Source organism: Haemaphysalis longicornis, unplaced genomic scaffold (assembly GCF_048455015.1).
Source record: "Haemaphysalis longicornis isolate Haplotype H1 unplaced genomic scaffold, Haemaphysalis longicornis Haplotype H1 scaffold_6, whole genome shotgun sequence".
NCBI lineage: Eukaryota > Metazoa > Arthropoda > Arachnida > Ixodida > Ixodidae > Haemaphysalis > Haemaphysalis longicornis.
Window position 1 is genome coordinate 23,972,850 of NW_027526407.1, and position 64,012 is coordinate 24,036,861.

Here is a 64,012-nt window from a genome sequence, read left to right on the forward strand (position 1 = left end):
ATTTGCTTTGCTTTTACATCCGAGTTATACGGGTTTCCCAGCTGAACACAAGAAATAGTTTATTCATTTCGACTTTCTGCAGAGCTAAGAAATATAAGAATATAAGAAAGTTAAATATAATAAATTTAGGTGTAAATAAGAAAAATAAGCATAAGAAAGAAGTATAAGAAATTTAGGCTTCCCTTAAAAAACAGCCAACGTTTCATGCTTTATGCCAATGACACAAAGTTACTGTGCCGCAATGAGGATTGGTGCAACACTAGACAAACTATTTCTGTGTTTACTGGTAACTTCATCTGCATGCGACACAATTGCGATGCGTTTTTGTTATTGTCTTTATTGTGGCCGTGAAAATATTGTGCACCTGGGAATAACGTTTTGCTCAATCTCAAGGGATGGTAACGGCTGGTAACGATTAAAACTCACCTCCAAATTTGGGCCGTACCAAGCATACCACTGTAGGGTGCTGTGTTTTTCTTGTCAGAACAGAAATATACAATTCTTGCTATTTTTTATGCAGAACAACTACATTTATACGTGAAGAGAGCCAAGTGGGTCAGGGAACAAATGCGTGCTAAGGACATATTACTTGGAATTAAGAAGAAGAAATGGACGTGGGCAGGGCATGTAATGCGAAGGCAAGATAACCGTTGGTCATTAAGGGTAACAGAGTGGATCCCTAGAGAAGGCAAGCATGGCAGGGGGCGGCAGTAAGTTAGATAGGCAGACGAGATCAAGAAGTTTGCGGGGATAAGTTAATCGGAGTTAGCACAGGACCGGGATAATTGGAGAATAATGGGGGAGGCCTTTGCCTTGCAGTGGGCGTAGATAGGCTGATGATGATGATGATTATGATGATGATGATGGTGGTGGTGGTGGTGGTGGTGATGACATTTTCACATATGCACTAGACCCATTGGTCAAGGCTAGAGCCGGGCCCATTTAGGTTTGCGCCATCAGCGCCTTGTCCTGTCGTTTCTTCCTTACGTGTCCCGGTTTGCGTGCGCTGGTAACCCTGTAAATAAGCATCACCAACTTGCCCACCAAGCCATCCTCCTGAACTCCGTTTAGGCAAGCTGGTTGTTACAAACGGGCCACACCGACCAGCTAGTTTTATCCAGTTGGGAATTGTCGAGTTGGGGCAGATTAACAGGAAAACGCAAGGAAGGCCTCCTTTATTTGTTCCCAAGTGTAATACAAAGAGAAAGAATGGGGAGCAACAAGAATCCGCTAGGGTGGTGCTGGTTGCCAGTGGCTGGTCATTTGGCACTGAGTCGACCTTTGCGGGGGGTCGTTGTTATTTCACCCACGGTATCGGTTCTGGTTGGCCGCTGGACCCGGTCCCGGTTCATTAACTTGTACACGGTCCAGACTGCACACACCTGGAAAGAGAGTAAATCCTCCGCAACTCTTTCCTTTGAACCACGTTAGAAAGGCTTCCTCTTCAGCTGTATGCAGTACGCATCCAGGAGGAACCAGGAATTCTTACAACCACGTTGGTGCAGTGAAATGTTTTCATGAAAGAATGATGACTACGCTAAATTTATCAGAAATCACTGTAATGGGTACACGTGGACTGGGAGACACGCCGCCGTGCACGCCCAACCCTGAAGAAGATTAAGTTCAGTGCGGCGCGTAGCTTGCGAGTGCTCTCGCTCATGGCTGACATTGAGCGAAAAATCACTCTCCAATCTACCATGGTTTGTTTCGTTTGTTCTGCCGCTACGTAACAATATTAAGAAACAACGTTGATATTGATGTGGCGCACAGGAAAATTTCCTACAGTCACCTAAGGATGTCACCGGTCTACGGCTCCGACCGGTCTGTATTGATTGGATGATGCGGTTAAAAATGCCACGAGGTTAACATGCACGCGGAGAAATCCCCACACACCTGTTGTGACAGGGTACACGTAACGCTGCTTGTATTATTGTGGCTGTGCACTCTAAGACTCGCAAGTAATAGATAGTTTTAGCTTCACGTACGTAGAATTTTCACGCGTGACCGGTGCGCACGCTGAGATCTCACAGGGTCGCCGCGATCCTCACGGGCGTACGTGAGATTTTAATTTTTACCTTGCGGTCTTTACGTTGCTTCCGCACATAGAGTTGACCGACATGGCGGCGCCCTGCCCTCCCGGTCCGCAGCGATAACAGCTCCCTCGATAATTCCTACGTGTGATATTGTGTTCGAAGCTGTAGTTTTCGCCTTCAGTTTGGCCAATCATACGTTCACCAAAAGTTTCAATCAAAAAACAGCTTCTGTTTTTCCGATAGAAGGGCGTTTTTCCGCCGTTAAGCCTGACAGAGTAGCGTGGGCAACTGGATGGTCCCTAGAAATAGCAACTGGCTCGCGCGATCACGAGTGGCTACAGCAGTGTCTCTGTCTGTGAGTAGATGGCGGTAAGAATAGAGACCGGGAGGCCGTTGAATGGCACCACCGTAGCTTCATCGCACAGCGCCGCCCGTGGCCAACCGCTCTTCAGTGTAATGCCGGCGGCGGTCAATGCAGTGTAGTTGTGCATGGCTTTCTGTCGTTCTGCTGCAGTGCAGCTTGCAAAGCGTAGATAAACACAAGAACTTTTCTCAGATCGGCAAATCTCATAAGTAGAGGAGACCTTTACGATGCAACTCAAGTGCGTGATTTGCGCCCATACTCAGTAATTACAAATAGCAGACAACGCTCAATCCGCCAAGCTGGATGTCAAGCTGGAAGTGCAAGTCCCATTCTACGTGCACAGTTTTTGTGCATGCATGCAGTTTGGCGTATCAAGGAATATATTGCAGTTAAATGCTCCTACAAAGCCGATATGTGCAGTCGATCCAGGAATGCTGCGGCGCTGGCCTTTAGCAGTTGATAATTGAATAGCGTCATGCATAGGCGAAAGACTAGTTGGAGGGTGCCTTCTAATATTTTCCCCAAAACAGAAATCGTGATTAACGACGCTCTGTTACTTAATAACTTCGGTAGAAACGTGTTTAATTTCACAGAAATGCGCTTACTACAGCCCCCGGGAATCGTTTACAGAAACAAGACCGCACGATAGTAGAATGTTACAGCTTGCCGGGGAAAAGCATTGCATTACAAGACTTGCAATGGTCGCTGGCTAGTTGGTAACTTGTATTCAAAAAAGCAGTTCCTGCGTAGGTAAAGGACGAGAGATAGGAGACTGCCGAAAACCTGCCCTCAATTTCATAACTGAATGCTGCGGCCGAGTTTTATACGCTGCCACCTGCGCTTGAAAAATCATGCACTCCTCCGTCTAACGATGATGATGGTTTATCGCAAAGCTTTCTCGCGTGGGTGGCCTTGGTTGCCTTGTGTGTGAGAACTTTGACTAGTTGACTTTGAATTTGACCAGCACGAAGTTTGGTCTTTTGATCGCAGCGTCTTTCACTTTGACGCTTCCCATTCTATTCCGCACGAAGAAAGCTTCTCGTTCAACCATCGTCGTCGTTAGATGGAGGGGTGAATGATCATGCTGTTTCATTTTTCACTTCCATGCACTCCTCTCCAAATCCTAACTACTTCCAACGTGTCGGAGATGTATCTGTGCTGGAGGACTCGGGCTGATGCACCCCAATTTGAGGCAACTCGTCGCGCGTTTTTGGTTTCTTCACAAGGCGTTACACGATTTTTTAGGTACCCGACAAAGAATACTTATGAGTTAACAAACACAGGCTGACGTTAACAGTGCTACATTTTTAACTTTCGGGGCCAGCATTTATTCCACGCAGGTGGTAAAATGGCAAGGGGAGGGGGGATAGTTTGTAGCTTGGGCTGCTGGGCGGGTGAATAACTTTGGCTCTTGATAAAATGACCAGTGCCAACGTGGGAGTTCCGCTTCGGCTCTCAGGTTCCCATGCGCTGCCTGAGGGCAGCACCTGGCATCTTTTTTTTTTCGGAAGGGGTTTCAAGTTATGGGAAGGGCTGACTTTTGCAAAAAGGAACCGTAAGTCTCGCGTACGCGCCGCCTTGAGAAAAAAGGGGATCGGGTTTGAGCACCAGAACGCCCTCCTAGCTACGACCAAACCAAAGGCACAAAGCTCACGGTTGCAGAAAGAAAGTGTAAACTGCAGCGATGTTTCCATGGCCGCACGGTAATCGATTCCGTATGTAAGAGCTTTTCTCTTCAAATTACACGTATCGAGGTATCCCATCGTTACGGCTGGCGTAGACATCGTAGTCATTGAAACCAGTGAATATAATTTAAAGTATGCATCCGAAATATGCATGCGATACAACATCGTGACCGCAGGTGGAAAAGAGCGGCTACCATCGAAGCTCACCTATCGTGCATCCAGCCACAAGCACTTCTCTACACGGATGCTGCAACCCTGCCCATCCGGTGCGCCAGCTACAATCAAAGACCTCTGGTTGCAGTTGTGGTCGATGGGAATGAAAAAACTGTCTCCGCTATGACAATACTGCCACAGGTTTCAGTCTTAGAAGCCGAAGAAGTGACAATCACCTTGGCCATTGCCCAGGCACCAACAATGTCCCCCAGCATCTACGTAGTCTCTGACTCGGCAGAGGCATTCGGAAACTTCCCCTCCGGGGTCGTCTCAAAAAAAGCCCACGAGACTCTGCTCGGCCCCTCATCAAGGTACCGCCACACAAGAACTACATTACACCTGCTTTGGCCCTGGCACACTCAGGCAACAGGGGTAATGAGCGAGTTCACGCGGCCGCCAGCGCGCTAACCCACCCGTAAAAGAAGCGTCGAGCCCCTCAAATTCGCCCTCCTCCGCCCTGTTTCGGAAACACCAATTTCAATCAAGACCAAGCCGTGGATTACATGTCCGATAGCCTGATGTCTTTCGCCGAAATAATTGAACATTTTCGGTCCAGGTGGCGACGGCTACCTTATCCCCATCCCAACCTCACCAAGCCGCAGCAAACAATCATAAGGCGACTGCAGACAAACTTTCTCATGTGCCCAGTCAGACTCCAACAGTTTTATTCAACGATGTTCACCAACCCTCAGTGCAAGTTCTGTGGCGGCGACGGAACCGTGGAGTACATGGTCTTGCTTTGCAGTCACACTCCGGACCTCCCGGGCGCCCCTCTTCCGGTACCTCTGATCGGCACTCATACTCCCTTGCTTTCAGAACAGGCACCCCAACAAGCTACCACTAACAGCAGCATCCCGAATTCTGTACCTTCAGATTCCTAGGCCTTGGGGGCTTTGCCTGGACAGCCCCTCCCTCGAGAACCAGCTACTGTTGGTCGGCAGAGCAGAGGCCACATCAATGGCACTCGGATTCCCCTGAGCCGGTGTCGGGCCGCGTATTCCCAAACCATATCCCGTAGGCGCCCAGGCCGACCACACCCCCTAAGCAGGGGCGCAGCCAATTTGGACGCAGCACTGTGACGTCTCTACCTATATGTGCGCGGCTTCATGCGAGGTGTTTTTTTTTCTTTTTTTCCCTCCCCTCGTTTCGGCTGCTTTGCGGGTGGCCGATGGTTTCGCTCCGCGGGCAACTTGTGTTGTAATATTTATATTTTTATTCCTGCTATTTCTTGTTTACACATTTGTATACTTTTTTGCGTGTGTGTGGCTTACAGTTGAGGCACGAGCTGTGACACAATGCTGGCGAATTAAAAGGCCAGGCACTACAGAAATATATATATGTGGTAGTTAAAAATTTGTCGCAGGAAACAGACACAAACTCCACATCTATACCCATCAGTGGATCTCTAAAAGTGACAATTTTTTGCCTCTATTTGGTCTCCGAGATCACTATCGCAAAAATAGTGCGCCAAGGAGATAACTTTTTTATCTCTGCTGCGACTACCGTGACTTCAAGCTCACGGGCAACTACTTATTAGTCCCAGCGAAAAGAATATAGGTATCTGAGTGAGTGTAACACTGCATTAAATGAGAGGCCATGGGGCCCTGGGGGAGCAAGGATGAGGAGAAAAGGGGAAGGTCACAACTCGCACAATGAACACAGTTGCAGTCTTGGGGTGTTAATCGCAAAATGAACACATTAAAGTCAGTCAGTGGCAGCAAAACGCACAGTTCACACTTAAATGTACAGTTCACACTGTGAACAATGCGGTTCACACTGAAAACAGTGCACGCTGCAGACAGTTCACATTGTATACCGAAAGGGAAAGTCGGCCAGGCTGCTACACCAATTTGTAGAGTCTGTTTTCAAGGGCGTACTCGGTAATTGCTTCTAGTGTGGTGGGATCGTCACGGACCCGACTAACATGTTCTTGTTCAGTCGCAGGGGCGGGACCTAGAGTTAAAAGCTGGTGGCGATTACGGTGGAATAATGGACAGAGCCAAATTAAGTGGTAACGATTTGGTGTGCCTTCCCGATTACAGGGGGGGGGGGGCATCAGCGCCATTCGGATCCTGCTCGAGCTGTCTATTTATAAATAACGTATCTTATGCATGAAGCACAAATTGTTAAAAATAACTAATCGACATTGGCAACAGCGTGAGTGGTAGCACGCATGATTACTGATATCAAACTCGGCCTGGTGGCTTCAGTGAAGAGACTGTGGTCAATAGCCCTGTACAGAAGACATATATCAAACTCCTCGAGTACTTCAGTTGCTGTACAATCCAACTATTACTTAGCCCTTGGTTGGTATATATTTTCGATATTGTTTCTCTAAATTGTTATGACCAGCAGTGCAAATTATGCAGAATTCATGACCGAGTGTAAAACGTGTATGTTTGAGCTGGTGTCTTTTTTATCAATGTATCACTCTTGCAAGAACGATTCACACCTTCCATTGCTGTTAACCAAATGTCAATGTTTTCCTTAGTGGCACTGTTCCTGATAAAGAATAATGCAATGAAGTTAATGTTAACGAAATTCAATGTAATAGTGCTTATGAAAGTGCCAAAATGTAGCAGCCCATGCAGCTGTAATATTTCGCAAGAGTAGGACAGTTTGTAAATGTAGTCATGGGTAATTGGCTGCCTTTCTTGTAATCCTTACCTCCTTACCTGCAACACCGAATCGTGTTTTGAGCTGTGTATATAGTGAAAGAGCACCCAACTCAATTGTATACCCTTCTGTGTGATGTGTGCTTTCAATGAGGGTGTTTGCTTTCCGGACCGTGTATAATTGCCACATGCGCGTGAAAGCGTCCATCCGCGCGCGCGCACTTCGAGCACCGAGTCGAGCGCTTATTTAGGAACACGATCGGAGGTCAGCGTCAACTTGCAGGTGCGCAAGAAGAGCGCGGAGAGGTCAGGGTCTCAGGTACAAAAGGTTAGCTTCTACCACATGTGCGTCAGCTTCCCCAGCGCCGCAGGCCAGCCCCGCCACGGAGCGAAACAATCGGCCGCCTGCCAAGCAGTCGAAACGAGGGGAGGGGGAAAAAAGAAAAAATCCACCTCGCATGAAGTCGCGCACATATAGGTAGAGACGTCACGGTGCTGCGTCCAAGGAGGCTAAAAAATTGCAATTTTTTTAATCTCTTTGGCTGCGGCCCTGCTTAGAGGGTGTGGTCGTCTTTGGCCCCTAGGGGATATGATTTGGGAATACGCGTCCGGGCCTCCTCTTCCCAACCCCGTCCCCTACTAAAGGCCACTAAGTGGCGTTCCACCACCCCCACGGGGCACTCAAGTATGCTTAGGTTCTTTGAAGGTGAAAGTTTGGCGGTGTCAATGAACAACTGTTTTACTGTGACAGTATTTCCGTCTCCTTCGCTTTTGTTTCTTTGCCTTTTTCGGCAAATTACTTCGACAGGCTTGTTTTCTTCTACTCACATGGCATCACGCTAAGGTGTCATGCAGCAAGCGCTATTAACATTAGGCTTTGAACTCATAGTTGTGCGAATTTTGTGAAGCGGTCCCATTAGCTCCTCAAAGTTTCTGATTCCTGACCAATACTCCAAGTGTGTATGCACCAGTAAGAAACGAGCAAAAACAGCTTTTGGTTTAGCGCAGGCAACGTCCTCAGTTTCCTTTTACTACTTTTCAGCAATTGTACGTGTGTAATTGGGAAAATAAAAAGCGCGTGAATGCTGGTTAGGAATATTATCGTGCTAACCATGTCATCCTAACCACATAACCCTAACCTCATATTTCCATACTTCAGTTTAGTCTTGGATAAAACCAGCGCGAACTCAGACGAAGACGAAGGAAGTGTACCACGCTGTCCTTGTGGTACACTTCCTTCGTCTTCGTCTGAGTTCGCGCTGGTTTTATCCAAGGATGTCTTTCTAACTAGCCCAGCTTGAAACCCACCTGCAGTTCATTTCAGATAGGGGTGCCACTTGGAACCCTGCGGGGGTCATATTTGAATTGAGCATTTAAAAAAAAGGTGTGGCCGGCACTCACGCTAACCCAGGTGGCGGCAGCGACATTGTCGATGAACGCTCCAGCATTCGAAGCAACGCCGCTTATGCGGACGTAGCTCCACAGGCAGACGCCGACGAAGTACAGACCCATGAGCAGGTTACATAATTTGGCAAGGGGACCAACTCCGAGCAGGGCGAAAGTGCATGACAAAATGTAGAAGGTCATAACTGTGGCGCACAGTGTAACCGGCGTACGCGCCGCCGCCAAGGTCCTCTTTGCCTCGTTAACCGTTGCAAACTGCTCAAACGTTCCGTCGATCATCTGAAAATGTGAAGGAACGAATACATACAATGACACAAGACCATCGCCTCCAGACAACCGTGACCTTCCTAACTTTAATTGGAATTGTGACGTTACGTACGCACATAGTATATTCGTGTTTAGGTGTTTCAGGATACTGTTTGCTGGTGTGAAAGATACAGGAGAGGGTGATGAATGCTATGCAAGAACTATAATGTCTAACAAAGTATAACGATCAAGTGTATCGTTTATACATAAACTATTTATCACTAGATCTGGTCTACATAACTTCTTGCCTTTCTACAATATCACCTGACAGAGAGATATATCTTGCATGTTACATCACGTTACATTACTAGTACGTTACATGAACGAATCAGCGATTCAATAACATTAACAGTAAAAGCAACCCCCCAAAACGGGCAGAACTGATAAAATTTCCTCGAAAACATATTTTACGAAATTGGTTTCAACTTCATATAGGTTTACAACAACATATTCCTGATAATTTATTCAGATATTTTATTGTTTAAAGAATGACGAATTACGCGTATGTGCGAAAACATGTTGGTATTACTCTCCCCGGAGTTAAGACCGTGTTACTCAAAAGTGTGGGTCTTACCCTTTCAGAATATCAGGACATGTTACTCATTGTCGGGAACCTCGGGCTTGGGAAAGGTGGAGAACGCTCCCCTTTTCATTATTACTTGATGGTGAGCTTGAAACACAAGTCACTTTCCACCATATTTTTGGCCTGGGTGCTGCAGGCTCCCGCTCAGCCACACCATGGCTACGGTAAACCTGCCGTCGCACACTTCAACTGTTGCAACTCATTCGCGAGATTCCCACGAAAGTCTGAAGGGTTCGCACAAAGGAGTCTCAGCTTCTCGCACGGGAAATCCTGCAGCCATGCCTCACGTATCATACTCTGTTTCTGCGTTTGACAGTGGTGACATGGGCTCGTTTAGAGACCCTCAATAGGGAAGCAAAGAGGACCACTACCTGCCTTCCTCGTTTAACACCGATCGCCGCACTACATGAAGACACTGGCATTAACACTATACGTGAGTTTGTCCCCCAGCGGCTGCAGGCAGCGGAGGTGTACTCGTCTGCGGCTGCCTTAAGGTGGCATATGGTCCTCCTATATAACACTACGCCAGCTCCCTCCCGAGAGCCCCCCTTTTTTACTTGAATACTGATTACTGATTGCAAGCCTCTGCACCAGTCTAGCCGGGTTGCGCCATAACTTGCCCCTAGTGGTTACTAAGATGCATTTTACGTCGACTCCAGCGTTGCAGACAGCCTCGTCACAACAGCTGCAGTGAAACCTGACACGCAGTTTTGTCCAGCCTGCCAACACTACGCCACTCAGAGGCCCCCGCCAACACTCACTCTGCTCAAAGCAAACTGCGACGCCTCGGCTACTATACAACGGTCGTCATGTTCACGGACTCAATGCAAGCCGTTTGACACCTTCTATTTCACATAAATCAACGCGAAGGGCGCGACACTTGACTTCAGTGAAGATAACGGGCTCCAACGACGTAAACTTATGGATAGCAACACGCGGAAACGGGAACCCGTATACCTCTCATGACGCAGCCACTGCCTGTTCATTGCACTCAATTTGACAGTTCGTCACCGACAACGAAGACCTTCGGCCCGCGAGGCGAGCACATATTCCACCTTGTGGTTCAAGCTTCCCTGGTGGGCTAACCCTGAGGTGCTTACTCGGAGGATTCGTGTCGGTGCGATACCCACAACAGCTGTCAACTACACATGACCACCGGATTGACGGACACCATTCGACACTACTTGTCCGCATTGCTCTACATTGATATCGACCATAAGTATACATCATCTCCTGTGCACTTGCCATAGTCTACACGGCTACCGACATCGGCAGATAAACAGTGTAGGACTGCATACAGGCCGACCCCGCGACTAAGAACACTGGCTCTCTGGGACATATCACCGCAGGCTCTTTAGACTTTATTGCTGAGAACTACTTGTTCCTGTACATTGAGCACTATTTGTCTCCACCGAACCCCTGCAAACAAAACTTTCTAATAAAGAAATTTCGTATCTGTTTATACAAGATTGCGGCGTTAAAAGAAGATGAGATTGCTTGGACTGACTTAACCATCTCACTGTGCTATTTTCATTCCATTAGGTAAACGCTGAGGATGAATCCTAGTCACCCAGTATCTGGCATTGTGAGCTTAGGACATTCTTCTGGCTATACTGGCGTTGCCATGCGCCTGCCGTCGCCAACGTTGATTATAAACGAACCACCTGATGAACATGAACGCCCGGTTATAAAACCTTGATCCCTCCCATACCAACAGCTCGCAGTTTCCTCGTGAGCAGTGGCCGCTACATAAACCCTTGCGGCATCAACCCCGAGGCCGTCAGGTTGTCGCTTCGCCCAGAGCAATGGTATCCTCTCGTGAAATCTTAGACTAGCCCCTTCAAGACGACGTGCATGAGGTCTACTCGGCCTCGTACTATCATGTTGAGGGAGCTGTTCACCACATTAAAGTAAAGGCCCCTTCCGAGGAATCCGAACCCATCGATCCCGTACTAAGTACCAAAGGAGCCATGAGGACAAAACACAAGTTCGGTTCATTCGAGAGATTGCCTCGATAGAATCATACTAACACCACTGTTAACGCACACGTCGCTTAAATAAGCTGCATAACTAGAAAAAAACAGAATGGCCATTCGACCCACTAGCTCATTTCCCGCAACAGAACCGATGATGTCATATGAGCCCAGTGGTGCGATTGGCTGAGGACCGGAAGAGCAAACGCAAATTAGGCACGGTGATAGGCTTTCCGAACGGACTATTTGCGCTTAAGTTTAATGCATATTCATTTTTCAGCAGGAAGAACGTTGCGGTAAACAATTAAAGTTACGAAAACGCACGTAAACATAGAAGTATCCATGCACACTGCTGTTGGTAGTAGGCGCACTATGCTTGTTTTACCTGCACAGCACTCCGCCGCTTTGAAGTTGTTTTACAGGACACTGGCCGATTGACGTAAGCGGTGTTGTCTTACGCGACCCTGTTTTTCGAGGATACCCTAGGCTTCACGAGACGATCACTTTTTACAGTAACGAAAACAACCCAGGTGCAAATACGCTCAAAAACAAAGCAACGGTGGTCAACGGTTCGTGGATGACTTAAGCAGCGCCATCTTGGAGGGCTGACAGACAGCAAGGCCACAAACCCGAATGACGCAGTGGAAGTTCGCTTGAATACAAGCGCTTCTGACGTCATGGCTGACATTACGAAAACCCACGATTAGGCGCGAGAACCAAATTTTAACCTAAATTGATCAATTTCTCAGTGAACACGGCAGCATTTGCTGCCGGACAAGCGCTGTGGGCACTATAAAACGCTAAATCTTTCGAATAAAACAAACTTGTATTCTGTCTTCATGGCTCCTCAAGCACCGTCGCAACTCTAGGGGATCCTACCGGCAGCTGGAAATCAGCATTACCGCGAGCCCTGTGGGACATGGTCTCGTTGTGGCTATAAAGCTGGGACTAAGGCTTGGGCGAGGTGGTTCATAATTTGAAGGAGGGGAACAGCGCTAAAGTGAACACATACCGAAACGACAGCATGGTGTGCCAATTGGCTATAAAGCCATTTGGAACGGCGAAAATGCACACGTGATATACAGTCAAACCCGGCTATAACGAACCCGGATAAAGCGAATTATGCAATATATCGAACAAAAATAATTCAGTTACGGAAATACATGGGAAACATATTCCTTATACCGAAGCTCACATCCAATATATCGAACTCTGGGCTCATTGAATGGCCGCCGAAATGCATGATCTCGGAGCGGCGATTGAGATTTGGATTGGCCGCGACCACGAAGCAAGAGCCGCGACTGAGACATTGCGCCTCGCACGGAGCGACGTGACGCCCAATACCTTCCGTAACTGTTTCCGATGCGCGGGATTCGCGACGGAACCCGCACTGTCAGGGAGTCCGGACCAAGATAGCAGCATCGGTGAACTGTGTGAAGAGCTCGCCAGCGTTCCCGATGATGTCGGGAGTGAAATCCGTCCGACGCTTATAATGAAGCGCTTTCGGCAGTCGAAGTGCTCCGCCAATGCTTCTTAGATTTTTGAGGACGCGGACTCGAACTGGTGCAAACAATGTTTCGTGTAGAGAATGCTATGCTAGTTGAAGCCGCCAAAATGAAAGTTAGAACAAAAATCACCGCTTTTTCTTTTGCAACGTTGGCAGTTGAGGCGGAAAGTAGCTTTATTACTTGCAATAAATGCATCATTTTAGTATGGTAATGGATACTGTACTGTGTTCGTTTATGCATACGCGGATGGCGGAGTTGGTGAGGGGGGGGCTCCCGCGGATTGCGAACTCGTAACAATAAGCTCATTATAGGCGGGTTCGGCTATATCAAACTATTGGATATATCGAACTAATCGCGGTGCATATTGCAGTTCGCTATAAACGGGTTTGACTGTATCCCGCGCTCTGTCACGGGGGGACGCAAATTTATGGCTCACTATGGCGAGTTGCAAGTGCGGCTGTATCACAGGCCGAATCTATTGGCTGATGACACATGCAATGCAGAAGAAATCTGTAGTGGCGCCTCTGCCATGCTTGTGAAAAAAAAAACACTTTTCTTGCACAAAATCACAAGCTGTAAATGAATTCCTACGTCACTAAATACACAATTGAAGAAGCAACAGGATTTTGAATAAACTTGGCTTCACTAGAAAATGACAACCAAGTCTCCCGCACGTTACTAGATAGTGGTAATGGTGTTAATTAACGGGCGGACATGACCCTGCCTTGTGTGCCGGCAATTCCTCTTCTCGATCCGAGTCTTTTTTAATGCTTGGCGCTGGAAATCACCACGTGTCAGTGAGGCCTGCGTCCTTCAAGCATCAGTAATAATAGCAGTTGCAAATTAATGCAGGTTTAATTTATTTGAAAAAAAATATATTTTATGTGTACCGCGTTGAGTTTTGCGTTGTTCCGTTATAAATGCTATAATAATCACACTTGAAATACAGAATCACAGATAGCAAGGAAGTGTGTAATGCTTATGGAGCGAAGAAAAGCAAACAAAAATGAACAAATAGGCCTTTCTGTGTGGTTTTACTGTTGCAGTTTTTACTCTTCGCGCTGTAACTCGTTACTCTCAAAGCTTGATCTCTGATGTCCGTTATCTCGAAGTTTCGATCCAATTTTCTTTTTGGAAGCTTGCCGCATAAACACGCCGCGGGGTAGTTTCATCCAGATTTTTTAAAGAATACGACTTCCTATATACAGTACCTATATTTTTGCCCAAGGTTGTTTACTGAATTGAATAAGTAGCTAACTTTTGTAAACGAGTTGCAAGGAGTACAGGCCACATCCATCGTTTATGTTGTATTACAGCACATACTGAAGAGCTCAAACGATCCTCTGAGCAAACGGGGCGTTGGATCACGAGCTGTAGTGTGCAGGAGCTGCTGCAACGTACCTGTGTGAGCTGGTCGAGGCACTGATGGGAAATGCTTTCCCTGGGCATCGTGAGTCTGTCACAAAACCACCTCCTCGCCATCTCTCGGTGCCCCCGGTGAAGAGTCTGCAGCATCGCGGGGCTAAGATAGGACTGGTCTCCACTGCAAAGCTGCCACAGAGAAAAGAAAACATAAAAAATGGGTGTCACATTGGCAACAACCTCCGCGCGTCCAGAGGGCACAGACGAGACTGCTATGTTTTCACTGGCAGGGGGAGTACAGCAGACTGTCGATCAACGGAACTTCAACGGACCGAAAAAATTAGTTCCACTTGACAGGAGTTCCGTTTACGGAAGATAGTTGTGAAAGTGAAAATTTATGAGCGTACTCACTCTTAATACGATTTCATGGAACTTTAAGCACTGGAAGGTGAATGTAGCTGATAGTTTTCCAGAAAGCAAGAAAACTACAAGAGGTTTAGACACTGCATTTACGAGGTTGATTTGGCAACAATTAGTCGCTGTGCACTACAAAATGCCTCAATTATTTTTGTTTGAATACGTGCAACTGCACCTTCACGGAGGCTAAATTCCTCAACTTTGCGAGTGCTTACGAGCCACGGAATTTAGAAGATGGCAATGCCGTTATGAAGCGCGAATAGCACCATGATCACACGAACGAGACGGCAGGAGCTGAGCACTGTAACCTCGGCGTCTTGAATCGAGACCGAACGACTGGAACAAGAACTGCGATGTTGCATTTGTTGCGCTAACACGGTTGACCACTAACGAAACGAGGCTTATGAGGCCAACGAGGCCAAACAAATATGAAGGAAGGATAAATATGGAGGAAGAAAAAAACCAAAAACGAAACAGTTCGAACTGTAAAAAGCCGGTTCTCGTGCCTATGGGTTTCGAAAGATCTTCTATTTCTGGTTCCGTTTACACGGTGACACGGAAATTTTAGTTCCCATTACCGAGATCTTCTTTACGTTATTGAAATACAAAACCAACCAACTTACAGGAGACTTTTTCGTTTAAGCGGCAATTCCGTTTTAGCTATTTTCGTTTATCGAGATTCTGCTGTACTTATTGTGGCACATGTAGGGGCTACTAAATAACAGTTGAAAAATAGGGGCTGCAACGTGTCGCATGGACAATAATTAATTCTTCCGACGTGGCGACGTTAAGTGGAACTAAGGCTGTGGTCTTGTAACTGATGCTATCACTTCCTGGAACTCTCGACTACTACCTCTCGGAAAGAGTTTCGGCGTTAGTGACCGGCCACACGTGCGCAACGAGGCAGGTATGACCTAAAGCACCGTGGGAAAATAGTGCATTTTTGCAGGTAGTACTGATGAGTGCGAATGTATATACATTATGTGCACAGCAAATCAATCTCACCTAGACAAGTCACACTGCCAGGGAATCAAGTACGACTGCGGCAGTTTCGTGCAATCGGCCTCCATCAGAATGCATGGACTGTTTTATCTACAACTCCTGGACATCATACAGGAAGCTTGTTTGCTGGCGTACCTGTGAACCCATTTATTGTTATGCCACGAGGCACAACTTCCTATAAAAAAATGCGAAATACAAAAACTTGTATCCAAAAGCTTGATATCGCAGGGCAGTAGGGGGATGAAAATAAAAGAATAGCGATCAATGAAACATCGATTAGGAGATCTGTGTTTAAATACTAGCTGAAACAAGTTGACTCCGGAAGGTTTTTTTGTTGTACAGAATTGTATTTGCTGACAAAAACTATCATCGGTCTAGGAAGGCTGCAGTATTGGGGAAAATATATCTGCTGGCATATAGACAAAGAAATATTTATCAGAATATTGTTGAACTTCATTGCCACCAATTAAAACAGGCGACGAATAGCACTGCTTTGTGGAATAGGCAGACCTCCACAACTTTTACTAATCTTTAAAAAGACAAGGCTCTGTCTGAGTGAACAGACGCATACAAGCCAAACTCACATCCCCCTTCCGGTATTCTAAATAACTCGTGGTTCAATAACGTGAAGCGGATGTCATGTGAAATTTCTTTCCAAACCTTCTGAACGACTGCACCACCATTTCACAGTGCTTCTATGGGATTTTGCGAAGTAACCAGGGAAGTAGCAAGCTAAGATTATAAGGAGGTCTCGTACGTTAGGAAAGGGACACGACCAACAAGGCCTTCACGGCAGACGACTGCCAGAAGATCAGAGCGAGAACTGACACTTGTTTGAATGTCATCGTACCGTCGATGTTTCGTGCCGTCAAAAGACGTGACTGTCTATTAAAGACGATAGTCTTTTTTGGGCTACGCAAATACAAGAATTTGATCTGTCTGTCTGTCTGTCTGTGTCTGTCTGTCTGTCTGTCTGTCTGTCTGTCTGTGTCGGTCTGTCTGTCTGTCTGTCTGTCTGTCTGTCTGTCACTACACGCACACGCCCAGCCAAACAGGCATAATTTTCGAACTCAAAGTATTCATAGGCAGGACAGTTCCAAAGAGCTAAAATTTATGGCGTGGCTCACACATGTCCTCATTAATTGAGCGCAAAGGAAACATCAGTCATATTTAAGGCAAAATGTAAGTGCATAACCGAGTGTAGCGGCGTTCACGTAATCAGAATACACGTTGTAAGTTTTTCTACAATAACAATGAAAAACTACGCATGTGAAAGCGGTTTCGAAAAAAAAGTGACGTGAAAGCAGACGCTAAAATTATATTTTAGGCACGTCCTCTCCGAAACAGAACAAAAACGACCTGAAAACACGCGCAATGCCTTAAAACACTGAGCGCCAGCATTGTGAACGCACAACGCAGAAACATTTAATTTATTCGAACAAAGAGTAACTGGATTCATAACGGCAGAAGCTAGAAGTGAGGGAAGGAGCCCGAGTCGAGTGGCGGGAGGAGGGAAGAGGGAGAGAGCGACACGCGACAGCTGCGGAAGATGACTACCGTCTACTGACGCCACTTACAACGAAGAAAGCAGGTACGCGGTCAATATTTCTATAAATATTGTTCGTAGGGTCAAATTGGCCCGGTGCGGTTGCTAGGCCGCAAGTAAGTAGAAAATGATGAATCAACGCATTTTTACACATAATTAGTGAAACCTCAATTCAGTATGTCGTTACAGGCCTTTTCAAGGGCTACGGCGCCCTCTCTTGTCTACTTTGGTATCAACGCCGGGCTGATACTGAAACTAGTCAAGAGGGGGCACGCCAGCCTCTGGTGAATCACTGCTCCGCTCTTGACAGCTTTGCCTTTCAGTGGAACTGCTTTAATTTTTTGTTTTAAATTCTTGCCTGTGTACGAGAGGGACACGAACTAACGTTAATTCTTAAAATTGTGAAGGAAGTTCTTGTTCCCACCTGCTTGCAAGTTTCAGCTCGAGGCGACCGACCCAATTTAGTTGGAAAACGCCTACACTTCCCAACCATTGCGAATGCCATAAATGGTTTTTATTTGCACCGCTGACAACAAGCCCCATGTCTCGTTCAATATATTGGGCTAATTCACGGCTCCCTTGATTCCCCAGTTTACGAAAGAATTGACGCGTTGTCGAGGGGATTTCACCCTACCATTAAAAAATATGGTATATATATATGTTTATCTTCATATATATATATATACATATATATATATATATATATATATATATATATATATATATATATATATATATATATATATATATATCTTTTTGATTTCTGGGTTTGTTTTTGTTCATTTTAGCGCTCAAGGACGGCATTGCTTTTTCTAACTTTTGTGACGATTGTACTCCATCTTTTTTAATGTTTTGAAAAAGTACCTAGGTGACGTAGTTTGGCCTAAATGACCACGTGTTGCTTTTTATTTAGTTTTAATTTTACTTTTTATATTTTTATTAGCTGGTGAACATGAAGAATGTAATAGGGTACGTGGTAGAGAAGAAGAGGAGAAAATTCAATCTGATCATCTGCACAGATCTGTCACAGCAGTGGAATTTCAGTGTCAGTTCGGCAACCACCACATCCGTCACAATGACAGCCTAATTGATCGCCTTATTTTATAAAATTAACCATGTACTAAGTGCGCTACCGCGAAAGCGCATTTTGCAGCAGTTCCTTGTTACATTTACTCTAAACAGGGGTTAAACAGGCGGCTGCCTTCAGCTGTTTACTGGTTTCCTTTTAACATATGGCGTTTACTTCGAAGTGATTGACGCTGTCTAATAATAATTTCCTAGATAGGAAGGGGGTGCCTACATTTTGTTTCGGTACATTTTCCGTTACTTCACCAGGATGTCACAGTGTTTTGAAGTGCTGTTACAATGCGTTTTCGCCAGCTGTAGCTCCTCTGTGGGGACTAAAGACGTCTGCAGTGCCGAGTATCGGGTTGAATGCGCGTTAAACTCGCGCGCAGCCCACGCAGACATAGGCCAGCGCTGCCCTTGCCACACGTTGGAGCGTCACGCTGCATAACTACGAACCCGTCTCTCCGGAAAATTCGAATTTCGAGAAGTATATTATCCTCTAGCCTCAATCGACCAGATTTAAGAGAAATTCCCAAGGTAAGTGTGTCAAGAGAAAACTTTTACATCTACCTCAACGTATGGCTGCAAAGGAAAGCGTTACCGCTATCTCGGAAACATGGCAGTTGAAAAAAAATTTGTCGTGGTACCGAATCTGTGTACAGGTTGCTCATACAGTATTCTGGACCAGGGTAGATTGTTATTCCACTGCCACGTTTTCGAGATATCTCTATAGCTTTCATTTGCAGCCCTACAGCTTCATTTCTGGTAGATGTCGAAGTTTTTTTCGCATCCTTCAGTTTTCCGAGGAACTACATTCATGCCAATAAAGGATGGCTGAGGCAGCTGCAAAGCCAGGCCTGATTCGGTAAGCACTAACATAGGCGCGCCGCGGCTGCTCGATGGTACCCTTCTGCCGAGACGCGAAGGCTTAACCCTGCCATGAAAAGTACAAAACGCACACTACGCAATGAAGCAAAAAGCCCCAGATACCGCACGATATCGAGGCGTTAAGCAGCAGTGTCAAGGTGATGGTGTAGAGCAAAGCACGCACACGCGTATATATGTGCAATGGCGGATGGCCACTTTGAGAAACTCTTACAACAAGCTTTGGAATCCTTGTGTAACTTCTGCGGCAGGCTGTTGTTCACCTCAGAAGTCCAGCCTATCCGCCGTTCAAAGTGCCATTTTAGTACCAAATCTTGACGCCTTTCCATTACGTGATGGTCGGCTAAAGTTGTGAATGCCGCAATTTTTTGCATGCATAAACATTTAGATTTGCCTAACCAAGCCGCGATAAAGTATATGCCTTGTATCTCTGCGAAAATGCATATTTCGTCACTTTAGGATATCTATTCGTGACGATATTTTAAATATAGTTGGTTTGTCGCCAAAAAAGCAACAAAAAAAGAAACGTTAAAACAAAATAATGTAACCATGAAAGTCTTTCGAATCAAGCAGAAAGACGCATCGGGAAAGTAAAGCTGCCAGGAAACACAAAAAACGCGAAAAATCACAAATCCGGCTAGATCTCACATCTCCGGAAAACGGCATAATGTGGATCGAATTTAAGGCACTAAATTGTCTTGGTACGGTAAACGACGAACAGTTGCCAAAGACAATTAAAAATCTACGAAGGTATACCAATCCAAAAACAGACCATAGAAAGCGCATCAGAGGGTGTCATCCTCAGTCCTTAGGTGAGAACAAAAATTAACGTCGAAAACATCAGCCAATGGTCGAAACGCAACCACATTGTAAGTACACGTATGTGCACAACAATGCACGATTGGCGAAGTTAGGACACTTCATTGCTCAAGTATTCTAAGTGCAGCACTTCGAAAAAACCAACCGAAGAAAACAATTAAAAACATTTCTTATGATTACCCAATATATTACACAAGTAATACAGAACAATAATATGCACGTAATCGCGAATACTGAACCGTGCACGCATATCGAACCAATTACGCCTTGCAAACCTTTTAACACTGAATTTCCACCTTTAGAAACAATTATCTCCAAGGAAATAAATATTCTACAGCTTACTGGTAGACAGTTGAAAAGCATGTTTTTTTATATGTGGTTCCCTATGATATCCTCCTAAGGTTCGTCTCTTTCTCCTGTAAGTTCTTCTAGATGCTTACCTACAATCCTGCATGTGTGTTGTATGGCCAGGAATATTTATCCTACGAATAAGTGTGGATTTTTTTTTCAGAAGCGTAGATCGTATATATATATATATATATATATATATATATATATATATATATATATATATATATATATATATAATGTGTGTGTGTGTGTGTGTGTGTGTGTGTGTGTGTGTGTGTGTGTGTGTGTGTGTGTGAAAAACGTTTCACACTAGTAAAACCTCCGTCGTTGCTCGGAAAACCTCAGGGATAAGGTAATGACCGGGACTTCCAGAGTTCTGGTAATTGAAACACAGGTTGGATTGTTTTTATGAGCGGAAATAAAAAGGAAAAAAGTGGCTGAGGATTGCTATGCTTCCTAATGCGAAATTTGTATGTAGCGCAAACTACAGCCTTCTGGGTCATGGCGCAGAGCTGATGCGTCTCAGGAAGTGATCGCGTGTTAGCGAGCGCACGGCGTCGCGCGCTACTCTGTCGTTATCTTGCTGCGCATCGCCATCGCCGAGCACGTTGTGGTAAATCGTGTTTGAACCTCCCGCGCAAACGTCACGCGGCTCGGATGAGCTACGCAACGAGGAGCATGTCTGCCCCCCGCCTTCAGACTTTCAAGTTTCTCCACCGACGAGCATCTCCTGCAGGCTCAGCATACTCCTCTCCCCCTCCAACATTCGTGACACTTCCCTCCGCCGTTCTCTTTCTGTCTTCGTTCGCTCGGTTAGAACGCTGTCACCACCGCCAAACCACAGTAGCGACCACTACAGTTCTCGCACAAAAAACGCATTAAAAGTGATGTCGATGAGTTGCGTGCCGTCCTACAGGCGGCTTTCGAGCATGCCAACACGTACGGGAAAATTATTTTGAATTGAACAAACCTTTCGCCTAGGTAATAAGCTACATGCTGCGGCCGATGAGCATAACTATCTCGTACAAGTTGAAAGCGCGGACGCTGGCCAGGAAAAAAAATTCAAGTCCATTCCACGTGCGAGTCGGAATCACCATTAGAGCGGTAAAGGCATCGTCACTTATTAACAACGATCACAATGGCTGTGTTGTTACGGTGATGCACTGATCGGCCTACTCGCAACTGCACACATATACTTGGTTACTTCTTGTAAAAACACTGCGCTAAATTGAAATTAACAAAGACGAAGGGCGGCGGGCGTGGCCAGCTCTGAGTGAGACTTCGCCGAAAAGAGGTGACGATAACAACTATCAAGAACTGAACACACATAGGGTTTTGTGTGGTGGTTTCAAATGTTTCTGTTTCTATGTTTATGTTTCTAATGTTTTCCGATAAGGTCAGGAAATAAAGGCCAGTAAATAGTTGCGCTTTCGTAAGTCTGCATCTTGTGTTCCGTCGTCCTTCATCTTCGCTAACTTCAATTGAGAGCCGTGTTTTTGAGGAAATAAGGTACCAACTAGCTCAGAAGCAAGCTTTCATTGACAACACTTGGTTAATGTCAAACGGATGCAAGTACACCGCTGGGTGGACCGTTTGGCTGTATCGGAGTGGAATCTCAAGCCAAATGTCGTCAATGTGAAAGGCGTAAAACCCCGCCTTTCCGGTCCGCACGTAGTAAGCATTCAAATCACCGCCCATTCGCACAGGAGTAGTGTCATTGCAATTACTCCACTGTCCGACGGTAGTCCGAGGGCATTTAAATACTTTCTATGGGTACAGAGTGCAAAACCCGGAATGTGCGATCGAACACAAGAAAGGGTTTGCTTCCGCTAAACGCTCTCAAATGCCTTCGTCCTCTTGCTGCTGGAAACAATTTGCTTCGAGGTCCGCTTCCGTCTTTGCCTTTCGAATGCTTTCCATCTGTGCCTACACAGCACGGCTCTGCTAGTTCTCTTTTGCAACTGCAAAGTTAAAGCGCGTGCTATGTAACACCTCGTGCTGCAGGGGCACGTGCAGCCTCATGAGTTTTGGTGTGAGCACATCAAAAATGCACGGAAAAGTAGTTTACTACAGCTTCGCTGTAAAACAAAATATCGCGTAGCATTGTTTTGAGCTGGGAAGCATTCGGCAAACACGTTCAAGTAATAAAAAGTAAGCTACCTCTATCCCTGAAAAGAACATTATACAACCAACACGTGCCGACATTGATAACTTGTGCGCCAGCCCATTCAGGCCGTAGCAGCTTCAAGGATACCGTAGTTCAGGCCAGAGATCAATGGAAAGAAGGCAAATAGGTGAAACTCTTAGTGACACGAAACCAGCATCCCGTTTCAGGAAAAGAACTCGAATAGGAGACAGCCCAAATTTAGAGAATGAAGTAGGCTTGTAATAAGAAGTGACCTCTGAAGGACCAGCGGGGTGACGAAGTGGATGCCGAGATGGGACACAGAAAGGTTGGGAAGACCATTAATGCGATAGAAGGGCGACAGTAGAAAAATCGGTTGCAACGAAAGAACGGTTGGAGAACAATGGGAGAGGCCTTCTCCGGGCAGCGGGCTGAAACGAAATAATGACAATGACAAACAACCTTTGCGTTCATGATGGAAAGGACGAGACGGGAAAAGAAGATCGTGAAAAGTGGAAGGGGTATATAGGAGAGGAGCGTACGTGGTGGAAGGGGCAGGAGACTTGTTTCGACGACGTTTGCTGTGAAGAAGGCAGATACGCGGCCATTGCACTATTCTAAAGAACAGGTTCACACCAGCTTTAAACCAGCTCTTTTAAACGTAGAAGAAGAATGACAATGATTACGCAATTTTTCGAATAAGAGACCACGTATTTGTAAGTTTTAACCACGGCCTAATTTAAGACTAGACAGACAACAGCGCTCACGCTGTGTCGCTATTCAAATTCTTGACGTCACAATATAAGTATAATTAAGCCGGTAATATTCCACTAAATCAAAATTTCCAGTTTCAAAGCACAATGAGCCTATTTAGACCACCTTTGTGGATGTAGCAAATACTGTGTTCGGGAGTACACCCATTATCTTTAAATTAACACCACGATTGCACAAATATTGGGTGGTATAAAGTATCTCCTTTAAATGTACCGACTTCAGTCGGTACCCGCCGTTTGACGTACAATGGGTAGGACGGCTTCCGTGGACGGTAAAGATCAACTCCAAAGTCACGTAACGCTAATCCTAACGGAAATAAGTAAGACTGCATGTCGTGTTTTTAGGGCTAACGTTGTCGACCGGAAAAAAACACCCATGGTATCAATTGTTCGTGACGCTGCAGGTACCGGTTGGCGTTGCAACACATAAAAGTGAAACGTTGGGAGTGATAGCTGACGCCCAACGCAATATTCCTGCTGCCATTATATCAAAGTTACGCTCATAGAGAAGCAAATATTCACAGTGCTGCATGGAATGTTTTTTATGAACAGGAATGTACGCTACTGGAGTGTGTGGTGCGCCACCCGGGGTGCACGCAACAGCATCAATCAATCAATCAACGGCTTAGAGCGAAGAACTATTTAGGTTGATGGCAAAAAATCTGCGCCGGTGCTCTGAATTCTGTTTGCGAATGCTGAAGCCTAAGATAGTGCGGCATGCCAACAGAGTGGTAGATGCCCGTCGTGGGGTAATGGACAGGCTTTATAAGCACGAATGTTTGCCGCTTTCGCATAATATTTCTTCGTCTACGCAGCCAATCCGGCCGCCGATTTTTCTTTGAGCGAAATGAGCACGTACCTTCTCCATGCCCCTTTTATAATTGTCCAATGCTGCAGCGGTCAGAAAGTCCAATTCTGCCGTCACCTGGAATGTTTCGCGATAACATTAGCCTCACGCCACTTCACGCAAAAAAACATTTACAACCTCACGTATGGCCTCAGGATCCAGAAGCTTATGCTCTTTGACTGTATTAACGTACATCTGCAACGGGTGGAACCAAATGAGGCGCGTTTGCAATTACAGGATTGGGTCTCTCTTACCTTGAAATAGGTCATTAACTCTTGGCAAGATATCTCTCTGCCATTAATTTTCTTCACCAGAAGATTGTCTGGAGCCAGTAGAGACGGCACCAACTCTTCAAGCTGCTTCTTGAAGGCGTCTTCGATGTCCGAGAGGGGGCCGTCAAACGATGGCGTAGCAGCCACCTGTGTGGGCATGGAGTTACCAAAATGTTACTTGTCGGCCGGCTAAGCACAACAGTGCTGCGTGGTAAAGCTCAACCTGCAGCTCAATTTAGTTCTCGGACGACAATATAACAAGAACTTGCGCCATATCGTCAGACGACGCGTCAGAAGAGAGGCATTCAGTGATTATGCAAGAGATTTGCACTTGTATTTTGGGGTAATTTTTCCACTGAGCTGGCTAAAGTGGTGCATAATAAGCAGCGTTGGAGGTGCTACTAAGCGGGGCGGTACTAACTATGGTGGCATAAGGGAGCTGGTACAAAAGTTAAAATTTACAACCTCAGAAAGGGGCGAAATATGTCCGTTAACCAAATACATTGAATTTGTATCAATGAAATGTACAGTTTTGACAAATACAGCCAGTGCACGTTTTACAGGCAGCATAAACGTTACGCCTAACTTGCGCAAAAATAGAAAGGGAATTGTGTGGTGCATTCTTAATTCTTTCGTGGTGAGAGATCTGCTAAAAAGTGGTTTGAAGGAACAAGTTTGGTGCTTGGATCAGCATTAAATTCGTAAGTTGTTTTACAGGGACACTGGTGGGGCAAAATTAAAGTAATCTGATCATACGGGTCGTTACCAGTGAACCACACTTCGGTTTGTATGCTTTGGTTAGCATTCTGCGCTCATGTTTCTGTTACTGCAAATTATACACACGCAACAAAGCACAATTTAAAAGGAAAGATGAACTTTCTACCCGCATTACGATTGTAGCGAACCTATGAATGTAATGGACGTAGCTATTATAGTTCACCACTAACACTTTGAAGCTCAGGTGTTATAGTGATACATACATTCCTAAAATATTGTGCCTTCTCAGGAGGGAAAGCTCCCTTTAACTGAAAATAATGTGTCCTTTCCCCGACGTTGAGGAGCTAACCGTCCTAACTGAATAGGTATTTCATCGAATGTTCTACAAGCATCGAATTATTATCAGCTGCAAAAAACTTCTACTGAAGGTTGCACAGTTGAGTGGAATGTCAGCAGTAGCATGGCATGGTGGTGAGAGGCTCAAAATCATAAAACCTCAACTTTAACTTCACCCAGAGAACTAATAAAAGGTCCATTTGGGATTTAAAAATGCATGCGCGTCTCATACCTCTCCGTCTGTAACTCGAGGCTCTGCCCTAAGCACACGCATTGCTCTAACTTCAGAAGCCTGCAACGCGGCGTTTCCCGCACGCCTCACGCACATCCTGGCAACCGGGCTTTGCGTTCTAACCGTCTCATACGTGATGTTTGGTCACACAGCAGCAGCATGCTTGCCTGTCACTCGTTTACCACCATTCCGGCATTTCGTCGCCATTTTTCTTACCCAATCTTGTTTTTCCGCCATGCACTGGCTGCGCCCTACGTTTTACAACACGTAGAAAAGGTGACTGGACGCGCCGCGACGTCGTGCTACGGGCCCGGCTGGCATAGGTACCTATCGAGCCTCACTTGTACTTAACGGCTCCCTGAAAATGTATCCAGTGGGTGAAAGCAGCGCCAATGCAGCCGATGACGCCACCGGCTCAACTACCGCTACATCTCTACGCACGCGCGTCACGTTGTCTGTCCGTAAGTCAACGGCAAACATTTTTGCTGACATGCCTCATTTATTCCTCAGGCAATAAAAACGAGTGTGGCTGCTTGGGCAATGCGCCAAGAGGCAACAGAACAGACCAGAAAATGTATTGTGCTGCCACACAAAAAAAATTAACTTGTAACTGTTCCGTCCTCACGGACAGATTTCAACTAAAAATTGCTTTGCCCGAACTTCCCAACAAACAAAATCACTTTTATCATCATGGAAACTTTGCGTTGGCATCAAGGGGATACGATCGAACGGAATTAGAGTCCCCACTACAATCTCCCAGTTACGTCTTGGGTGGTGGTATAGGTCAGAGGCCGCAAATCGCACAAACAAGATTCGGTGACGTCACAAAAATCGCCGGATAGGGCTTGAGGATTCGCCACTATACCATGTGTTTTTTAATATGTCAAATATTTGTTCAAAATTAGCGATGGAAGGGATATTGTTATCGGGACAAAACCGCCTTTTTAACAAATCGAACTTGTATTTTGTCTTCATGGAACCCTCAACGCTCGCGGTCAACAAAGAGCACTACAGTGCATACCCTGTCACCAGGATGTGCCATGAGGAAGCAGCGGATCTTCGTAAAACAGGACCTCAGGATCCTGCGCAGTTGCTTCTGTTCCTGGTTCTGTTCCTCCAACATTTGCAAAGTCCTATCGAGGAAACACGTGCCATCTTCAGCTCCGTATGCAGCATCGTGCAGGTTACTCCAGTCTCTAACCAGGAGCAGAAGTTCTTGGAAGGGCTGTTTAGTCCGGTCCTGTGGAACGAGAAATTACAGCAAAGAGTCCATATTAGCGTACGTTACATAGCCCACCAGCCATCACTGAATCTGCTCACACCTTCTCCACCAGCCTTCCGCACTCGCTGAGGAGTTGTAGGTGTTGGAGATCGCTCTCTTTGATGGCCTGAGAGAGGTTGTAGACCTGCACCGAGCTGGTCATTGTGCTCAGGGCTAAAAGTTTGGAGCAGTCTGCGGCGGTGGACGTGGAGTCGAAGGCCCCATGAGTGTACATGAACAATACAGCAAGTCTCTGACCATCGGACCTTGTCACCTGCAGAGGTCAGGAATTCAGAATGCGCCCACCACAGTCAGCAAGGAAAATAGACATCCTCACCAAGAAGGCCTCGTTCCAGAGGAGAATACCAGTGGAGTTCCTTTCGCAGGCCTCCCGCCAGGACGAGCCGCCTAGGCGGACGCTGGGGTCATCCATCCAGCTGCTCTCGCCCTCGCTGTGCATGTACCGAAGGAAAAAGTCAAGCAGAAGGGACTTTCCCTTGCGAAAGGCGCCCGCAACTGAAACCACAACGACGGGCTTGTCTTTCACATCGTCCGCCAGGAGAATACGGCCCAGCGCCTCCTCGTCCAGCTCGAAGCTGTGGTCATCTGTAGTACGCAGGATTTGCACCATACGACCTGTCTTCACCCGATCAAGCATGTCGTCTCTGTGTGATAGGCAACAAACGACCACAGACAAATTGGCGGCGAGGCAGGAACGGCGGGAATGCAGGTCGCGACTACTGGGAACTAGGATGACTTAGTGGCTCTATATCCGGCTGGTTTCAAGGGGGCGTATCATGAAGCATCCTGCGGGAGCCACAAAACAGCAAGACACAGAGCAGGAAAAGCTGTCAAGGTGAAATTTAGAGCTTTGTCATGTACTCTTTCACCGCTTAACTCAAACTCCCCACGCGAGCTCCGGATCACTCGCAGTTACAGACACGTTCATGCCCTAAGTCTTGCATCGTCGGCTGACTAACTGGACCGAAATTATGCTACTCCTCCTGCCTTAGTAACGAATTCGGAGAAAAAGTCACACATCTCGCAAAGAGTGTAGTATAGGGCATTTGTCATATATGGCGAAGGCAGACTAGCTATCTTAACTGAGGCTCCTTTCTCCAGATTAAGTTGTGGCATCGCCCTGTACACCCTTCTGTGTCGCCTGCGACGCCTGAACAATCCACATCCTGTAGTGGCATCCTGAGATCTTCGCTGTGCTTTGCAATGAACATGTGGAGAACTGACTGGATAATTATTACATCGTCAGCTTCTTAACTTGGTGGGATGATTCCCTTAAAGGAGCCATGAAGAGAAAACACAAGTTTGGTTCATTCAAACGATTGCCTCGTTAGAATCATGCTGACACCACTTTTAACATAAACTTCGCTCAAATAAGCTACATAATTAGGAAAAAAGAGAATGGCCATGCGACCCACCAGCTCATTTCCCGCAACAGAACCTAAGATGTCATTCGAGCCAGCTCGGCGATTGGCGGAGGCCGGCAGAAGCAGACGCAAATTAGGTAGAGTGTATAAGGTAGCCGAACGAGCGATTTGCGCTTAAATTTAGGGTACATTCTTTACAAAGCAATAAGAATGGTGGGACAAACAGTAAAGTTACGAAAGCACATGTAAACATAGAAGTACTGTTGCCTACTGCTGTTGGTACTGCGCGCACAGTGCTTGGTTTAGCTGCACAGCACTGCGGGGCCGCGGCGCTTTGGGGTTGTCTAAGACGACACTGGCCGATTGACGCAAGCAACGGTGTCTTACGTGACCATATTTGTCGAGCGAGCAGTTTCAGGGAATGATTATTTTCTCCCAGAACAAAAACAAGCCATGTTTAAATCCGTTCAAAAACAAACCAAAGGCAGAAAATGGCTTGCCACGGTATGGTGGCGCCATCTAGGTTACAGTAGAATACGTCGTGCAATACTGCTGTACAGGGTAGAGACACCCTTTGAGCGGTCCCGTGCCGCCGCAATTGGGTCAACGTGCTCAACGCGTTGTGGTTTTCGTTTCCCACGAGACCTAGCAACGCGAAACAGGTAAGATGATTCAAACTTCGCCAGTAAACCGCGTTGCGGCGATAATTTTAGCGCGGTTTTGACACAATCACTTGCTTCGGCGGCGAGCGAGCGACTCAAAATGGCGGCGCCAGCGTATGCGCGTCTCTACCCTGTACGGCGGACGCGTGAATTAAGGTATTCCAGGCTACAGAGCAGAGCGGTCGGTTCCTGTGATGTCATTGCAGACCGGGAAAACAAACGATTTAGCGGGAAAATCGAAATTTTTACTTGAATTGAATAATTTCTCAGTGAATAAAGCGTCGTTTGTATCCGGACAAGCGCTGGGGGCACTATAAAAATGAAATCTTCCGAATAAAACAAACTTGCATTTTCTCTTCATGGCTCCTTTAAGCTTCTAAGTGTTTTCTTCTACCTCAGTGAGGCAGCGAAGACGTGGTAATTCAACCATGAAGATCACTTAACGGACTAGCAGTGATTTACTTCTCAGCTGCGCCTATCCTTCGGCGCAGTTGGGACAGATATGCCGCGAACACACCAAGTTGGTGTATTTCTGAGGGATCGGGAGCTTTGAGGGGCTAATGTGACCGATTGACAAACTTCCTTAAATTAATAATTGGAAATGTAAAGGTTTTAGAATAGTGCTTGTCGCGTTGCAGCTGAACGTAATGCCCCGTAAACGGAATAAGAAAGGTTGTCAAAGTAATTTGTGCCAAAAGGCAAAAAACAAAAGAAAGAGACAGAAATACAATGTAGCAGTAAGAGAGGTAATGAGTACCGCCAAGTTTTTCCCTTCAAAGCCCGTAAACAGATGTAAGTGCGCGGGGGATTTTTTACCTTGATAATATCACCTAAGTCGTCCAGCTTTCCGAGTTTATCGGTTTCGAGTTTATTGTCCAGGCCAGCTGGTTTCTTCTTTACACCACAATGACGAAAAAACACACTTCCAGAAGCTACCAGAGTTGGAGACATTTGAGTTGTTAACATGTTGACACCAACGTTTTCGTGGTAGGACTTATATATACTACGTACCGTTTACGTTCCACACAAATTTTGGAACAACTTCCGGAAAAGCTGAGAGGCAAAACATCGATTGTCGACACAAGGACACTAGAGACACTGGTGGGGGTGGAGCAACTTTCATCGCTTTTTGGTTATCACTGAGAGCGCATTTTTTGCGCTTACGGAGACAATTCCCGCATTAAACGATGAACCAATAAAAGTGTCTATGGAAACGGGGTGTGCATTCACACAACCTTCCATACCATTAGCAGTGCTTCTGTGATTTCTTTCTGTTTCAACACAAATTGAAGTAAGCCTTATGACGTTTGAGAAAAAAGACACAATACATTAGTATAAGTACCATGTGCTTTAATATAACGAAGACACCGTGTTAGCTGTTCGAATAATCAATTACGTGAGTGTACGGAAAATATTTGAAAAAAAACGGACAAAAACAAAAAAAAATGGCCCCTACCGCATCGATTCACGAAGAGCTCAACTTACGGGCGTGGCATGCGCAATTCTCCCTCTGTGCCGCAAACATGAACCAAAACATCTGTCTACCAGTAGGAACTATGCAGTAGGGGCGTTGTACCAAGCAGCACCGCTACAAACTATGCCACACACTTAAAGACTTCATCACATAAGTACGCATTGGTTCACACCTATCTACCGATTATATACTTCGCCGTCTTTGTGAAGATCATTATGTTGGCCTGATTTTTGTTTCTTACGTACTCAGAGTTGCATTTGCTTTGCAACAGGAGCGGTTCATTCTGTCTTCTTACTGCGCAGAGACTTACTTAAGCAATACTAATGCCCAAATTTCTACTTATATTTCGAGCAGGTGTGTACTGGAAACTGTTTGCCCACATTTGCAAAATAAAACTCACTGGCTAATACGGGATACCCCGCCGATGTGTGAGCAGTTCCGCGACGAAAATCATGACTTCACGGTCGTACGTCCTTTTCGTGCGTGTGTGTGATAATAACAAAATTTTAAGGCTTTATGCAGATGCTCTATGATCATGATAAATCTAGAAAGTAGTAGAATATCTAACAATTCGTATTAAATACCAAAAATTAATGAGAAACAGCAAAAAAACAATAGGCTTCAGGTTCATACATTTTGTGTTTTACAGCGGTGCTATAAACCCTGGCCCTAAAAATCTGATGAATTGGTCAGAGTAATTATTATAGATATGGAGGGTGATTTTCTGTGTGGACAGCACTCCTCCAGGTCATCTAATGCCACGAAGAAGACTACTCCACACAAACATAAGACACGTGTATTCACTTTCGGGATTGGCCAAATGAATGTAGGCTCCGAGCGTCACTCTAGGAATGCCAGCGCCTGCTATTCATATCTGCTTACTTGCTCAATCAGCTGCTTTATATTATCACTTTATCGGACTTTTGTTATTACTGGTGAAAAGTATATGTCATCTTTACTTACATATCATCTTCTCCGGAAAAAGATTCCGAATTACGCTGTACCTGCGTAGGAATCTCCGTCTGTATTGCTTTCATGCCCCAAACCTGCGGGGAAATGGATACAGGTATCAAATACAAAAGAGGCAAAAATAATAAAAAAACTCCTTAGAGAACCTGCATATGCTCCGAAAAGGCTTGCATAACGGTGAAGTTGCTGTAAAAACTAGAAGAAATCGCCGTATTGTTGGCGAGGCCATGCGAAGCATACAATTCCTTCATTGCCTAAAGATGTCAGCTGTGATTGGTCCTTAGCCTTCAGTCTTCTTTCTCAAACCATTGTGTCTGTTACAACCCGGTGAGTTTAATTGCATGAACTTCCGTTCACATCTAGGTGTCCAAGTCAATGACGGCGCCAAGGTAAGTAGAGGCAAGTCCAACTGTGTAACGTCCACAGCTATCCTTACCACCACATGGTGAGACAAAGCCAGAACCAGCAGCAGCCGCATGGCACACGGGACCCATCAGCAAGCCAGTTCTCCTTAATGCTTTGCAGGCGATAAGGTGTCTGTCTTCCTAACCATGAGCATCAATCAAGCATTACTTACCTCAGTAGCAGAAACAACACGACATCCCCAGAACCTCACGACCAAATTGTAAAGGCAGGAACCTGTCTTCACAGTTTTAATTGCCGGCTACCAATATATATAATAAAACTCAAGATGTTCTAGGGGCCCCATATTTTGAGATTACTGCTTCCATTGCGTGTGAACAATTTCTGGCAAGAGATGCATATGTGATTAAAAAATAGTGACTTCACGCAGGCTTAGGGCTGAACTTCTTGTGTGTTAATCAGTTTTTCTACATTGTAAACTTTAGCGGAACCTGCTAATACGGATAATTGAGTTTTTGCGTGTTTTGCCACATCGTATACCCAGAAACACTAAACTAAGCAGCACAACACCCGATGACACAAAGCTCAGTACGACAGCTCAGGGAAACTCAGTGAGAAGGGATTCTCCCGCATTCACACATCTTACTAGAAATCGTAAGTACCTCTTCGCTTTGTCCTCAAAGTGCTTTAACGGCACATATATGGTTCATAATACGCACGCACATCGTCTTTTCTTTATCTTTCGTTGTCGTTGCGCTCGGCCCTGGCAGAGCCGACAGCATGAGATATCATCTATTGCGTAATATATTTCGTTCTTGCACATCTTGCGGATTTTTGGCAGGCTTTATACCAACGTTTTATTTGGGTTCGTTTATGGCCCCACAACGTGCACTTTTACGTAAAAGAACGCGATGCTTTGGCTTATGGTCCGAAGTTTTGCATCAGTCACGCCAAAGATTTGTTTCAGGCTAAACAATGTTCCCACTTATGAGCCATATCACTTGTTTGAGAGTCTGGGAGGGTCTTGTCTACGTATATAATACCTACACGCCGTACGTTAAGCAGAAAATGAGAGCAGAGCATGACCTTAGAAAAGGCGACCGAAAGGGGGGGACGCCAATAAAAAACGTGCCAGAGTTCACCAAGGTTCTACTCGTGCGGGAAACTTTTTTGAGCATTGTATTACTTTTGCATTACCGCGACATTATTTGGCAAAAGACGCCACCTTTTACTCTCGGTGAGAATTCAACGCCTTCATGGTTCTGCCAACTCATTCAACAAGTATTGCTACCAATTGTAATTGAAGAGTGCAAAAAGTTCCTACGTGACTAAAGTCTCTTTACGTGTTTTGAAGGCGGAAGCCTAGCGATTATCAACGACTTCTTCTCTGCTACATCATGTCTGCGTCTCTTTCTTCGCTACCGGGTCTTCGTGTTTTGGTGCGAATTTCTTCGGCAGGTAGACCGACCAGACTGCACGCGACAGCTTCCCCAGTACAGAGCTAACTGATGCTGTCGTGCACATGTTTTACTCACTTGCCGTAACGTTCAACTGTCTGAAGGCACGAGGCAGACTAACTCTTATTCCCCTCTGGCGGTGTTTGGTTAACTCTACAGTAACGTACTCTGCTCCTGCTATGGATACCCAGTTTGAACTAACACGCCAACTTGAATGCGTTATTTCAGGGCGAAAGCCTTATACGTCTCATAAAACGAGAAATTAGACCGTTTCGTTGTCGCTCGAATCATGACAATGAGTGCCAAAATGGGCGTCGCAATAAAAAAAAATTCTATATTAAAACAGTTTCACTCAACAGGAACCCTGTTAAGTGCGGAAACGTAATTCACTAGAGGGGCTGTGGCGTCCTCTCCTGAACAGTTACAGTACCAGCCTGGCGTTGACACCGAAAGTAGTCACAAGAGGGCGCCGTGGTGGCTTAGTGGCTTAGGCGTTGTGCTGCTGAGCACGAGGTCGTGGGTTCGATTCCCAGCCGCGGCGGCCGCTTTTCTGATGGAGGCGAAAAGGGAAAACGCCCGTGCGTACGAGACTTCGGTGCATGTAAAGGTGCCCAGATGGCCAAAATTAATCCCGAGCCCTCCACTACGGCGCGCCTTATCGCCTGCGTGGCGTCGGCCCGTTACACCCCACAATCAATCAATCAATCAATCAATCAATCAATCAATCAATCAATCAATCAATCAATCAATCAATCAATCAATCAATCAATCATCACCGCAGCCCCTGAAAAAGGCAATAAAAACACGGGATTGAGTTTTTAATACTTTGCGGTAAATATTGCGTTCATTCATAATGTTTTGGTACTTTATGTTTGAGGTCTGGAAACAGCAGTCTCTGTGGCGACAGTTTTAAGTTGGCGACGCCGCGACTGTGGCGACGCCGCAGTGCACAGATGACCCGTAACACTTTGAACATGAGTAACGGCTGCCGCTAGGGACCCAGTAACGTGAGGGACCCACGTTCGATCCCGACCAATGGAAGCGGTGATTTCTTCGAAGCCTCTGTTTGGGTGCGTAACGCCGCGTATTCCCTTACGTGTTACTGGGGTGGGTATGATACCGTGCCCCAGACGAGCTACGACGACAAGCCGGTAAAACGCATGGGCTTGTTTGCGATATGAAGCTGGTACCAGAGGGCAGGAGCCAAGGGCAATGCCACTGCGCTAACTTGCCACCCTGTCAAAGGGGGAACAACAATTTTCCAGGTGCCTCCCGCGTGACAGGCCAACGTGGTGGCTCGCGATCAGAACTTCAGATATTTCCAAACAGTCGCAGGGGGTAAGTACTCTCAGGTACCTTCAGGTGGTGGCACTAAAGTGTTTTGGAAGCCGAATACCTCCATCCACAAATCCTGCTGGCCAAACAAAACCACGCCCGATATCACACAAGGCTGCAGGCAAAAGGGAGAGACCGCTACCCCCTTCCACGTCCCGTGGGTCTGCCTACACCTCTGGACAGAGGCCCGACATCGCATGGACCAGCCAAAATGGCCTCACAAGAATCTTGGGACAACACCCTAGCCAACCCTGACTTACAGGTCCACAAGGACGTAATCATCCGGACGAGGACGGGAGCAGAAGGCACTGGAGCCCTGCCCCAACGATTTTAACTGTGATTCTCTAAAATTTCTCTCCTACTCTTCCCCTCACCTTTCTATCAGTTAAGTTCATACAGTTTGTGTCATCATTGCCTTCATCATCGTCGCCATAATCCTCCCTGTTCTTTGCGCCTTTCCTTCTTCTGTTTGAACTATAAATGAGCGCTTGGTTAATCACCAATGTATAGTCCATGTGTAGGCTTAAAGAGTGGTGGCCTGAAAGTTAACCTTAACGCTCTTCCCCCCAACGTCAAACTCACTGTGGGCGAAGCTCATTGTGTATCGACGAAGTTAGACCTAAATGGTTGGGCCGTCCAGCAGGCCTGGGGTCTGACCGAAATGCCAAAAATTATATATTGCCGAAAGCTACAACCAGATACCGATTGATTTAGTTACTGTGAGCGATGTGTTGCCTTGAATATATCGTTGTCGATAAGGGTCCCATGACTTGCCTTATTTTGTTTGGTGCTCTTTGCCCCAGCTGGCCTTGCGCCAAAAAACTCTAACCATCATCATCATCATCCTTACTTGCCTTATACTGTCTTGTGGGGTTTCGGATATTCATTTGGGTGTTGTAGCGTTACCCTATGGCATTTCTCGCAAACTTTAACCGCACCTTGAGGGTTCGCAGTTCTGGAGGAACACCAGATGCTTCCAGCATGCTCGTTACAAAGCAAGCTGCTAAATGTTCCTAAGAATTCGCCCCCGCATGTGCAAACAAAAACCCTTCTTATTTATGGCAGCCGCTGTTAAACAATGCCTGTTGCTATTGTGCCGCGCCGACCGTGTTAAAATAACAAGTCTTACCCTTGTCCAAAGGAAGAACATGGCTCTGTCCAGTCCGTCTAGAAATGCTGTCGTATTAGAGGGTGCCCCACTAAAGCCCCTCCAAGGCAACCTTTTTCTCTTGTTCTGGACGAAGTGCTTGTATAGCTCGCCGATTTCCTGAAAAAGACGCAGAGTTGGCACATTTTTGAGATGCGTAGAACGCTGTAATGTTCAGAGCCCTCAGCCCTTGTTGGTCTTTTAATAAGATGAAGGTATGACTGGAAAGCCCCCCATATCAAAGAAGTAATATAGGGTTCTTCGGTCAATAAAAAAATCAAACATGGTAACAAATCACTAAGGAAACATAAACATTTCTTACGTGTTGTGAATGCGAAAGCATTCATGTCCAATTGAACGTCTGCAATACTTTCCTTCCCAATACCTTTCCGTCTCAATACTTTCGAATGGCTTCGATCTGTCCCCTCCGCGCTATGCCGCTGCTCGTTATTTCTGCCATTTATTGGGAGGGCTGAAGGCTGTGGTAAATTTCTCTCCCGGTCTGTTCTCGCGTGTAGCTGCGCTCTTCCGCTGAGTTGCTTCGTTTGCGGTGTACTAGTATGGGTAGCTAACTTTCGCTACTTGCGCGTTTAAGTTCGTGCTGTAGAACGCCTTACACTTTGGAAAGCTTCCCACAAACGTGGCTTAGAAGCAGTTTCCTTGCATGTGACGTCGATGCCTACATCGACACCAGCTTTTGCTCTCAAGCGGACATACAGGGCGTTCTCCACAAATGTAAGCTGTGGAATGTTTTTTTTTTTTTTTTTTTGAGATTTGCCTTTAGCTGTGGGAAATGTTCACGTGGTTTTAGCTTCACGTTTAATTGCATGGAGCTACATTTCTGTCGCTGAAAGAGGAATGGTGACATGAGCTAACTCATTTTCTGTGCTCGTTTTAATTGCAGTGGCTACCTTCTACTAGAAATGAACTCCACTGCTAGAGTGATACCAGTGACTTCATCAGCGCCTTGCGGTCGTTATGGGTGGGCTAAGAAAGTCCGCTGGTGCATGGCGATCCGTTTGTATTATTTATATGCTGACAACGAGCCACCTAGCCGAGCTTTGTTGTTCGATTTGTGGGCGTTGCTGCTACACGCGACATTTCAACGTTGAATGATAGATCGCGGTGTTGTCGAGCTATGTTGGCTGGCAGATGTGGTGAATAACTGTATTGTCAATATCTGAGCATCGCCTGCCTCTTTCTTGTGTAAAGAATAGTAGGTGGCCCTATTTGCGATGGTTTAAAAGAGGATTATTACATTTTTAAAAAAGTTTATGATGTTAGAGATTTTGAAGATTTTATTTTGCACAGTTTGAGTGGGTAGGGCAAAGGAACTAAGCTGCGGGCGCAGCTTAACTGGTCCCCGGCCCTCACAGTGCAAGGCGGCAGCAGGGACAAGCGAAAATACTGGCATAATTGCTGAAGTGCGAATATAAAAGTAATACACATGTATCACAAGCATATATATTAAAACCGTAATTACTTTGTACTCCGTATTACCCATCCGACGCATAGCGATTGCCTCTGCTTCATTGCCGTGGTCTGTTTGGGTGTGCTAACAAACATGGCATGCATTTACTTTGTCTACGACACGGCTTGCAAAAGGCTTTTGAAAGAACTGAATTTTTTGACCGATCGCGCCTATTCGGGCGTGCTTCGTTGACAGGTGCACCGGATGGGTCTGAGGTTAACCACTCAAAATGGCTGACCGTTTGCTTCTTGTTTCACGCACATGCTTTTGCGGAATGCTAGTGGAAACAATCACCAATAGCAGTAATGGTTTCCGATGAAAGTATTCAGTGCTACAATTGTTGTGCATCGGCAAAGTTAAAATACCGGGTCGTACTCAGACCCAAGCACTCCCGGCTGTGCGTTCCACGACGACTGGAGTCCTTGATACTCCCACTTACCGGAATTCCGGCCTGAAGTCCCATGCTCTGCGCCAACAAGCTTGCCGCGTCCCTAGCGACGATCGCGGCTTCCCATAAGAACAGCGTAAAGGGAGTCAGAGCAGTGCGCTTCTTGTTGTTGTTTTCTACCAACCTTTGGTAGGACTCCTAAATTTCCTACAAAGACAAAAACAATTTTGCGCGTCAAATTGTGAAGAGTCCAACTTTTTGGCAGCTGCGGAGTCCTAGCAAAGTATTCTGCTTTAGACGCATTTTGTAACGTCATGACTCAAAATTGGCAGACAAAAATGACGCCCTCTTTTGGATGAAGCAATGCTTCACTGCGGAAACGCAAGGGCGATGGGAAGTGCTTATTGACGTTTTAACATCATGATGAATAGTTAAAAGCTACATATTTGACGGGGAAATCAGCTAGCGCAATAGGTGGGGTTAGTGTTATCGTATGACGAGAAGTCGGTCCTACACGTGAACCCCAACACTGGACGACCGATGTGCTGTAGTCGAACACCACCCCGTCGTATTTGTCTCCAGCCTTCTCGTTACCATGGAAGGTGAATTACGCCGACTGTTCGGCGTTAATTCGGTTGCTTCAATGCAGCTTGCTGTCGCCGATAACATCCAACCGTGCATTAAGGGGGACTCACCTGTTAATATTCCTATGAGACTTACTACACCATGACTCACGTGCTTAAACGAGCCATGAAGACAAAATACAAGTTTGATTCATTAGAAGGGCTGCTTTGTCGTGATAAAAATGATACCGATTTCATCGGAAACTTCTAAAAAATAACGGAGATATTAAAGAGAACGTGTGGAGCTGTGGCGACTCGCTAGCCAGTCTTCGGCAACTTTTCTATGACGTCACAGAATCTTGTTTCCGCGATTGACGCCGGTCGAACTAATCAATCGCCAGGACACATGACTGAACGATTGTAGTGGGGCCGCTAGTTCCGTTTGATCGAATCACTTCAATGCTGACGTGCACCTAACCCACTGAAAATTATGCTTTTAGGGCTGGCCCATATGAAGTCACTCGAGCCGATAACACGTCACTGTGGCGCGAAATTTGAAAGCCCTTAAGTATTTATTGCGCTTTCATCGGTTAAAAAACGTCTTTCGAGGATGGAATGAAGCTGAGTGAGGTACTAAAGTCTAACTATTCAAAGTTAAACAACGTTGTACTTTCTCTTCATGGACCCTTTAGAACAATCCGGCACCAATACGAAAATATTTACAAGTACATAAAAATTTTCACATCATCCTAGTTTGCTTATTAGACAAAATGTGTCCCTTCGGGACTGATATTAAATTATAAAGATCTAGTTCACTAGGCAGCTAGCGCCATCTAGTGAAACGTAAATGAACAAAAATGTGTTTCTTGTTTCTTTTTATTTCAAACAAGAAGTGATGTATTTGAAAAACAAGCAACCCAGGGCCTTAGGAACATATCCGTGGATTTGCGAAACGTTTCCTATTGGTGAACGATGCTTTCAAAGCCCGTGGGTCATGAATTGGTTAAGTACCATGTGATCAGGTAAGTCCCCCTTAAGGCTGGAGGGGCGCTGTCAAAACAGCACACGACGAAAGGGCACGCGACAGAAGAGCACCGACATAACAGCACGGCGTCAAAAGGGCACCCGACAAAACAGCACGCGACAAAACAGCACGGCGTCAAAAGCGCACGCGACGGAACAGCACGTTGACAAAACAGCACAGCGTCAAAACAGCACAGCGACAGAACGGCACAATTTTATGGAACGCCTAAATGGGCAAATATTTTGATTTTAACATTGATAAAAACACTTTAGTGGGCGCAAACTGCTCTCTCTGAGGTTCTCTTCATGTTTCGTTACTCTTTCTCGGGAAAAATACTACGGCTTTAATTATTACAGCATGTGGGATATCTGAAATGAAAGAAGCAAAAGCCAGGGACGACATTTGGTAAAATTTTTGTTCCTTTTTAGGTAGCCCTACAATTTTTATGATAATAATACTAATAATATTAATAATAATAATAAGAAGAAGAATTTATTTCCGAATTTGCCGCTGACAGTTCTCCAAGACTGGTAGGCCCGGATCATTTCGTCCGCAGGCTTTCACATCTCTCCCAAAGTGGACCGCGTTAGCACGCGCTAAAACCGGTGACCGAGTCTAAAGTCAACGCCTGCGCTACGAACCCAAGGGAAATACTGTTCGCCCGGAATGCGATCAGAGCAAAATCGGTAATAAAAACCGCAGGGTAGTCTTGGTATGTCTGCGTTTGCGCCGCAGAAACATTTTGCAATTTTTTGATACGAGCTTTTAGCGCCGTCTATGAAGCGACCGCCGAAACCTCCGCGCTGGGCTGGCTGTTCTTTGCGTGCGTCTGCTCGGAATCCGTGCATTGCCGAGTGAACCGTAGTGGTTTGGCGTTAAGTTAGCGGTTGCAGTGCTTGTGTGTGTGTGTTCTGTTTTGTTTTCATCAATCTGCGGACGGATTTTAGGTCCTGATTTGCTGCCAGAGCGGGAAATTCCGACCGCGGCTGTTGAGACCAGCAGCAGTAGCAGTGTGGTGGTGGTGCCGGTGGTGCTCCGCAGTTCCGCGATGAAAACGTACCGGTATGGCACCGACTGACATATAAATCGATATCGGGGAGTAAATACGTGTTTTAAATGCCACCGTGCTTGTTATGTTCACCGATTAGTCATGTTTACGGAAGCGCGGACGTCGAATGCGGAGCGCGCATAGCATATGTGGGTCACGGTGATCCGTGCTCGCGATGGACTTTCGACGAGGCGATTGCTACGCTGTTGGCATTGCAATGCAATATAATCTTTCTTAACTAGACTTATGACGGTTACTGACGAAACGAAATTACCCGGGCCGAAAAATAACGCGTCCGCACAACCAGTCAAATTACTATTCGAAGGTTGAGCAAAAGGGTTGACGTTCGGGCGAGTTAATATTGGTTGATCATGATCGTGATCATGATTGACCTAACTCTGCGCAGCGCATGTGGCCTGTCGCTCAGAGCCCACCTTTGTGAAACCGCTGCTTTCACCACAAATGCTTTACGCGACCAGCAGTAACTGTTTTGTAATTGTAATACTTTAGATTCCGTGGCAACGCAAAAGGATTAAAAGCTTTTTCTTTGACCGCGTTGTGAACAGGTTGAGCTATTTTCCAAATGCAGCGTTCACGCGTACCTCGAGCTGCGTTTCCACATTTGGCTGCCTGCTTATCCTGCTATCGACCAGCAGTGTGCGATGGAGAAAGTTATCCTTTCAAATCGTTTGGCAGTGTAATGCGTTGGCCTGAAAAAAAAGTAAACAAAACGCCGTGATTTTAAAGGTTAGATTAGATAAAAAGGGTATTGTTTAATGCCAATCGGCTGTAATGACCAAACAATATATGGTATTTTAAATTGACTACAAGGAACCAGAAGTTATTGTAGTGTTGTATTGTATCGGCGCTCGTGAAAGATCCCCAAGTGGTCAAAATTAACCCGCAGCCCTCCACTACTGCGCGCCTCATCACCCATGAAGCGTCGGGGCGTTAAACACCATAATGAATGAATGAATGAATTCAATCAATCAATCAATCAATCAATCAATCAATCAATCAATCAATCAATCAATCAATCAATCAATCAATCAATCAATGCTGTATTGTAAAGGATAAAGTTGCTTCTAACATTTCAGGGGGTTCCGTTCCCTGTCGCAGCTTTGCGTGTGATAAATGGATTTTGATCCGTCTGCTTGCCGTCCAAGTGCACCCAACAAACCCTGGAGTTGGTCATTGGTACAAAGTCGTTGCGATTTATCAACGGAATCCACCGATATCTCAACTCTGTGTGCGTTGGGAAGCGATGCCGCAAACACACGCCGCAACCGCACTGCATTTTCTCCAGGCAGTGTCGTGCACATGCGTGCTGTCAGCGACTGTTTCTCGCTTTCTCAGGTTGTTCAATAACCCACCACCGCGCAGTGCTGACCAGGCGACGTTTGCGCCTTGAACGGCATCGCAGCATTGGCTAAAACAGTTGAAAGTTCCGCAAAAACTAAGCACGCGGTGCGAAATACTCCTGAACTACGCAGTGGAGCACACCCCGCCGAGCGATGTTAGCAGCCCAGCGCGCTCAGGCAACGCTGGTCGGCCGCCGAGAGAACTGGTTTGAGAGTATTTTCCTCCTTTCCCGGCTGCTTATGGAATATCGCCGCGAGATCGACATGTAGGTGGCGACAGCGTCGCGCTGCTAGTGTGGATGCTCCGCTGAGCGGCCCGTAAGAATGCACACTGTGGGCGCGCTTCGTGCCTTTTTCCCGCCGTATGTGCGCACGAAAGGTGCATACAAGAGTGGTATGCTGTAGCTCGGTTCCTCAACATTCAATGTATAACATGGAAGCGGCAGTCAGTTTCCATTACTAAGCCAAGAAAAGCGACGACTCATCGGGAATATCAGAATGGCCGTAATTGTGACAATGAACTTGTACGCTGTGGCTCGTAGCAAGCTCGATCTTTCCAGACTATGGATTTGAGCCTTCAATAGAAACAAATCAGGAAGAAAAAAAAAATAATAAATAAATAGAAGCAAATCAGGAAGCCTCGATCTCTGAAATTCAGTTTACAACGGCAATCTCAATCGCTTTCACTGGTAGCATGACGCATTCTTGCATTTGTGGGATGCCCTGAAATGGTAATACTACTTAACTGCCCCGAAATTCTTTCTAAGAGCTTACGATATTTTTTGTGTGTTCAAAAGGCAACATGAAATTACTGAATTTTGATCAGCGCAGAGATATAAATGCAACCGCTCTAACGGGTCTTTTAAATGAAATTTTAGTGACTCTGAAGGAAGGTTTGATGAATAACGGTTTCGGATCACTTATTTACAGCTTTCGTCGCAAGTGAACTTGCGAATTGAATTGTCAACGCACGCAGTACAATCAACATCTCATGTTTAGCTAGGTTTTCGCAAAGTGACAAGCAGGTTTACAGTGCAAACCAAGCTTTTGGGACCTCACAGTGAGCACAAATTTTCTGTTACGGCTGCTCTGTTGACCATTTGCGTTCCTTTTAAAATCTAACAGGTGCCTGCAACAGCGAGATGTGTTTGCATTCTTGCGTATTAGGTCGCTTACGAACCCAAAGATGGCAATAAATGAAGTTGCGCTGTTGCAGATGTAATAAAACATTTCCTTTTTATTTCTCATTGCGAATCAGCGCAACGGGTTCCCGGTAACTACTTTGTTTTGTAAACTGAATAGCGCCTTTGTCTTGGCATTTAATTCTCGAGGATTGGTTAAAAAATGAAATTCTGTGCATTTTTTTTTCGGGAAGTGGGGGGGGGTCCTCCCAACGTTGCAAGAGCAGCGAGAAGAGAACGCATGTAACGCGAAAAGCCAAACTATGGTTATCAGTATTACTTACAATCGAAACTACACAGGCGTCGTGTTCTGTAGCGGTGAAAAAGCAGTACGTATTTTCAAAACTGATTAACCCCCCTTTGGTCAGTGATTGTCTAGGAATTGTGGCTCGCCTTTTTCAAAATTGTATTGAATGTAATCATTGTGGGGAAAAAAAAAAAAAAAACAGCGAGTCATGGCACACACCCCTCACACATGTGGACAACAACGTTTTCTCCTCTTTCTTTAAACTTAGGTCCACCTTACGAGGTTAAGACGTGACCATATTAGGCATTTGGTTATGCTGAGTGAGACACGCTTCTGGACAAAGTGATTCATGTAGGATTTGAAAATGATATATATGAAAACAGGGCCGTACCCAGAAATTTTTTTCGGGGGAGGTTATGAATTTTGGGAAGGGGATGGTTTTGTTGAAAGCAACAGTAAGTATTGTTTACATGCTGCTTGGAAAAGATTTCGGGAGGGGTTCGAACCCCCAAACCCCCCCTCTGGGTACGGCCCTGTATGAAAATGACACACGAAATGCCACATGACAGACGCAAACTCACAACTGCTTAATTTTACCTAAAAATCCCCCCTAGATACTCTTGCGCATTCATAGAAACATATTTTAAATAATACGTAAAATTAGCAACTCGATACAGTTGAATAAATGTTTATTCCTCCTCCTTAGTATAAACAACGACTGTCCAAAAATGGTATTTATTTTAGAAAAGGTACGGGAAGGACACGATGACACAGGCGCTTGCGGGTGTAAAAACGTGTCCGGTAATGTATGGGCGATAGCGCACGGGTCGTGTGCAGTGTAAATGTTTTTGTTTCTTTCTTATTTCTATAAGGACACAGCGCAATTTTACAAGGGTGTGGGATTTGCACGCGTTTGCACAGGTCTTGTCGCTTCTTACCCGTTTCGCGTACTACCTTTAAATAATCTCCACGCCACCTTAAAAAAGCACCCCTCGACGTTTCCGATACGGCAGCCGACTGCACTCAACAATAAGAAAAGTGCAATGTGTGGAAGCAATGTTTATAACACGTTTCACACTCAAGCGGTGACCCGGGCAAAGATGTTTCGTGGAATTAAACCAGCGCATTAACCCGCAACGGCCGCTGATTATTGCGTTTCTAGAGGAAATGCGCAAGCAGAGGTAACTATGTCATTGCTTGCTTCCAAACGAGCGCACATATTGGTTGTTTTGTCGTGTGCAGCACGCGTCTTGCGCCGCACGCAACGTGAAAAAGCAGACGACGCGAGAGCGCCATCCACACTAGGAGCGGTTCGTCCCGCCGCCGCCAGGGACCGACTGTGTTCCCGCTCGGGGAGCAACTCATTGTACGTCTCCGCGTGCGCATTGTACGCTCTGCGTTCCACAGCAGCCACTGCCCCTTCGTTCGTCTTGGCGGCAACAAAAGCCGACCCAACCCTCGTTTTCGCTGAGGAGAGGGAGGAGGTTAGGGGAAACGAGAGGGGGCAGTTGCTAACATGCGCATTGAGTGGAGGGATTTTGAACACGAGCCAGTTTATTTTGAGAGCGGGACTTGGAAACAGGCAAAACGCGTTCGGGTTGTTTTGTGGTCCACCCGTTCTTGCATCAATCGTTGCATCAATCGTTGGCTTTTCATTGTACCATGACAAGTGACAGCCTTTGATTCTCGCAATTTCTGGGAAAGTAAAGCCGTCAGAAAGATGCACACGAACATGTTTATGTATTTTAGCGAATGAACTGCACATGTTTCTGCACAAATGCGGTTCCCAGCAACAGAGTTTGTTGTTTATGGTGGGTGACCTGTTTTTATGAGCTCCCCTGCTGCCGTCAGCAATTGTTAGGCTCCCGCAACACGCCGGCAAACTGAACAAAGCATGTTAGCCAGCAGTCTTCTAAGCCTTGCAGCAAGATAATAGGCGTCATAGATAATAGCTATATGTCATATTTTCGGGGAAAATCAAAAGTATCGAAGCTGCAAGCTGCAAAAGTATCAAGGTCCAAAACCTTAGTGCCGCTTCGCTTGATTCTAACAGCAGATATCGAAGCATTTCAGATGAAGAGCACAGTATCGCAGCTTAGGTAACGCAATAAACCATTCATCGGGTAAAGTTCGTTTTTTTTAAATAGCGAGAAATCGGCGAGCGTGATCGCTAGTACAGCTTTATGTTGTCTGATATTCAGTGGTGCCGGCCCACTTCCATTTTCGATACATCATGTAACCTAAATAATATTGTGCCTGTAAAAGCGCTCACTGCACAGCCTGAATCGTGATACTCGCTTCTCAAGCGTTAATAAACGAAAGGATACAAGCAATGGAAGCACGGGAGAACATACTCGTACGACGACAAATTCGCATGCAGCATTTATTTCAAATAATTTCAGCCTTAGCAAATATATTATGTACGGACCGATGCAAATACATTGTGCACAAATACAAACATGTAAAGACAATTAAACTGACCCCCTCTCTGCTTCCCTTATACAGGCGCTCATGCATAGGTGAAGTAGTGGTGGGACATTTTTTTCCTACTTTGAAGTTGGGACATGTTTTCCGGCACCATTTGTTCCGGGACTATCAGTTCCGGGGCCAGTAGCTCCGGGACCATTTGTGCCGGGACCATATCGCCCGCACATCGTGCGTATGGTCTTCTGCTTAGCAGTTACACAGGAAAAAAACAAACACGCCTCAAGTTTAACGTACACTGCGATGACGTACACTGCAAACACCCCACGAGATTAGCGTTGCACATCCTATAGCAGTTTTTTTCGCAGTAAGGCGGGTGTTAGCGAACCACTACCGTGCGGCCGGAGCCATGCACAGCGGATTGCGTATAACGCGGCTCTTTTTACGCCGCACCAGGCACCCTGAAACAAATTTAACGTTCTCTCGCATTTAGCAACATATGCCTGCGTTTATCTTTAATAAAGTAATTGTTTCTAGTAGAGGGCCTTTTGGGCCTCTATTGATGCTGGCGCGCATGTTGGTATGAAGGCCGGATCACAGTCTGGTACGCCATGATGATTAAAATGATGATTATGATGATGATGATTAGAAGCCCTCCATCTGTATCGGGACGTCCGTTGCCACCAACCAACTTGCCTGTCTTATTCTACTCATTAAACCTACCCTGTATTACCCTAACGGGTTAGCCCTCCGCCTACCGGTTTTAAAGTCGCTTCTGCTATTGCCGTTTTCCGCAGCGCCACCTGTAGGGGCTGGAAAGAGCGGATAGCGTTGAGCCGCCGAGCCAAAGAAAGCGAGTTAGATGCCCGCAATGGTGGTTGCATTTCAAATCAAGGAGAAGAGCGAACACGCCGAAGTGTCGCCGTTTAAATGCACGCGAAGAAGTGTGAAGTCCCTCACTGCGGAGCATCCCATATTCCAAATTTAGCGTTCTGGTTGTGAAGCCTAAAAAAGCTGAAAGAAATGAAAGCTTTTGTGTGCTTCTTTTATTGAGTCCGCACTGCGAATACAAAAAAAAAACGGCATCAAGGCAAGAAAAGACCTTAACCCGGTACCGAGGCATGCTTTGCAGCGGCCGTGATCTTTCGGCTCCCACAAGATCTTCTCTTGCTGCTGTTTTCTTTTTCTGCTGTTTTATCGAAGGTGTAAAAAAAGAACAAGTGCCAGTTGCAATAGGCATGCCTCAGGTTATCATGAGCCGCTGCAACCCAAATCACCTGGAATATGATGGAAGCGAAAAAGCCGAAGTGTAATCCTTAAGCGCTACTATTCTGACGGATAATTTGCTTCTTACTGAAGTCTTACACCACTTAATTCTAATTTATACATGGGGGTTTAATTTGTTTAACAGCACAGAGGAGCTCTTAGTGGGTAAGAAATATTTCCGCAACAATATTGCGCGTCAAAGCAGCGTCCGCGAATATGAGCTACTGTGGATCGCGGCTCATTGGTGACCCGGCAGCTCATTCTTCACTTTAGTGAAAAAGACCGTCACTATACATCGAAGTTTTCAAAAGAATGGCGTCAATGAGCAAATGAATAATTCAAACAGCATTTATAAGAAAAGTAATTAAATAATAGAGGATCCAGGAACAATCCTCAGTAAATTAACACAGAAAAAAGTGTTCACGAAATATGCAGATTCATGGCTCTGCGTTAAATTACCACGAAAAGGGCACAGATGCCGTCTTCATAAAAATAGATCCCTGAATTCATGACCAAAAACCAATCAATACAACGGGATTGAGGAACCACCTTTAATAGGCAAGTACTGGAGTAGTCGTTTCATAGAAATAATTGCACATATAACCATGCGTGAAAAAGAAAGTAATACGAACAAGTAAAATCTGTAATTGATATCAACGGCTCACTATGTTGTGTTGCTTCAGCCTATCACAGGCACACCTAAATCTCTTCCTGTACCGAAATCGCCCTCCACTGGAATATGCGGGTGCCTAAATGTCCATGTACTGATATGTTCCTGCACAGATAAGTCTTGTAAAAATAAGTTCAAATGAATGTGCTTTTCTATTCCTTACTTGCCGCAGAGTTTGGATTCCGTTCCGGCGAGTGCACTATGCCATACTACCTAGCAACGCCACCGCACCCAACTTTTACAGTGCTCATCTCTTGCAGTGTGCTGTTTTGTCGCGTGCTGTTTCGTCGCCGTGCTGTTTTGTCGCCGTGCCCTTCTGTCACGTGCTGTTTTGACGCCGTGCTGTTTTGGCGCCGTGCTCTTCTGTCGTGTGCGGTTTTGTCGCTGTGCGCTCTTGTCGCTGTGCTGTTTTGACGCGTGCTGTTTTGACGCGTGCCCTTTTGACGCCGCGCTGTTATGTCGGTGCTATTCTGTCGCGTGCCGTTTCGTCGCGTGCTGTTCTGTCGGTATACCAAGGCTGGATTTAGCTCCACAAGTGTGATGCCGATTTTTACAGCACGGAGCATGAAACGGTTCCGGCAGACCTTCATCACCTATTATGCACACGCCCTGGAACTAAGGACATTCGAAGGAAATGTCTGATGGCATCAGGCCTAAATTTGCGACAAGACACGCATTACCATCGGTGGCTTCATGGTCCTGTCTACTGTTCTTTGCTGGACTATATCCGGGAGGCCTACCTAGTTTCCTGGATATATATCGGACTCGCGTAATGTCTATAAGCCTTGCAGCTATTAAATAAACGAAACACAACAACAACTCGCGTGACTTCTCAGCACGTTTTTTTTTTAAAGCTGCGACTTATGGTTGTACTATTTCCTTCCGCAAAATAATTTCGTGGGCCTGTGCGTTACGGTTTAGAGCAAGGTTATTAGGGAAAGTAAAAGGAAAATGCCTTACCTCTACGAAGTAGCGCTTCTCCGCCTCACATTTCTTATGTTGGTTTTTCGTGAGTTAAGAGACATGTTACATTTTCACTTGAGGATTCAACGTGGTTTCTATACCAGTTTTGATAGAAATGAGTGGTTGACCACGCGAATATCGTACGTGCTTTGAATGCGGCTGCGCGGAATGGTTGCATTATTATACCCTCAAGATCACATATTATTTGCTTCCCGTTTACACAAAGCTGTGACACTGGTTTCAAAACCACAGCGTGTTTGATCGGGTGATTGTCGCCGTCCATGTTATGAGACCTGAGTTGTTGAACTGTGCGGTCTGGCCGGGGCACTGACTGCTTTGGTGTTAAATGCTTTTTTGGGCAGCACGACGCCCCACTCATCGCCGTATCTTACGGCCTAGCAGCTTAGGTTGAGGTGTAACTTAGCAAACTTGTAAATATATAATTCGCTACGCACAAGTAAACGCTTTCATTCGCACACTTGACACTGTTATTACGGTGAAATAATTTCTCAGCTTGGGTGGTTTAATCGCATGCTCAGTCGCTTGTCGTTCATTATGTAATGCCTCTAAATTGCTCACAGCCAATTGTAATGTTAAAACCACTTTCTATGACTATTATAAAAATATAACACCAGCTGATATGGCATGCTTGAATAAAGCTCGAACGCTCTTTTTTCAGCAAACGTCGACGCAAACATACCTTCTCGAGAATTTTCTGATACTTCTCAGAAAACATGTGGCCGCCCATCTTTGGGTGGGCAGTGAACAATTTCAGGGCAGCTTTCCGTTGGGCGTGGTGGTGGCACAGCAAGTTCCACGTGGTTTTGAAAGGTTCCTTTTCACCAAATTCCTAAACGAACGAAGTAATTTTAGCATCAAGGTTGTACGCTAACTGCGTTCATCAAAACCCACCTTTTGCATGCCGTTCTCGTATCTTGCCTTGGCTTCATTCATAGCCGCCTCGTTGTTTAGCAAAGCCGTCGCCTGAAAATAAGGCATGCATGCGCAAGCTACTCCAAACGAAGACCCGTTTTCTTACCTCTAGAAGCGACCTGGGTTCGGGTAGCTCTGCGTTTTGAAATATTTCTGCATGCTTCTGAAAAAAACACGCAGCAAAAATATCGCGCTTAAAGAAGCCATGAAGACAAAATACAAGTTGGGTTTATTAGAAAGACTACTTAGTCCCGATAACAATGATACCAGTATCATCGCAATCTTCGAACAAATACCGGAGATATGCAAGGTTTTGTTCAAGCGCTCGGTCAGGCCGTTCGTCTGTGGGTGGTAGGCCGTAGATTTTCGGTGTGAAGTACCGGTGAGATCCATGATGGCGCGTACCAACGCCGAGTTGAATGCGGTTCCCCTGTCCGTGATCAAAATTTCTGGTGCTCCATGGCGCAGAACAATGTTGTCCATGTAGAATTGAGCCACGTCGAGCGCAGTGCAACGCTGAAGAGCTTTTGTTTCGGCGTATCTGGTAAGGTAATCGGTCGCGACGATTATCCACTTATTTCCCGAAGAGGAGGTTGGGAAGGGGCCCAAAAAGTCCATGCCGATCTGTTGGAAAGGTGTTTTCGGTATTTGTACAGGTTGCAGTAAACCAGCTGGGCGTCCAGGCGGTGTTTTCCGTCGCTGACATTCGCGGCAGGTGCGAATGTAGTGTTTCACTGTCGCAGGAAGCTTCGGCCAGTAGTAGTTCTGCTTGATTCGGGAAGTTGTACGCGCGTAACCAAGGTGACCCGCAGTCGGCTCGTCATGACAGGCCTGTAGTATGTCGCGGCGAAGACACGCAGGGACTACTAAAAGGTAGGCTCTGCCATTTGGACCAAAGTTGCGTTTATAAAGGATATTGTTCCGTAAACAAAAGAACTTTAGGCCGCGTGCGAAGAGCTTGGGCTTCCGTGTAGAGCGGCCTTCCAAAAAGTCCACAAGTGGTTGCAGCTCGGTGTCTTGCCTCTGTTGTTTACACAACGTTGGGGCGTCGATTGCTCCCAGAAAAGCCGTGTCGTCTTCATCTTCAGGGCCGGGGCGCTCGACCGGGGCTCGGGACAGGCAGTCTGCATCAGAATGATGTTTTCCTGACTTATAGACTACCGTCAGATCAAACTCCTGAAGTCGCAGGCTCCAGCGGGCTAGGCGACCAGTGGGGTTTTTTAAATTGGCCAACCAACAAAGTGAGTGGTGGTCGCTCACTACCTTGAAGGGACGGCCGTAAAGGTACGGGCGGAATTTCAAGACCGCCCATACAACAGCCAGACATTCCTTCTCGGTGGCCGAATAGTTGGTCTCCGCACGGGACAATGTCCTGCTTGCATACGCAACAACTCTTTCAGCACCGTCTTGCCATTGGGTAAGAACGGCGCCTAGACCTACGTTGCTGGCATCAGTATGAATGGTGGTCGCAGCGTCCTCATCAAAATGGGCGAGTACAGGTGGCTCTTGCAAACGCCGGCGCAGGTACTCGAAAGAATCGTGCTGCTCATTGGTCCATACGAAGGCGACGTCGTTACGGGTAAGGCAGGTTAGTGGAGCCGCGATGTGTGCGAAATTTTCAATGAAGCGCCGGTAATAAGAACACAGGCCTAGAAATCGCCGCAGGGCCCTTTTGTCCTTGGGCGTCGGGAAATTGGAGATAGCGGCTACCTTTTCAGGGTCGGGTGTGACGCCGGCGTTGCTGACAACGTGGCCGAGGAAACAGAGCTTCTCATAACCAAAATGACACTTTTCCGCTTTCAAGGTAAGACCGGCGGCTCGTACGGCACGAAGGACTGAAGATAGTCGTTTCACGTGTTCTTCAAATGTTGACGAGAAAACGATGACATCATCCAGGTACACGAGGCATGTCTGCCACTTGAGGCCGGACAAGACAGTGTCCATCATTCTCTGGAATGTTGCCGGCGCCGAACACAAACCAAAGGGCAGGACCTTAAACTCGAAAAGACCATCCGGTGTTATGAAGGCGGTCTTCTCGCGGTCGCGCTCATCTACCTCGATCTGCCAATACCCGCTCTTTAAATCCATGGAGGAAAAGTAACGGGCGTGGCGAAGCCGGTCTAGAGAGTCGTCGATTCGGGGCAACGGATAGACGTCTTTTTTGGTCACTTGGTTTAGCTTCCTGTAATCTACGCAAAACCGTAAAGTGCCATCCTTCTTTTTAACCAAAACGACGGGCGACGCCCACGGACTTCGAGATGGCTGAATGACATCGTCTTGCAACATTTGTTCCACTTGGCTACGAATTGCTTCACGTTCCTTGGTAGACACACGATAGGGATTTTGGCGAAGAGGTCTTACTGCGTCATCAGTGATGATACGATGCTTTGTGAGTGGCGTCTGTCGGACCGCAGATGTCGAAGAGAAGCAATCCATAAACTTCATGAGCAGTTCGCGGAGTTCTTGGCGCTGCGTGAACGGCAAGCTGGGGTTGACATCAATCGCGGGAGCGAGACTGCTCTCGCCAGGCGGGGTGCCTTGTAAGGCGAAGCAGTCTTCGTCACCGCCAGGAATGTCCTCGAAAAAGGCGACTGCAGTATGTTTGGCGACGTGTTGGTGCTCATTACTGAAATTTGTCAGCAATAACTCCGCTTTGCCGTCGACTAAGTGCACGACACCTCGGGCAACTGCAACGCCGCGACTGAATAAAAGCGCATCGACACGTTCTGCGATGCCGTCTACAGTGCTTCGCACGTCGCAGTTGACGGATACGAGCATGCAGGAGCGCGGCGGTATGTTGACGTCGTCGTCGATAACCCGCAACGATGAGCGACATTCTTCGCTTTCCGGCAGGCGGGGGCTCGGCGATAAGGTGATTAAGCGCTCGCCCACATCGATGACAGCGTTATATTCTCTTAAAAAGTCCATTCCTAAAATGAGCTCCCGGCAGCACTCTGCTAGGACTACGAAAGTGCCGACAAAAGTAGCGTCTCCTATGCTGATCCTGCCAGTGCACTTCCCCACCGGCGTCATTAAGTGGCCCCCAGCAGTGCGAATTTGAATCTTAGGCCATGGCGTCTTAACCTTTTTCAACCGATCAGCGAGGGTCAGGCTAATGATCGAGTAATCCGCTCCGGTATCAACAAGGGAAACAACTTTATGTCCATCCAAAGATACGACGAGATCGGCGCTTCCACCATCGGCGATAGTCACTCTCGTCGTCGTGTTTTCCTTCGGCGGCTTCGCATGATTTCGAAGGTCTTGCGAGGTTATGCTATCAGCAACCCTGCCTCCCGGAGTTGCTGCTTCTAGTTTCCCGCCTAGGGCTTGGGGATCTTCCCCTCGGCATTTCTGTAGCGTCGCGGCGGCTAAGTGGAGCGTCGTTCCCTGGGGACGGTGATCGATATCGGCGGGACGGCGAGGGCGAGGCATTTCGGCGACCAGCGAGGAAGTCTTCGATTGCAGCAGGCCTTTGCCCGAAGCGAGGCCGGGAAGCAGCAGGAGAAAATCCGGGAAGGCCAACCTCGCGGTACGGGCAACGGCGGTAAACATGGCCTGCTTCGCCACAGTGGTAGCATAGGGGCCGGTTGTCACTGGTACGCCAGAGGTCAGTCTTCCGCACTTGTCCTCGGAATGAATTTCCCGACGGCCAGGGGCGTGTACCGGCGGCCGCTGCCTGGGGACAGACGTCGGCTTGAGGCATACAGTTGCGCGCTGGGGCGCTCGCAGGAGGTGGTTGGCGACGCACTGCCGACGCATAGCCTGCTTGGAGCGGCTGTGGCTGTTGTTCCGGGGCTGCAAACGTTAAGGCCTGCCTGATTTCTTGGCGCACGATGTCGACGACTGATGCAGACGCCGGCCCTGGAGGAACGAGTCCGTGCAGCTGCAACTCCTCCCGAACGATAGATCGGACGAGCTGCCGCAGTGATCCATCGGTGGACGCAGCAGTCACCACTCTCGGTTTTCGTACCAGGTCCTGGCGCCGTCGTCCAGCGAGTAGTACACATGCCCAAGTTTTTGTTGAGGGTTCCACTGGTTGAACGACGCGACACGCTCAAACTGCTCCAGCCAGTCCTCGACGTCTTCGAACGCTTCACCACGGAAGACGGTAGGAGTGCGCGGCTGGTGAAGCGTTACCTGAGAGGCAACTGGTTGCGTCATTACTTGCGGTTGAACCACTTGGCGTCTCGGCGCGTCGCTGGAAAGGAGGCCGTACTCAGGAGACAGGCCGAGTTGGCGGCGGCTAATCCGATGAACCGGGGTGTCAACAAAGCGTGGCCGTACCGGGCTCCCAGGAGGGGTCCTGGACATCAGGTGGTTGTACCCAGCTCCTCCACCAGTGTAGCGTACAGTGAATGCGTGCTCCGGGTGGTAGGGGTTTTTAATGAGGCACAAAAGACCAAACGGCTACAGCCAAGGGTCTAACCTAAAGCTCGAGAACCGAGGGACCGGGCCCAGCGCGCGATCCGAAGACGAAGATTCCGTTTCTTCTTCCTCGTCGTCGACCGTTGCGTGTGCCCTTTCTTATACAACACGTGACAATATAACTGGAAACATTTGGTACAGTTTTACTGGCCGAAAGAGGCCCAACGAGCGACACCTGAGGCCATTGGCAGAAACGCCATGCGCCCCCATGCAGCGCCAATCATATCAACCCGATTCTAGTTTTGCAGGAACTCGTCCAAGACGACGTTACAGACCTTGAGAACGAGCTCAAAAATGCCAGAAGCCTCAAACAGTTAATACCCGAGGGATATTGGCGCAATATCCTTATTACGTCGTGACAGGGCAATGATGAGGCGAACCATGGGCGATGGTGAAGTGATGTATTTGCAAGATCTTGCCGCACGGCGATACCATCTATTTACAAGCGGCCATGATCACTCCAGCAACGAGCCCGTGCCATGTACTATTCCGTCGTCGGCAGCGATGGGTACCATTGTGCTATTCCCCAGCGTGCACTTGCGCTTCCCGTAACCATATGATGCCCTACCTCGACTACAAAACTCGATATCTTCTCCAATAGCATTATGCGCCACTAACCCCGAAATACAACACTAAACATTCGTCCCCACGGCCCGCCAAGCTCGGATGATGTTACTACCAACGTCAAAGCGTAACGCATGACGCGCCGCCGTTCTATCGTACAGCGATCACACCGCGCCGCAGGGTTTGTAGTTGGGCACCTTGGTACAAGCGGCCACAAAATGTTTTAACCGAGCATTGTAAGAAAGCGCCAGGCAAGTAATGTAAATGTGAGGACCACGCAAGGACCAAAATGTAAGGACGGGTGATGTGCGGTAAATGTAAGGACCAAAGTGTAAGCACCAGGCAAGTAAGTGTAAGGACCAAGCTATGGCCCGACACCTTGCGGCCCAGCGCCTGATGTCGAGAATACGTGCTACGCATGCGCAAGGAGCAGTGACTGGACTGGATTGGATTGGATTGGATTGGATTCGATTGGACTGCAAAGCCTTAGCTCGCGCTACGTATGTTCTGGCATAGCCGAGCCGAATTTATATGCACATTCTACGTGCTACCGAGGCCTGTTCACCGGGGTTCACCGAAAAAATCCGATAATAGAGATCTTTACCACTCCGTTTTTTCGGTGTTGTACGTGGTTACCGTGTTGACCGGGACACGTCTTGGCCTCCCTACCGCGCATTAGTCGCGGTAGGGGGAATTAGTTTCGTGGGCTGGCCCTCGCCATGCCCGTGGATTCGTCACAGTGGGGTGCACCTCCTCGCCCTTCCTCCTTGCCCTTCCGCGCGCGCAGGCGCAGTCGTGTCCCGGTCAACGCGGTAACTACGTAAACGACGGAACAGACGGACTGGTAAAACTCACGAGCATGGCGACGGCTGGCGCCTAGAACTAATCCCTCCCTACCGCGACTAATGTCCAAGTTCCCAGACGCGTCCTGTTCAACACGGTAACCACGTACAACACGAGCATACGTAGTGCTAAAACTCTATTATTAGAGAGTTTTAGCAGTCCGTCTGTTCCGTCGTTTATGTAGTTACCGTGTTTACCGGGCGCGCGCGGAAGGGCGAGGAGGAAGTGCGAGGAGGCGCACCCCATTATGACGAATGCCCGGACATGGCGAGGGCCAGCCCGCGGAACTAATCTCCCTACCGCGACGAGTGCCCAAACGGGTCCCGGTCAACACGGTAACTACGTACAACACGGAACATACGGAGTGCTAAAACTCTCTACTAGTGGCATGGTAGCAGCGAACACAGCCTTTTTCTTCCATGTTCGTCATACAACATAAAGCTGAGCAGTGCACACGTTAGAACGCCCGAACGGCTTCAGTGGCGGCAGTAGCGACACCATACTCGAAGTGGAGTAGAGAAAGAAAGACATCCCCGATTGAGAGCCGAGACGAAGGGGTGCGGGGTCGCGCGGGCGTCAAAATGGTGCGCGTCGACAGACAACGCGCTGACACCGGCGCCCCGCCGATCTTTCCATGACGCTAACGGTTGGCCGACGGTCGGCGGCATCGTTTGCTGTTTTGAAAGTGTTTTAACAGTGCCGAATGAGGAATGATTGTCACTTGCGTGAAACACGAATAAACAAGTGAAAATGGAAGTCGAGAGAAACTCCGCTTTTTTCCGGAAGCAGAAATTGAACCCACATCCTCCGCATAACGTGTGCAGTGCACTACCAATTCTGCTATTCCGCGACGACTCCCCTCTCAGCTTCAGCGCGGGGGTTTATATTTAAAACGACTCAGAGGCTGTTAAACTAGCGCCAATCTTCGACCACCACTTGAGCCGTTGAACGTGTTTTTCCCAGCGGCCGCCACGCAGACGTGGTCAGAGGTCGAGGATAGCTAATGACATTTCCGGACTGCTGGAGCCAGAACTCTCGTAATGCATTTTGCAGAACAGAAACATACGGGACGAGGAATTCCGTAAGGACCCGTATCAAAGTTGCATTCCTTATTGCCAGTGTTATTCAGCTGTTGTGACTGTTTTTATAGTGCCGAATGAGGTAGGATTGTCACCTTTGTGATACAGGGATAAAGAAGTGAAAATGAAAGTCTAAAACCTCACCTGTTTCCCGGAAGCTGGAATCGAACTCACATCCTCCGCTAAACGCGTGTGGTTCACTACCAATTGTGCTATTCCGCGACAGCTCCCCTCTCGACTTCAGCGCGGTGGTTTTTTATTTAAAACTATTTCACGTGCCGGCAAAAGTGGTGAATTCTGGCAAAGCCATTGTGCATGCACTTCTCCCTAGTGAACCGTCAAAGGCTCCCGAAACGGTCGTCTTGGCTCACTCACTGTACGCGGGACGTTGATACAAAATGTTGGAGCTGTTTCGCAACACTGCTGAAATAAACCCGGCGATGCTCTTCATACTAAATTGACCAAATTAACAGCTTTGAGTTGACCTCACAATGCTAATTGCAGTCCCTAACAATTTCTATTCAGCAATATGTGGCCAAGTAAAGAAGCTTGTATTTTGTGTCAGAGTGCTGTGTTTCTTTTCACGTTTGATCAGTGCTGCACTTCAAGTTAGCGCACCGAAAAGTATGTCACCCATTCTCGGCAGGAGATCTCTCGGCCATTGGTCTTTTTGGTCACAAGCTTGTCTGGAGCCAGCAGTGAAGCCACGAGCATGTGGAGGTGGTGCTTGAAGGTTTCGTCCATAGGTGGTAGGTAGCCTTGAGGTGACTGTCCGGTGGCCACCTGCGTTATTTTTACATTCTCCCTGTTCCACCGAGATCAACCGACAATCAGCAACTTACTCTGGTCATGTACAATGCTGCAAAAGATTCGAACAAGACGCAAGCCTCCTATCATCACATCTCAGCAGGACTCGCTATACCCAAAAACGATGTCAACAACGTCATGCTTAGAATGTGGTCCTTCGTGAAGTAGGCTCACCTCATCAACAAAACGTGATGTTTATCCACCCTTAACCCCTGATTCCTTCCTCTATCTCCTCAACAGGCCAGGGTACCATCCTTGTGTTAATAAATTTATTCACTCATTCATTTGTCTAAAAGTGCATGCAATGGCCACATATCGGTGAGTACCTCAGTTCCTGGGTATGGGAGGAGAAAGCAGTCAATATGCCGAAAGCAAGATGTCGTTAGTGCTTGCAGTGTCTTATTTTCCTTTTTTTCCCTCTGAAGTCTTCAGGCGCTTTTTTATTAGAGCTTTACCGCCTTCGGCCCCGTGCACATGGCTCTTCACAAACTGCCAGTCGCGCACAAGAAACACGAGCTTTTGGAAGGGCTTTTCAGAGCTGTTTTGATCCTGCAAAGAAAACACTCATTAAATTGCATACATAAGTGCGGTGAGCCTGCAGGTACAATAGTGCACACCTGAGCCATCCGGCCATAATCAATGAAGTATTTTAGGTGCTGTAGGTCGTCCTCTTTGATGTTTTTCGAAAGGTTGTACACCAGCACCGAGCTACTAAGTGTGGTTAGCGCGAAAAGTGCCGTGACGTCCTTGAACGTCGTTTCTGTATCAAATGTTCCTTGCGTGTCCATGAGTACAACGGCAACCTGACCGCCTTTGGGCCTGGTAACCTGCAAAAGTGCTATAAGTCAGAAACAACGTAAATGTGTGAGAAACAGCGTACGAACCAGAAACACCTCGCTCCAGACCAGGATGCCTGTGGTGTGCCTCTCAGAGCCACCACGCCAGGAAAAGCCTTCTAGAGGAGCACCGGCTTCGCCTACCCAATCTCCCCGCCCTTTGTTGCGCATGTAGCGGATGAAAAAGTTCAACAGAAAGGACTTGCCCGTGCGGAAAGCACCAGCCACTGAAACCACAACCAAGGGCTTATCCAGCGCACCGCTGGCACGTAAAATGCTTGTCAGTTTCTTTTCATCGAACCAGAAGCCACCGTCTTTCTGGGGAACGACAATCCGCACTGCCCGGCCTCTGGTCACTTCTCTCGAATCCGCGTACCTGGGCACGGCAAAATACCAATGGTACAAGAGTACAGTTTCTAAGCTAGAACATCACTCTATTTAAAGGGATACACAACAGATTTTAGTACATCGCTGTGTTTAAAGGGATAGACAACCGATTTTTGTGCGTCCTCTAGGTCACATGAAAGCCAGTGTTTTATGTAATTGGGAAGCACAAGAAATTTCCAAATAAGCAGGCGTAAATGATTTGAATTTGTCGCTGAAGTTTCTGAAGACTGAAAAGTGGCGCCATGTAGCGTCAAAAGGTGGCACTACCGTACGTGTCCGAACAACTCCGTCGGTTTGAATGCGAAATTCAAAAACCGGATAAAGGAAGAGGAAAGACTGCACATTATTGCTGTTTTAGCCTGGGAGAAGTTTTCAAATACCTCTTTTAATCCCACGTACAGTGAAATGTACGTTCCAGCATCGCTCACTGTCACTGTTGCCTGCATTCCTCTTTGCAGCACACGTATGGCTAGTAATGTAAAAATTCCAATTTAAGAAGTTTTAGGGCGCTATTAGCAAAACAGTTTCGGGTTGAAGTGATGCTCTTTCATTTGGGATAGAGAAAATATACTCGACAAAAATCGGTTGTCTGTCACTTTAAGGTGGACTGATTTAGGGTTCTGTTCAGGTAACTTTTAACTTATACGTAATGCATCTGGCACAGTTTGAGCGGCCTTTTCGTGCGTCCCAAATAAAAACATTAAATGTTTTGCAATGTCAGATATGTTTTACTACACGTACCTCGTGTGCACGCAGTGACACGCCATTTTTCAACGAAGCTCTAGTCCATGTTACGACAATAAATGAGCGTTCTTCAAATATTTATATAAAACAAACCGTCGGGCCCTGTAACAGTCCGTACTGTGCTGATGCGCAAGTAGTATACTTACGGATCTGGGTTGTTCATTGTGGCTAGGATTTGCATGCATTTGTCGTTATGGGCAATTATCCCACTGTTAAAACATTTCTAAGCTACAGTCGCCATTTACGACGGGCAAGGTCATGAACAGAAACAGTATTTCCTTGCAAAACATTTTAACTGAGCCTTACTAAAGTTCAAGTAAAAAAAGGTAATGTTCCTTGTTTTGCAGATATCTGGGCTCTTGTATGTCTTCAAAGACTCTTGAGTACTAAAGTATTACATGTGTCTGTTCATCCAAGTAACCAAGACGCCAGTACCAGATGAGTTGTCTCGGCAAATTAAACAATTATTCCAGGCTGATGTTTAAAGGGGCACTGACACAAAAATTTTGCATCTTGTTTTTTTTGTTGCGATAAGTAGCTAGTGACCTACTTATAACCTGTAGAAACCTCATTTGCTTCAGCGTGCAACGGTTGTTTAATTAGAGGCATTTTCAATGCGGCCAGTCGCAGTTTCGGTTTCAGCGAGTGCCGCGAAACAATGGATTTTGTGGATTTTGTGTGAACAAAGCTGACCACGTGACCGTCGGAGGGATATCACAGTTACAGTGGTTACAGAGCAGAGCCGCCGTAGCACTGTCGAATCCGCATCGACGGCAGTTTCTGCGAATGCCCCCCCGTACTGATCTCGTGAGGCGCCTAATTAAAAAGCGACCGTGGATGTGACGCAGGCGCTGCGAGTGCAAATGCTACCGCGGCTAACGAGCGACGCGCGACGCTCGAGACGGTGGGTGGCAAGACGCGCGCTGGGAGCAGCCGGCCGGTCTGCCTACAGGTCCGCCTACAGATGTGTTCGGCTTAGCACTGCGGCGGATATTCGAGTGCCGCTCTCGTAAGCGGTGCAGATGACAATTTTTAATGCAACCCGCCATGGCATCATTAACTCCTTTCTCATGTAAGCCACCATGCTCGGGACTTGGGGACAATTTTGTGCAGCGGTAACAAGCTATCACTCGCGCTACCTGCGCCGGCCTGGGCCACTTCGCGGCCGTGGCCGCCGCCTGCACAGCGACCGTGCGGCTAGCTCAGTGGGCTTTTCGTGCCTCCGGCGCGTTTTCGCATCCAATGGTAATAAACAGTAATAGAAACAGAGTGCCTGGAATCGCTGTAGAACTTTGGTCGCGGCCAGCTGCCCGATTAGCTGACGAAATCACGGCGCCTCCGCCGCCAACGATCGGTTCGTTCGTTCTCGAGAGCAGAAGCTCCGCCCTCCGGCCCTCCGATTGGAGCGGCGAGCCAGGCGAGCTCGCGTAAAACGCCGGTAGTGCGGAAGCGGCAAACACAAACTCGTGACGTGTTTGGATGTTGTTTATTTACACTTGCGCGTGGTCCTCTGCTGGCCGCTCGGTTGCGTTTCGCGCACTTCAAAATTGATTTTAAATATGTTCTAGGCTGTATTCACCGCTGATATTTTGCAGATGATGTATATGTGTTCCCACCAATCTATCTCCGAAGTTATCTCGCCTTCAAAATTTTGTGTCAGTGCCCCTTTAAAGGGGCCCTGAAAGGCATTTTGAGCACACTAAATGAACTAGCGCAATCGCTAGATTGGGTCGCCAACGTCACCTGTGCCAAGTATTACTCTTTTACGCGCAGCGGAAAGCTCACACTTTTGTTGCAAAGTTTGTCGCTTTTTTTCTCACCCTTTCCTTCGTGTTTTTGGACGCCGCCATCTTCACATGTCTACATCATCGATTCCCAGATGTTCGTCATGAGCTAGACATCCTGCTATTGGGCGGCTTTTTCACGAACTTCCGGCAAAGAGATGAGTCGTCTGCTCAGCGTCGGCTCGCCGGCTGATCTGCCAGCGGAGTGCCGGAGTGCTTTGACATTTTACGACAAACGAAACAAGTGTAAACAAACGCTTAACCGTTTGTATTGAATGCAACACGGCCATAACACGACGTGGATTTTATCTTACGTGAGTACGTACCATAAAGAAAGTCCCGTGGCACTTCTTTGGTTCAATCGCAGAGAACGCCCTGAGCCGAATGCCCGGGTTTGACGCGTACATTTTATTCAACTTCAAAACAATCCAGAGATGCGTTTCGAACGAACGCAACGTCACAACATGCGTTGCAAGTCTGAACCGCGATTGACAGACGATGAGTTGCCTCCTCCTGCCCGTCGTAAATACGGCACTCACCTCACACCCGGTTTGCGGGGACGAGCAGCAAGTCACAACTCTGGCGCGCAAGCGAGAAGGCTTTTAGCCAGGCACACTGCACATACCCCATGCGAGGTTGAGTGGTACGTCGTTCGAGAAAGATAATCCAGACCATGGGAAGCACTATCCACCCGCAGAAGTACAATGTCGCATTTCATCGCGAAACGAACGCGTCCACAACACACAGGAGGCGATGCACACACACACACACAGCTTCGATCGCTGCATTGGCTTAGCTGCAAGCTTCGTTCGGACAATCAGCGATGCTACGACGATACAGAGCTGCGTGAGGACGACGTGCTAACCACTTCACGTATTTAAAAGCACAGGGGCAAAGAACTAGGTTCATCGGAAGCAAAAAATCTTTCCTCCATTATAGTGCCTGAAATATACTGGCTAGTGTGCCGAGGGCGGGCTCCATGCGGGCGCCGGGAGCGATGTACGCGGCCGTCTGCCGCTTGGGGCGCTGCCGTGCGGGAGTGTGCGGTGTGCGCGTTCATCCGGCCCGAGCAGGTCGTGCGGTTACCTCCGAGCTGCGTAGCAGACGGCAGCGGCAGAACTTTCCATTCCCGCTTGCGACGAAAGCGAGCGAAAGCGACGGGAATTCTGTCGCGCAACCAAAATTTGTCCCGACCATTCGACAAAAACGATCGTCGCGCGACAAAGCGACGGAATTCCTGCCGCTCTCACTCGCTTTCGTCGCAAGTGCGAACGGGCCTTTATGCGCAATCTCCGCCCCACATAAAACAAGCTCTTGCTTGTCGCCTGAGCATACGGTTGATATCTGACTACGTTACACTGTGCTTGCCAGTGTATTTAAACGATGTCACTAGGTTTGAAACGTACGCGCTCGGCGTGCAGCTTTGTAAACGCAAGCGGTTTCACATACGCACGCTATTTTGCTGCTAATAGAGTTTTAGTACAGCGTTTGTGGCCTTTGCATACGCTAAACGCTAAATTTTTGCGTCCCGCTACGTGACACCGCGATGGAAGTTTTAGGAGAGCGTCTCATCAGTTTTGCGTAGCGACACACTAATGCATACGGCGCCATCTGTCAAATGTTTTCCGAAATGTCTCGCCGGCTGATCTGCTAGCGGAGTGCCGGAGTGTTTGGACATTTTACGACTATCCAAACAAGTGCAAACAAACGCTTTCTCGTCAGTGTTGAATGCAACACATGGGTGCAGCTTGTCAGAACACGGGTTCTCGCTGATCGAGTGCAGCGTTGGTTTGCTCTTCGCCTTCACGTTCATCGCCGCTGATAAAGCGATCCGATCCGGCGCGTTTTGTGCACGGGTTCTGTGTCGGTTGAAAATGTCTTTTTTCACATGCCGCCGGTAGTAGGAATTACAACCACCGCAAAATAACACCCGGCACCAGCGGGGTCACATCTGAGACCGCGCTTTTTGGATAAACAGTGCGCGGTGCACCAAAGGGAACGAGCGCACGATTCTCCCAACGCGGCTGCGAGTTCGCCGCCGATACCAACTGCAGCCCTGCAGCTACGTACACCGCGAAAGGGCAAGGCCAGGCCGCACACATGCGGCCAGGTCATTCGTTCGCTTTTCCAGCCTGTGTCCATGGTGTCTACAGAGATGAAAAAGCCGAAAGAGCTGGCCCGTAGCAGACGGCAGTCTGTGGGAGCGCAATAGCGGAAGTACGTCACCGCTGAGGAACGGAGCATCATGGGAGGGGAGGCCAACAGCGAAGAAACAGTTGAAAGGAGGAGGAAATACGGCGCGACGATAATTCGCGGTTTTTGATTTACGATTTCTCAGCTAATACTCATCGCTTTAACAAAATTCTTGCAGGAGGAGATTGCTAATACATTGCTTTATTTGGTTACATGTACATCCATGCATCGGCGGAAGGCATTTCAGGACCCCTTTAAGGTAATCGTCGCCCCCCAATACGGCGCGTCTCATAGCCGAGGTGTGCAATATACACACCACTACAATATCCAGGATTTGGGCGAGGCAGTGCCTGCTTGTCCCGTCCTTGGGAACTTTCACGTTTTTTAGCACACTGGCACTGTTACCAGGCTTTTACAGGCTATCTAAAATCCTTAAAACACCAGAAATAAACGTTTTACACCAATCGGCTTCATCACTCTATTCGTATTATTATGAAACTAAACCGTTCAAGAAATAAGTTATGCCTTTGTATAACATTGAAGGAATATCTTGTTGCCCAGCTGCCCTGGTTTCTGGATATTTTAAGGAGGATGACATCACAACTTTCTTAAGCAACAACCACATTATTTTGTATCTGAACTGCCGCCTGCTGTGACACAACAAAACAATTGCTTTTAGGAAAGTAGTTCGAAACATCTCGGGATTTTCACACACATTTTTCGCGTTTAAAACACTGTTATTCGGCTGCACCAACAACAAAAGAACAATCCGAACCAGCTTCCGCAAGTGCATCATGTATGCCACTCCCTCCCTTTTCTAGCCACTTCCCCTCCAGCTTTCCTCGTTTTTTATGTTGAAGTTGAAAAGACAATCTCGATTTTTTTGTTATTGGGCTTGACATGGACTTTTGAGTCATGGAGTTGTGCATTGTAGAATGGTGGAGCCGGATTTAAATGGGAGCAGTGGAGAGGCCGTATGCGATTGAGTAAACACGTCCTCCAAGAGGTGATAAATTGTTCGTGGATTGCAGTCAGTAAAATGACAAAAAAGGCCACGCTCCTTCAGTGCATTTCATACGTAAAAATATAAATGTCATTCTCCGCCGTTTGAGACATTACGATGGGTAAATTCCTGAATATACGTTGGCCATTTGTGCTAGTTTAGTTCGCCAGCCAACGCAGGTTGACATCTCAACAGGCCTAACTCATATTGACGAGTCCGTAATAGCACATGAGATACACCCCCTTCCTGGTTATCCTTGTTAAGGGTTGGCTAGGATGGTGTCCCAAATTTATTTGTAAGCATTTCTACGAGCTACCAA

The 64,012-nt window shown here is 47.0% G+C and overlaps 2 protein-coding genes across 2 annotated transcripts; both read right to left on the bottom strand.

Moving 5' to 3' along the window:
• Positions 1-1,160: 1,160 nt before the first annotated feature.
• LOC144142306 (atlastin-1-like) lies at positions 1,161-37,516 on the bottom strand. Its single transcript, XM_077673709.1, has 12 exons — positions 37,400-37,516; positions 35,472-35,609; positions 31,182-31,264; positions 27,035-27,362; positions 26,759-26,971; positions 26,458-26,676; positions 24,134-24,298; positions 24,018-24,074; positions 23,892-23,957; positions 14,086-14,235; positions 8,312-8,593; positions 1,161-1,382 (listed from the first exon to the last, which is right to left on the bottom strand). Exons 1-12 carry the CDS (start codon positions 37,421-37,423, stop codon positions 1,260-1,262), a joined length of 1,848 nt encoding a protein of 615 aa, XP_077529835.1. The 5' UTR covers positions 37,424-37,516; the 3' UTR covers positions 1,161-1,259.
• Positions 37,467-57,573, bottom strand: LOC144142308 (atlastin-2-like). Its single transcript, XM_077673710.1, has 7 exons — positions 57,364-57,573; positions 57,073-57,295; positions 56,558-56,722; positions 49,135-49,191; positions 49,008-49,079; positions 48,796-48,945; positions 37,467-37,555 (listed from the first exon to the last, which is right to left on the bottom strand). Exons 3-7 carry the CDS (start codon positions 56,681-56,683, stop codon positions 37,547-37,549), a joined length of 414 nt encoding a protein of 137 aa, XP_077529836.1. The 5' UTR covers positions 56,684-56,722; positions 57,073-57,295; positions 57,364-57,573; the 3' UTR covers positions 37,467-37,546.
• Between the last annotated feature and the right edge of the window lie 6,439 nt (positions 57,574-64,012).

What these genes read in the sequence shown, in the direction of transcription:
- LOC144142306 (XM_077673709.1), bottom strand. Translation starts at nt 37,423, where the DNA reads ATGGGACTTCAGGCCGGAATTCCG. An exon ending in ATCCTGAGGCCATACGTGAG is followed by an intron (nt 23,958 to 24,017) that starts GTTGTAAATGTT and finishes GAAACATTCCAG; the next exon opens with GTGACGGCAGAATTGGACTT. An exon ending in CTGCCGCCACCTGGGTTAGC is followed by an intron (nt 1,383 to 8,311) that starts GTGAGTGCCGGC and finishes CTCTCTTTCCAG; the next exon opens with GTGTGTGCAGTCTGGACCGT.
- LOC144142308 (XM_077673710.1), bottom strand. Translation starts at nt 56,683, where the DNA reads ATGGACGAAACCTTCAAGCACCACCTCCACATGCTCGTGGCTTCACTG. An exon ending in AATGGGTGACATACTTTTCG is followed by an intron (nt 49,192 to 56,557) that starts GTGCGCTAACTT and finishes TGTTTTTTTCAG; the next exon opens with AAGCATGCAGAAATATTTCA. An exon ending in AACCCAGGTCGCTTCTAGAG is followed by an intron (nt 49,080 to 49,134) that starts GTAAGAAAACGG and finishes CCTTATTTTCAG; the next exon opens with GCGACGGCTTTGCTAAACAA.